We start from the raw sequence: 72,089 nt of genomic DNA, 5'->3' as shown, positions 1-72,089 counted from the left end.
GTGTATTAAGTACCTGGGAAGATATCAGATTGTTCTGTAAATCTGTCGTCTTCGTCTTGCCTTTCTTTTCCATTATCTATTGATGTTGTGATGTTAAACCTCTGATCTCTCTCCAAGCACAGGCTAGTGCTAATGTTGTATTATCATCAGCACGCAGCAAGTACCTGGAAAGATTTCAAAATATTTTTCTCGGCTTCACTGATGTTATCAAATTTTCATCTGTATTTCTTCTAAGATGTATATTCCCAATCCCCTCTCCAAGCACAGACTAGTGCTAATGTAAATTTGTCATTAGCACTTAGTAAGTACCCGGAAAGATCTAAGATTTATTTTCGACTTTCTCCTTGTGGTGAAATATTCGTTCTGACAATCTTACACCATGTCAATGTATTTAAAGGCTAAGGTGTCAACAATTGATAAGTGTCATATTGCATCTCTTCGTTGAGCTTCTGATGTTTTAGAACATATGAGAAAGTCGTTGAATATTGATTAGTGTCATAATTGATCAGATCGATGTATGTATCCCAAGCTAAGTTGGGACGATTTTCAAAGGGTGGGTAATCAGGGTAATTTTCAGATATTAATATTTTATTTTATAAGATATTGAATGTAATTCAAAATTGTGCCAAAGATACGACCTTTTTTTCGTTACTTTCATACTTGTGTCCCAGTGCAGACTAGTGCTTGTAAATTTTCTCAAATTAGCACAGGATATTAACTAGCGGACATTTTAAAAACTAGCATGCACCAATCTGTATCTTCCTTATGAAGAAAATAAAGCACATTTTTTCAAGCACAAGCTAGTGCTACTATTTTAAGGAAAGTTGCACACAGCGTGTCCCTGGAAAAATGAACCGTTGATATATATTTATGCCTTCTGTTTGGAGGTTATTTTCCGAAATTCCTCCAAGCACAAGCTAGTGCTAATTTGTATTGATCATTAGCACATAACAAGTACCCTGGAAATATTTTGGACATGAGTGGTACCTTTTGAGTTCTTCTGTGTTTCTGTGGGTGAAGTTATTTCCGACTCCTCTCCATGCACAGGCTAGTGCTAATGTTTGTTTTCCATTTGCACATACATGTGTATTAAGTACCTGGGAAGATATCAGATTGTTCTGTAAATCTGTCGTCTTCGTCTTGCCTTTCTTTTCCATTATCTATTGATGTTGTGATGTTAAACCTCTGATCTCTCTCCAAGCACAGGCTAGTGCTAATGTTGTATTATCATCAGCACGCAGCAAGTACCTGGAAAGATTTCAAAATATTTTTCTCGGCTTCACTGATGTTATCAAATTTTCATCTGTATTTCTTCTAAGATGTATATTCCCAATCCCCTCTCCAAGCACAGACTAGTGCTAATGTAAATTTGTCATTAGCACTTAGTAAGTACCCGGAAAGATCTAAGATTTATTTTCGACTTTCTCCTTGTGGTGAAATATTCGTTCTGACAATCTTACACCATGTCAATGTATTTAAAGGCTAAGGTGTCAACAATTGATAAGTGTCATATTGCATCTCTTCGTTGAGCTTCTGATGTTTTAGAACATATGAGAAAGTCGTTGAATATTGATTAGTGTCATAATTGATCAGATCGATGTATGTATCCCAAGCTAAGTTGGGACGATTTTCAAAGGGTGGGTAATCAGGGTAATTTTCAGATATTAATATTTTTTTTTATAAGATATTGAATGTAATTTAAAATTATGCCAAAGATACGACCTTTTTTTCGTTACTTTCATACTTGTGTCCCAGTGCAGACTAGTTCTTGTAAATTTTCTCAAATTAGCACAGGATATTAACTAGCGGACATTTTAAAAACTAGCATGCACCAATCTGTATCTTCCTTATGAAGAAAATAAAGCACATTTTTCCAAGCACAAGCTAGTGCTACTATTTTAAGGAAAGTTGCACACAGCGTGTCCCTGGAAAAATGAACCGTTGATATATATTTATGCCTTCTGTTTGGAGGTTATTTTCCGAAATTCCTCCAAGCACAAGCTAGTGCTAATTTGTATTGATCATTAGCACATAACAAGTACCCTGGAAATATTTTGGACATGAGTGGTACCTTTTGAGTTCTTCTGTGTTTCTGTGGGTGAAGTTATTTCCGACTCCTCTCCAAGCACAGGCTAGTGCTAATGTTTGTTTTCCATTTGCACATAACAAGTACCTGGGAAGATATCAGATTGTTCTGTAAATCTGTCGTCTTCGTCTTGCCTTTCTTTTCCATTATCTATTGATGTTGTGATGTTAAACCTCTGATCTCTCTCCAAGCACAGGCTAGTGCTAATGTTGTATTATCATCAGCACGCAGCAAGTACCTGGAAAGATTTCAAAATATTTTTCTCGGCTTCACTGATGTTATCAAATTTTCATCTGTATTTCTTCTAAGATGTATATTCCCAATCCCCTCTCCAAGCACAGACTAGTGCTAATGTAAATTTGTCATTAGCACTTAGTAAGTACCCGGAAAGATCTAAGATTTATTTTCAACTTTCTCCTTGTGGTGAAATATTCGTTCTGACAATCTTACACCATGTCAATGTATTTAAAGGCTAAGGTGTCAACAATTGATAAGTGTCATATTGCATCTCTTCGTTGAGCTTCTGATGTTTTAGAACATATGAGAAAGTCGTTGAATATTGATTAGTGTCATAATTGATCAGATCGATGTATGTATCCCAAGCTAAGTTGGGACGATTTTCAAAGGGTGGGTAATCAGGGTAATTTTCAGATATTAATATTTTTATTTTATAAGATATTGAATGTAATTTAAAATTGTGCCAAAGATACGACCTTTTTTTCGTTACTTTCATACTTGTGTCCCAGTGCAGACTAGTGCTTGTAAATTTTCTCAAATTAGCACAGGATATTAACTATCGGACATTTTAAAAACTAGCATGCACCAATCTGTATCTTCCTTATGAAGAAAATAAAGCACATTTTTCCAAGCACAAGCTAGTGCTACTATTTTAAGGAAAGTTGCACACAGCGTGTCCCTGGAAAAATGAACCGTTGATATATATTTATGCCTTCTGTTTGGAGTTTATTTTCCGAAATTCCTCCAAGCACAAGCTAGTGCTAATTTGTATTGATCATTAGCACATAACAAGTACCCTGGAAATATTTTGGACATGAGTGGTACCTTTTGAGTTCTTCTGTGTTTCTGTGGGTGAAGTTATTTCCGACTCCTCTCCAAGCACAGGCTAGTGCTAATGTTTGTTTTCCATTTGCACATAACAAGTACCTGGGAAGATATCAGATTGTTCTGTAAATCTGTCGTCTTCGTCTTGCCTTTCTTTTCCATTATCTATTGATGTTGTGATGTTAAACCTCTGATCTCTCTCCAAGCACAGGCTAGTGCTAATGTTGTATTATCATCAGCACGCAGCAAGTACCTGGAAAGATTTCAAAATATTTTTCTCGGCTTCACTGATGTTATCAAATTTTCATCTGTATTTCTTCTAAGATGTATATTCCCAATCCCCTCTCCAAGCACAGACTAGTGCTAATGTAAATTTGTCATTAGCACTTAGTAAGTACCCGGAAAGATCTAAGATTTATTTTCGACTTTCTCCTTGTGGTGAAATATTCGTTCTGACAATCTTACACCATGTCAATGTATTTAAAGGCTAAGGTGTCAACAATTGATAAGTGTCATATTGCATCTCTTCGTTGAGCTTCTGATGTTTTAGAACATATGAGAAAGTCGTTGAATATTGATTAGTGTCATAATTGATCAGATCGATGTATGTATCCCAAGCTAAGTTGGGACCATTTTCAAAGGGTGGGTAATCAGGGTAATTTTCAGATATTAATATTTTTTTTTATAAGATATTGAATGTAATTTAAAATTATGCCAAAGATACGACCTTTTTTTCGTTACTTTCATACTTGTGTCCCAGTGCAGACTAGTTCTTGTAAATTTTCTCAAATTAGCACAGGATATTAACTAGCGGACATTTTAAAAACTAGCATGCACCAATCTGTATCTTCCTTATGAAGAAAATAAAGCACATTTTTCCAAGCACAAGCTAGTGCTACTATTTTAAGGAAAGTTGCACACAGCGTGTCCCTGGAAAAATGAACCGTTGATATATATTTATGCCTTCTGTTTGGAGGTTATTTTCCGAAATTCCTCCAAGCACAAGCTAGTGCTAATTTGTATTGATCATTAGCACATAACAAGTACCCTGGAAATATTTTGGACATGAGTGGTACCTTTTGAGTTCTTCTGTGTTTCTGTGGGTGAAGTTATTTCCGACTCCTCTCCAAGCACAGGCTAGTGCTAATGTTTGTTTTCCATTTGCACATAACAAGTACCTGGGAAGATATCAGATTGTTCTGTAAATCTGTCGTCTTCGTCTTGCCTTTCTTTTCCATTATCTATTGATGTTGTGATGTTAAACCTCTGATCTCTCTCCAAGCACAGGCTAGTGCTAATGTTGTATTATCATCAGCACGCAGCAAGTACCTGGAAAGATTTCAAAATATTTTTCTCGGCTTCACTGATGTTATCAAATTTTCATCTGTATTTCTTCTAAGATGTATATTCCCAATCCCCTCTCCAAGCACAGACTAGTGCTAATGTAAATTTGTCATTAGCACTTAGTAAGTACCCGGAAAGATCTAAGATTTATTTTCGACTTTCTCCTTGTGGTGAAATATTCGTTCTGACAATCTTACACCATGTCAATGTATTTAAAGGCTAAGGTGTCAACAATTGATAAGTGTCATATTGCATCTCTTCGTTGAGCTTCTGATGTTTTAGAACATATGAGAAAGTCGTTGAATATTGATTAGTGTCATAATTGATCAGATCGATGTATGTATCCCAAGCTAAGTTGGGACGATTTTCAAAGGGTGGGTAATCAGGGTAATTTTCAGATATTAATATTTTTTTTTATAAGATATTGAATGTAATTTAAAATTATGCCAAAGATACGACCTTTTTTTCGTTACTTTCATACTTGTGTCCCAGTGCAGACTAGTTCTTGTAAATTTTCTCAAATTAGCACAGGATATTAACTAGCGGACATTTTAAAAACTAGCATGCACCAATCTGTATCTTCCTTATGAAGAAAATAAAGCACATTTTTCCAAGCACAAGCTAGTGCTACTATTTTAAGGAAAGTTGCACACAGCGTGTCCCTGGAAAAATGAACCGTTGATATATATTTATGCCTTCTGTTTGGAGGTTATTTTCCGAAATTCCTCCAAGCACAAGCTAGTGCTAATTTGTATTGATCATTAGCACATAACAAGTACCCTGGAAATATTTTGGACATGAGTGGTACCTTTTGAGTTCTTCTGTGTTTCTGTGGGTGAAGTTATTTCCGACTCCTCTCCAAGCACAGGCTAGTGCTAATGTTTGTTTTCCATTTGCACATAACAAGTACCTGGGAAGATATCAGATTGTTCTGTAAATCTGTCGTCTTCGTCTTGCCTTTCTTTTCCATTATCTATTGATGTTGTGATGTTAAACCTCTGATCTCTCTCCAAGCACAGGCTAGTGCTAATGTTGTATTATCATCAGCACGCAGCAAGTACCTGGAAAGATTTCAAAATATTTTTCTCGGCTTCACTGATGTTATCAAATTTTCATCTGTATTTCTTCTAAGATGTATATTCCCAATCCCCTCTCCAAGCACAGACTAGTGCTAATGTAAATTTGTCATTAGCACTTAGTAAGTACCCGGAAAGATCTAAGATTTATTTTCAACTTTCTCCTTGTGGTGAAATATTCGTTCTGACAATCTTACACCATGTCAATGTATTTAAAGGCTAAGGTGTCAACAATTGATAAGTGTCATATTGCATCTCTTCGTTGAGCTTCTGATGTTTTAGAACATATGAGAAAGTCGTTGAATATTGATTAGTGTCATAATTGATCAGATCGATGTATGTATCCCAAGCTAAGTTGGGACGATTTTCAAAGGGTGGGTAATCAGGGTAATTTTCAGATATTAATATTTTTATTTTATAAGATATTGAATGTAATTTAAAATTGTGCCAAAGATACGACCTTTTTTTCGTTACTTTCATACTTGTGTCCCAGTGCAGACTAGTGCTTGTAAATTTTCTCAAATTAGCACAGGATATTAACTATCGGACATTTTAAAAACTAGCATGCACCAATCTGTATCTTCCTTATGAAGAAAATAAAGCACATTTTTCCAAGCACAAGCTAGTGCTACTATTTTAAGGAAAGTTGCACACAGCGTGTCCCTGGAAAAATGAACCGTTGATATATATTTATGCCTTCTGTTTGGAGGTTATTTTCCGAAATTCCTCCAAGCACAAGCTAGTGCTAATTTGTATTGATCATTAGCACATAACAAGTACCCTGGAAATATTTTGGACATGAGTGGTACCTTTTGAGTTCTTCTGTGTTTCTGTGGGTGAAGTTATTTCCGACTCCTCTCCAAGCACAGGCTAGTGCTAATGTTTGTTTTCCATTTGCACATAACAAGTACCTGGGAAGATATCAGATTGTTCTGTAAATCTGTCGTCTTCGTCTTGCCTTTCTTTTCCATTATCTATTGATGTTGTGATGTTAAACCTCTGATCTCTCTCCAAGCACAGGCTAGTGCTAATGTTGTATTATCATCAGCACGCAGCAAGTACCTGGAAAGATTTCAAAATATTTTTCTCGGCTTCACTGATGTTATCAAATTTTCATCTGTATTTCTTCTAAGATGTATATTCCCAATCCCCTCTCCAAGCACAGACTAGTGCTAATGTAAATTTGTCATTAGCACTTAGTAAGTACCCGGAAAGATCTAAGATTTATTTTCGACTTTCTCCTTGTGGTGAAATATTCGTTCTGACAATCTTACACCATGTCAATGTATTTAAAGGCTAAGGTGTCAACAATTGATAAGTGTCATATTGCATCTCTTCGTTGAGCTTCTGATGTTTTAGAACATATGAGAAAGTCGTTGAATATTGATTAGTGTCATAATTGATCAGATCGATGTATGTATCCCAAGCTAAGTTGGGACCATTTTCAAAGGGTGGGTAATCAGGGTAATTTTCAGATATTAATATTTTTTTTTATAAGATATTGAATGTAATTTAAAATTATGCCAAAGATACGACCTTTTTTTCGTTACTTTCATACTTGTGTCCCAGTGCAGACTAGTTCTTGTAAATTTTCTCAAATTAGCACAGGATATTAACTAGCGGACATTTTAAAAACTAGCATGCACCAATCTGTATCTTCCTTATGAAGAAAATAAAGCACATTTTTCCAAGCACAAGCTAGTGCTACTATTTTAAGGAAAGTTGCACACAGCGTGTCCCTGGAAAAATGAACCGTTGATATATATTTATGCCTTCTGTTTGGAGGTTATTTTCCGAAATTCCTCCAAGCACAAGCTAGTGCTAATTTGTATTGATCATTAGCACATAACAAGTACCCTGGAAATATTTTGGACATGAGTGGTACCTTTTGAGTTCTTCTGTGTTTCTGTGGGTGAAGTTATTTCCGACTCCTCTCCAAGCACAGGCTAGTGCTAATGTTTGTTTTCCATTTGCACATAACAAGTACCTGGGAAGATATCAGATTGTTCTGTAAATCTGTCGTCTTCGTCTTGCCTTTCTTTTCCATTATCTATTGATGTTGTGATGTTAAACCTCTGATCTCTCTCCAAGCACAGGCTAGTGCTAATGTTGTATTATCATCAGCACGCAGCAAGTACCTGGAAAGATTTCAAAATATTTTTCTCGGCTTCACTGATGTTATCAAATTTTCATCTGTATTTCTTCTAAGATGTATATTCCCAATCCCCTCTCCAAGCACAGACTAGTGCTAATGTAAATTTGTCATTAGCACTTAGTAAGTACCCGGAAAGATCTAAGATTTATTTTCGACTTTCTCCTTGTGGTGAAATATTCGTTCTGACAATCTTACACCATGTCAATGTATTTAAAGGCTAAGGTGTCAACAATTGATAAGTGTCATATTGCATCTCTTCGTTGAGCTTCTGATGTTTTAGAACATATGAGAAAGTCGTTGAATATTGATTAGTGTCATAATTGATCAGATCGATGTATGTATCCCAAGCTAAGTTGGGACGATTTTCAAAGGGTGGGTAATCAGGGTAATTTTCAGATATTAATATTTTTTTTTATAAGATATTGAATGTAATTTAAAATTATGCCAAAGATACGACCTTTTTTTCGTTACTTTCATACTTGTGTCCCAGTGCAGACTAGTTCTTGTAAATTTTCTCAAATTAGCACAGGATATTAACTAGCGGACATTTTAAAAACTAGCATGCACCAATCTGTATCTTCCTTATGAAGAAAATAAAGCACATTTTTCCAAGCACAAGCTAGTGCTACTATTTTAAGGAAAGTTGCACACAGCGTGTCCCTGGAAAAATGAACCGTTGATATATATTTATGCCTTCTGTTTGGAGGTTATTTTCCGAAATTCCTCCAAGCACAAGCTAGTGCTAATTTGTATTGATCATTAGCACATAACAAGTACCCTGGAAATATTTTGGACATGAGTGGTACCTTTTGAGTTCTTCTGTGTTTCTGTGGGTGAAGTTATTTCCGACTCCTCTCCAAGCACAGGCTAGTGCTAATGTTTGTTTTCCATTTGTACATAACAAGTACCTGGGAAGATATCAGATTGTTCTGTAAATCTGTCGTCTTCGTCTTGCCTTTCTTTTCCATTATCTATTGATGTTGTGATGTTAAACCTCTGATCTCTCTCCAAGCACAGGCTAGTGCTAATGTTGTATTATCATCAGCACGCAGCAAGTACCTGGAAAGATTTCAAAATATTTTTCTCGGCTTCACTGATGTTATCAAATTTTCATCTGTATTTCTTCTAAGATGTATATTCCCAATCCCCTCTCCAAGCACAGACTAGTGCTAATGTAAATTTGTCATTAGCACTTAGTAAGTACCCGGAAAGATCTAAGATTTATTTTCGACTTTCTCCTTGTGGTGAAATATTCGTTCTGACAATCTTACACCATGTCAATGTATTTAAAGGCTAAGGTGTCAACAATTGATAAGTGTCATATTGCATCTCTTCGTTGAGCTTCTGATGTTTTAGAACATATGAGAAAGTCGTTGAATATTGATTAGTGTCATAATTGATCAGATCGATGTATGTATCCCAAGCTAAGTTGGGACGATTTTCAAAGGGTGGGTAATCAGGGTAATTTTCAGATATTAATATTTTTTTTTATAAGATATTGAATGTAATTTAAAATTATGCCAAAGATACGACCTTTTTTTCGTTACTTTCATACTTGTGTCCCAGTGCAGACTAGTTCTTGTAAATTTTCTCAAATTAGCACAGGATATTAACTAGCGGACATTTTAAAAACTAGCATGCACCAATCTGTATCTTCCTTATGAAGAAAATAAAGCACATTTTTCCAAGCACAAGCTAGTGCTACTATTTTAAGGAAAGTTGCACACAGCGTGTCCCTGGAAAAATGAACCGTTGATATATATTTATGCCTTCTGTTTGGAGGTTATTTTCCGAAATTCCTCCAAGCACAAGCTAGTGCTAATTTGTATTGATCATTAGCACATAACAAGTACCCTGGAAATATTTTGGACATGAGTGGTACCTTTTGAGTTCTTCTGTGTTTCTGTGGGTGAAGTTATTTCCGACTCCTCTCCAAGCACAGGCTAGTGCTAATGTTTGTTTTCCATTTGCACATAACAAGTACCTGGGAAGATATCAGATTGTTCTGTAAATCTGTCGTCTTCGTCTTGCCTTTCTTTTCCATTATCTATTGATGTTGTGATGTTAAACCTCTGATCTCTCTCCAAGCACAGGCTAGTGCTAATGTTGTAATATCATCAGCACGCAGCAAGTACCTGGAAAGATTTCAAAATATTTTTCTCGGCTTCACTGATGTTATCAAATTTTCATCTGTATTTCTTCTAAGATGTATATTCCCAATCCTCTCTCCAAGCACAGACTAGTGCTAGTGTAAATTTGTCTTTAGCACTTAGTAAGTACCTGGAAAGATCTAAGATTTATTTTCGACTTTCTCCTTGTGGTGAAATATTCGTTCTGACAATCTTACACCATGTCAATGTATTTAAAGGCTAAGGTGTCAACAATTGATAAGTGTCATATTGCATCTCTTCGTTGAGCTTCTGATGTTTTAGAACATATGAGAAAGTCGTTGAATATTGATTAGTGTCATAATTGATCAGATCGATGTATGTATCCCAAGCTAAGTTGGGACGATTTTCAAAGGGTGGTTAATCAGGGTAATTTTCAGATATTAATATCTTTTTTTTCATAAGATATTGAATGTAATTTAAAATTGTGCCAAAGATACGACCTTTTTTTCGTTACTTTCATACTTGTGTCCCAGTGCAGACTAGTGCTTGTAAATTTTCTCAAATTAGCACAGGATATTAACTAGCGGACATTTTAAAAACTAGCATGCACCAATCTGTATCTTCCTTATGAAGAAAATAAAGCACATTTTTCCAAGCACAAGCTAGTGCTACTATTTTAAGGAAAGTTGCACACAGCGTGTCCCTGGAAAAATGAACCGTTGATATATATTTATGCCTTCTGTTTGGAGGTTATTTTTCGAAATTCCTCCAAGCACAAGCTAGTGCTAATTTGTATTGATCATTAGCACATAACAAGTACCCTGGAAATATTTTGGACATGAGTGGTACCTTTTGAGTTCTTCTGTGTTTCTGTGGGTGAAGTTATTTCCGACTCCTCTCCAAGCACAGGCTAGTGCTAATGTTTGTTTTCCATTTGCACATAACAAGTACCTGGGAAGATATCAGATTGTTCTGTTAATCTGTCGTCTTCGTCTTGCCTTTCTTTTCCATTATCTATTGATGTTGTGATGTTAAACCTCTGATCTCTCTCCAAGCACAGGCTAGTGCTAATGTTGTATTATCATCAGCACGCAGCAAGTACCTGGAAAGATTTCAAAATATTTTTCTCGGCTTCACTGATGTTATCAAATTTTCATCTGTATTTCTTCTAAGATGTATATTCCCAATCCCCTCTCCAAGCACAGACTAGTGCTAATGTAAATTTGTCATTAGCACTTAGTATGTACCCGGAAAGATCTAAGATTTATTTTCGACTTTCTCCTTGTGGTGAAATATTCGTTCTGACAATCTTACACCATGTCAATGTATTTAAAGGCTAAGGTGTCAACAATTGATAAGTGTCATATTGCATCTCTTCGTTGAGCTTCTGATGTTTTAGAACATATGAGAAAGTCGTTGAATATTGATTAGTGTCATAATTGATCAGATCGATATATGTATCCCAAGCTAAGTTGGGACGATTTTCAAAGGGTGGGTAATCAGGGTAATTTTCAGATATTAATATTTTTTTTTTATAAGATATTGAATGTAATTTAAAATTGTGCCAAAGATACGACCTTTTTTTCGTTACTTTCATACTTGTGTCCCAGTGCAGACTAGTTCTTGTAAATTTTCTCAAATTAGCACAGGATATTAACTAGCGGACATTTTAAAAAGTAGCATGCACCATGCAATCTGTATCTTCCTTATGAAGAAAATAAAGCACATTTTTCCAAGCACAAGCTAGTGCTACTATTTTAAGGAAAGTTGCACACAGCGTGTCCCTGGAAAAATGAACCGTTGATATATATTTATGCCTTCTGTTTGGAGGTTATTTTCCGAAATTCCTCCAAGCACAAGCTAGTGCTAATTTGTATTGATCATTAGCACATAACAAGTACCCTGGAAATATTTTGGACATGAGTGGTACCTTTTGAGTTCTTCTGTGTTTCTGTGGGTGAAGTTATTTCCGACTCCTCTCCAAGCACAGGCTAGTGCTAATGTTTGTTTTCCATTTGCACATAACAAGTACCTGGGAAGATATCAGATTGTTCTGTAAATCTGTCGTCTTCGTCTTGCCTTTCTTTTCCATTATCTATTGATGTTGTGATGTTAAACCTCTGATCTCTCTCCAAGCACAGGCTAGTGCTAATGTTGTATTATCATCAGCACGCAGCAAGTACCTGGAAAGATTTCAAAATATTTTTCTCGGCTTCACTGATGTTATCAAATTTTCATCTGTATTTCTTCTAAGATGTATATTCCCAATCCCCTCTCCAAGCACAGACTAGTGCTAATGTAAATTTGTCATTAGCACTTAGTAAGTACCCGGAAAGATCTAAGATTTATTTTCGACTTTCTCCTTGTGGTGAAATATTCGTTCTGACAATCTTACACCATGTCAATGTATTTAAAGGCTAAGGTGTCAACAATTGATAAGTGTCATATTGCATCTCTTCGTTGAGCTTCTGATGTTTTAGAACATATGAGAAAGTCGTTGAATATTGATTAGTGTCATAATTGATCAGATCGATGTATGTATCCCAAGCTAAGTTGGGACGATTTTCAAAGGGTGGGTAATCAGGGTAATTTTCAGATATTAATATTTTTATTTTATAAGATATTGAATGTAATTTAAAATTGTTCCAAAGATACGACCTTTTTTTCGTTACTTTCATACTTGTGTCCCAGTGCAGACTTGTGCTTGTAAATTTTCTCAAATTAGCACAGGATATTAACTAGCGGACATTTTAAAAAGTAGCATGCACCATGCAATCTGTATCTTCCTTATGAAGAAAATAAAGCACATTTTTCCAAGCACAAGCTAGTGCTACTATTTTAAGGAAAGTTGCACACAGCGTGTCCCTGGAAAAATGAACCGTTGATATATATTTATGCCTTCTGTTTGGAGGTTATTTTCCGAAATTCCTCCAAGCACAAGCTAGTGCTAATTTGTATTGATCATTAGCACATAACAAGTACCCTGGAAATATTTTGGACATAAGTGGTACCTTTTGAGTTCTTCTGTGTTTCTGTGGGTGAAGTTATTTCCGACTCCTCTCCAAGCACAGGCTAGTGCTAATGTTTGTTTTCCATTTGCACATAACAAGTACCTGGGAAGATATCAGATTGTTCTGTAAATCTGTCGTCTTCGTCTTGCCTTTCTTTTCCATTATCTATTGATGTTGTGATGTTAAACCTCTGATCTCTCTCCAAGCACAGGCTAGTGCTAATGTTGTATTATCATCAGCACGCAGCAAGTACCTGGAAAGATTTCAAAATATTTTTCTCGGCTTCACTGATGTTATCAAATTTTCATCTGTATTTCTTCTAAGATGTATATTCCCAATCCCCTCTCCAAGCACAGACTAGTGCTAATGTAAATTTGTCATTAGCACTTAGTAAGTACCCGGAAAGATCTAAGATTTATTTTCGACTTTCTCCTTGTGGTGAAATATTCGTTCTGACAATCTTACACCATGTCAATGTATTTAAAGGCTAAGGTGTCAACAATTGATAAGTGTCATATTGCATCTCTTCGTTGAGCTTCTGATGTTTTAGAACATATGAGAAAGTCGTTGAATATTGATTAGTGTCATAATTGATCAGATCGATGTATGTATCCCAAGCTAAGTTGGGACGATTTTCAAAGGGTGGGTAATCAGGGTAATTTTCAGATATTAATATTTTTATTTTATAAGATATTGAATGTAATTTAAAATTGTTCCAAAGATACGACCTTTTTTTCGTTACTTTCATACTTGTGTCCCAGTGCAGACTTGTGCTTGTAAATTTTCTCAAATTAGCACAGGATATTAACTAGCGGACATTTTAAAAAGTAGCATGCACCATGCAATCTGTATCTTCCTTATGAAGAAAATAAAGCACATTTTTCCAAGCACAAGCTAGTGCTACTATTTTAAGGAAAGTTGCACACAGCGTGTCCCTGGAGAAATGAACCGTTGATATATATTTATGCCTTCTGTTTGGAGGTTATTTTCCGAAATTCCTCCAAGCACAAGCTAGTGCTAATTTGTATTGATCATTAGCACATAACAAGTACCCTGGAAATATTTTGGACATGAGTGGTACCTTTTGAGTTCTTCTGTGTTTCTGTGGGTGAAGTTATTTCCGACTCCTCTCCAAGCACAGGCTAGTGCTAATGTTTGTTTTCCATTTGCACATAACAAGTACCTGGGAAGATATCAGATTGTTCTGTAAATCTGTCGTCTTCGTCTTGCCTTTCTTTTCCATTATCTATTGATGTGGTGATGTTAAACCTCTGATCTCTCTCCAAGCACAGGCTAGTGCTAATGTTGTATTATCATCAGCACGCAGCAAGTACCTGGAAAGATTTCAAAATATTTTTCTCGGCTTCACTGATGTTATCAAATTTTCATCTGTATTTCTTCTAAGATGTATATTCCCAATCCCCTCTCCAAGCACAGACTAGTGCTAATGTAAATTTGTCATTAGCACTTAGTAAGTACCCGGAGAGATCTAAGATTTATTTTCGACTTTCTCCTTGTGGTGAAATATTCGTTCTGACAATCTTACACCATGTCAATGTATTTAAAGGCTAAGGTGTCAACAATTGATAAGTGTCATATTGCATCTCTTCGTTGAGCTTCTGATGTTTTAGAACATATGAGAAAGTCGTTGAATATTGATTAGTGTCATAATTGATCAGATCGAAGTATGTATCCCAAGCTTAGTTGGGACGATTTTCAAAGGGTGGGTAATCAGGGTAATTTTCAGATATTAATATTTTTATTTTATAAGATATTGAATGTAATTTAAAATTGTTCCAAAGATACGACCTTTTTTTCGTTACTTTCATACTTGTGTCCCAGTGCAGACTTGTGCTTGTAAATTTTCTCAAATTAGCACAGGATATTAACTAGCGGACATTTTAAAAACTAGCATGCACCAATCTGTATCTTCCTTTTGAAGAAAATAAAGCACATTTTTCCAAGCACAAGCTAGTGCTACTATTTTAAGGAAAGTTGCACACAGCGTGTCCCTGGAAAAATGAACCGTTGATATATATTTATGCCTTCTGTTTGGAGGTTATTTTCCGAAATTCCTCCAAGCACAAGCTAGTGCTAATTTGTATTGATCATTAGCACATAACAAGTACCCTGGAAATATTTTGGACATGAGTGGTACCTTTTGAGTTCTTCTGTGTTTCTGTGGGTGAAGTTATTTCCGACTCCTCTCCAAGCACAGGCTAGTGCTAATGTTTGTTTTCCATTTGCACATAACAAGTACCTGGGAAGATATCAGATTGTTCTGTAAATCTGTCGTCTTCGTCTTGCCTTTCTTTTCCATTATCTATTGATGCTGTGATGTTAAACCTCTGATCTCTCTCCAAGCACAGGCTAGTGCTAATGTTGTATTATCATCAGCACGCAGCAAGTACCTGGAAAGATTTCAAAATATTTTTCTCGGCTTCACTGATGTTATCAAATTTTCATCTGTATTTCTTCTAAGATGTATATTCCCAATCCCCTCTCCAAGCACAGACTAGTGCTAATGTAAATTTGTCATTAGCACTTAGTAAGTACCCGGAAAGATCTAAGATTTATTTTCGACTTTCTCCTTGTGGTGAAATATTCGTTCTGACAATCTTACACCATGTCAATGTATTTAAAGGCTAAGGTGTCAACAATTGATAAGTGTCATATTGCATCTCTTCGTTGAGCTTCTGGTGTTTTAGAACATATGAGAAAGTCGTTGAATATTGATTAGTGTCATAATTGATCAGATCGATGTATGTATCCCAAGCTAAGTTGGGACGATTTTCAAAGGGTGGGTAATCAGGGTAATTTTCAGATATTAATATTTTTATTTTATAAGATATTGAATGTAATTTAAAATTGTTCCAAAGATACGACCTTTTTTTCGTTACTTTCATACTTGTGTCCCAGTGCAGACTTGTGCTTGTAAATTTTCTCAAATTAGCACAGGATATTAACTAGCGGACATTTTAAAAAGTAGCATGCACCATGCAATCTGTATCTTCCTTATGAAGAAAATAAAGCACATTTTTCCAAGCACAAGCTAGTGCTACTATTTTAAGGAAAGTTGCACACAGCGTGTCCCTGGAAAAATGAACCGTTGATATATATTTATGCCTTCTGTTTGGAGGTTATTTTCCGAAATTCCTCCAAGCACAAGCTAGTGCTAATTTGTATTGATCATTAGCACATAACAAGTACCCTGGAAATATTTTGGACATGAGTGGTACCTTTTGAGTTCTTCTGTGTTTCTGTGGGTGAAGTTATTTCCGACTCCTCTCCAAGCACAGGCTAGTGCTAATGTTTGTTTTCCATTTGCACATAACAAGTACCTGGGAAGATATCAGATTGTTCTGTAAATCTGTCGTCTTCGTCTTGCCTTTCTTTTCCATTATCTATTGATGTTGTGATGTTAAACCTCTGATCTCTCTCCAAGCACAGGCTAGTGCTAATGTTGTATTATCATCAGCACGCAGCAAGTACCTGGAAAGATTTCAAAATATTTTTCTCGGCTTCACTGATGTTATCAAATTTTCATCTGTATTTCTTCTAAGATGTATATTCCCAATCCCCTCTCCAAGCACAGACTAGTGCTAATGTAAATTTGTCATTAGCACTTAGTAAGTACCCGGAAAGATCTAAGATTTATTTTCGACTTTCTCCTTGTGGTGAAATATTCGTTCTGACAATCTTACACCATGTCAATGTATTTAAAGGCTAAGGTGTCAACAATTGATAAGTGTCATATTGCATCTCTTCGTTGAGCTTCTGATGTTTTAGAACATATGAGAAAGTCGTTGAATATTGATTAGTGTCATAATTGATCAGATCGATGTATGTATCCCAAGCTAAGTTGGGACGATTTTCAAAGGGTGGGTAATCAGGGTAATTTTTCTGATATTAATATTTTTATTTTATAAGATATTGAATGTAATTTAAAATTGTTCCAAAGATACGACCTTTTTTTCGTTACTTTCATACTTGTGTCCCAGTGCAGACTTGTGCTTGTAAATTTTCTCAAATTAGCACAGGATATTAACTAGCGGACATTTTAAAAAGTAGCATGCACCATGCAATCTGTATCTTCCTTATGAAGAAAATAAAGCACATTTTTCCAAGCACAAGCTAGTGCTACTATTTTAAGGAAAGTTGCACACAGCGTGTCCCTGGAAAAATGAACCGTTGATTTATATTTATGCCTTCTGTTTGGAGGTTATTTTCCGAAATTCCTCCAAGCACAAGCTAGTGCTAATTTGTATTGATCATTAGCACATAACAAGTACCCTGGAAATATTTTGGACATGAGTGGTACCTTTTGAGTTCTTCTGTGTTTCTGTGGGTGAAGTTATTTCCGACTCCTCTCCAAGCACAGGCTAGTGCTAATGTTTGTTTTCCATTTGCACATAACAAGTACCTGGGAAGATATCAGATTGTTCTGTAAATCTGTCGTCTTCGTCTTGCCTTTCTTTTCCATTATCTATTGATGTGGTGATGTTAAACCTCTGATCTCTCTCCAAGCACAGGCTAGTGCTAATGTTGTATTATCATCAGCACGCAGCAAGTACCTGGAAAGATTTCAAAATATTTTTCTCGGCTTCACTGATGTTATCAAATTTTCATCTGTATTTCTTCTAAGATGTATATTCCCAATCCCCTCTCCAAGCACAGACTAGTGCTAATGTAAATTTGTCATTAGCACTTAGTAAGTACCCGGAGAGATCTAAGATTTATTTTCGACTTTCTCCTTGTGGTGAAATATTCGTTCTGACAATCTTACACCATGTCAATGTATTTAAAGGCTAAGGTGTCAACAATTGATAAGTGTCATATTGCATCTCTTCGTTGAGCTTCTGATGTTTTAGAACATATGAGAAAGTCGTTGAATATTGATTAGTGTCATAATTGATCAGATCGAAGTATGTATCCCAAGCTTAGTTGGGACGATTTTCAAAGGGTGGGTAATCAGGGTAATTTTCAGATATTAATATTTTTATTTTATAAGATATTGAATGTAATTTAAAATTGTTCCAAAGATACGACCTTTTTTTCGTTACTTTCATACTTGTGTCCCAGTGCAGACTTGTGCTTGTAAATTTTCTCAAATTAGCACAGGATATTAACTAGCGGACATTTTAAAAACTAGCATGCACCAATCTGTATCTTCCTTATGAAGAAAATAAAGCACATTTTTCCAAGCACAAGCTAGTGCTACTATTTTAAGGAAAGTTGCACACAGCGTGTCCCTGGAAAAATGAACCGTTGATATATATTTATGCCTTCTGTTTGGAGGTTATTTTCCGAAATTCCTCCAAGCACAAGCTAGTGCTAATTTGTATTGATCATTAGCACATAACAAGTACCCTGGAAATATTTTGGACATGAGTGGTACCTTTTGAGTTCTTCTGTGTTTCTGTGGGTGAAGTTATTTCCGACTCCTCTCCAAGCACAGGCTAGTGCTAATGTTTGTTTTCCATTTGCACATAACAAGTACCTGGGAAGATATCAGATTGTTCTGTAAATCTGTCGTCTTCGTCTTGCCTTTCTTTTCCATTATCTATTGATGCTGTGATGTTAAACCTCTGATCTCTCTCCAAGCACAGGCTAGTGCTAATGTTGTATTATCATCAGCACGCAGCAAGTACCTGGAAAGATTTCAAAATATTTTTCTCGGCTTCACTGATGTTATCAAATTTTCATCTGTATTTCTTCTAAGATGTATATTCCCAATCCCCTCTCCAAGCACAGACTAGTGCTAATGTAAATTTGTCATTAGCACTTAGTAAGTACCCGGAAAGATCTAAGATTTATTTTCGACTTTCTCCTTGTGGTGAAATATTCGTTCTGACAATCTTACACCATGTCAATGTATTTAAAGGCTAAGGTGTCAACAATTGATAAGTGTCATATTGCATCTCTTCGTTGAGCTTCTGGTGTTTTAGAACATATGAGAAAGTCGTTGAATATTGATTAGTGTCATAATTGATCAGATCGATGTATGTATCCCAAGCTAAGTTGGGACGATTTTCAAAGGGTGGGTAATCAGGGTAATTTTCAGATATTAATATTTTTATTTTATAAGATATTGAATGTAATTTAAAATTGTTCCAAAGATACGACCTTTTTTTCGTTACTTTCATACTTGTGTCCCAGTGCAGACTTGTGCTTGTAAATTTTCTCAAATTAGCACAGGATATTAACTAGCGGACATTTTAAAAAGTAGCATGCACCATGCAATCTGTATCTTCCTTATGAAGAAAATAAAGCACATTTTTCCAAGCACAAGCTAGTGCTACTATTTTAAGGAAAGTTGCACACAGCGTGTCCCTGGAAAAATGAACCGTTGATATATATTTATGCCTTCTGTTTGGAGGTTATTTTCCGAAATTCCTCCAAGCACAAGCTAGTGCTAATTTGTATTGATCATTAGCACATAACAAGTACCCTGGAAATATTTTGGACATGAGTGGTACCTTTTGAGTTCTTCTGTGTTTCTGTGGGTGAAGTTATTTCCGACTCCTCTCCAAGCACAGGCTAGTGCTAATGTTTGTTTTCCATTTGCACATAACAAGTACCTGGGAAGATATCAGATTGTTCTGTAAATCTGTCGTCTTCGTCTTGCCTTTCTTTTCCATTATCTATTGATGTTGTGATGTTAAACCTCTGATCTCTCTCCAAGCACAGGCTAGTGCTAATGTTGTATTATCATCAGCACGCAGCAAGTACCTGGAAAGATTTCAAAATATTTTTCTCGGCTTCACTGATGTTATCAAATTTTCATCTGTATTTCTTCTAAGATGTATATTCCCAATCCCCTCTCCAAGCACAGACTAGTGCTAATGTAAATTTGTCATTAGCACTTAGTAAGTACCCGGAAAGATCTAAGATTTATTTTCGACTTTCTCCTTGTGGTGAAATATTCGTTCTGACAATCTTACACCATGTCAATGTATTTAAAGGCTAAGGTGTCAACAATTGATAAGTGTCATATTGCATCTCTTCGTTGAGCTTCTGATGTTTTAGAACATATGAGAAAGTCGTTGAATATTGATTAGTGTCATAATTGATCAGATCGATGTATGTATCCCAAGCTAAGTTGGGACGATTTTCAAAGGGTGGGTAATCAGGGTAATTTTTCTGATATTAATATTTTTATTTTATAAGATATTGAATGTAATTTAAAATTGTTCCAAAGATACGACCTTTTTTTCGTTACTTTCATACTTGTGTCCCAGTGCAGACTTGTGCTTGTAAATTTTCTCAAATTAGCACAGGATATTAACTAGCGGACATTTTAAAAAGTAGCATGCACCATGCAATCTGTATCTTCCTTATGAAGAAAATAAAGCACATTTTTCCAAGCACAAGCTAGTGCTACTATTTTAAGGAAAGTTGCACACAGCGTGTCCCTGGAAAAATGAACCGTTGATATATATTTATGCCTTCTGTTTGGAGGTTATTTTCCGAAATTCCTCCAAGCACAAGCTAGTGCTAATTTGTATTGATCATTAGCACATAACAAGTACCCTGGAAATATTTTGGACATGAGTGGTACCTTTTGAGTTCTTCTGTGTTTCTGTGGGTGAAGTTATTTCCGACTCCTCTCCAAGCACAGGCTAGTGCTAATGTTTGTTTTCCATTTGCACATAACAAGTACCTGGGAAGATATCAGATTGTTCTGTAAATCTGTCGTCTTCGTCTTGCCTTTCTTTTCCATTATCTATTGATGTGGTGATGTTAAACCTCTGATCTCTCTCCAAGCACAGGCTAGTGCTAATGTTGTATTATCATCAGCACGCAGCAAGTACCTGGAAAGATTTCAAAATATTTTTCTCGGCTTCACTGATGTTATCAAATTTTCATCTGTATTTCTTCTAAGATGTATATTCCCAATCCCCTCTCCAAGCACAGACTAGTGCTAATGTAAATTTGTCATTAGCACTTAGTAAGTACCCGGAGAGATCTAAGATTTATTTTCGACTTTCTCCTTGTGGTGAAATATTCGTTCTGACAATCTTACACCATGTCAATGTATTTAAAGGCTAAGGTGTCAACAATTGATAAGTGTCATATTGCATCTCTTCGTTGAGCTTCTGATGTTTTAGAACATATGAGAAAGTCGTTGAATATTGATTAGTGTCATAATTGATCAGATCGAAGTATGTATCCCAAGCTTAGTTGGGACGATTTTCAAAGGGTGGGTAATCAGGGTAATTTTCAGATATTAATATTTTTATTTTATAAGATATTGAATGTAATTTAAAATTGTTCCAAAGATACGACCTTTTTTTCGTTACTTTCATACTTGTGTCCCAGTGCAGACTTGTGCTTGTAAATTTTCTCAAATTAGCACAGGATATTAACTAGCGGACATTTTAAAAACTAGCATGCACCAATCTGTATCTTCCTTATGAAGAAAATAAAGCACATTTTTCCAAGCACAAGCTAGTGCTACTATTTTAAGGAAAGTTGCACACAGCGTGTCCCTGGAAAAATGAACCGTTGATATATATTTATGCCTTCTGTTTGGAGGTTATTTTCCGAAATTCCTCCAAGCACAAGCTAGTGCTAATTTGTATTGATCATTAGCACATAACAAGTACCCTGGAAATATTTTGGACATGAGTGGTACCTTTTGAGTTCTTCTGTGTTTCTGTGGGTGAAGTTATTTCCGACTCCTCTCCAAGCACAGGCTAGTGCTAATGTTTGTTTTCCATTTGCACATAACAAGTACCTGGGAAGATATCAGATTGTTCTGTAAATCTGTCGTCTTCGTCTTGCCTTTCTTTTCCATTATCTATTGATGCTGTGATGTTAAACCTCTGATCTCTCTCCAAGCACAGGCTAGTGCTAATGTTGTATTATCATCAGCACGCAGCAAGTACCTGGAAAGATTTCAAAATATTTTTCTCGGCTTCACTGATGTTATCAAATTTTCATCTGTATTTCTTCTAAGATGTATATTCCCAATCCCCTCTCCAAGCACAGACTAGTGCTAATGTAAATTTGTCATTAGCACTTAGTAAGTACCCGGAAAGATCTAAGATTTATTTTCGACTTTCTCCTTGTGGTGAAATATTCGTTCTGACAATCTTACACCATGTCAATGTATTTAAAGGCTAAGGTGTCAACAATTGATAAGTGTCATATTGCATCTCTTCGTTGAGCTTCTGGTGTTTTAGAACATATGAGAAAGTCGTTGAATATTGATTAGTGTCATAATTGATCAGATCGATGTATGTATCCCAAGCTAAGTTGGGACGATTTTCAAAGGGTGGGTAATCAGGGTAATTTTCAGATATTAATATTTTTATTTTATAAGATATTGAATGTAATTTAAAATTGTTCCAAAGATACGACCTTTTTTTCGTTACTTTCATACTTGTGTCCCAGTGCAGACTTGTGCTTGTAAATTTTCTCAAATTAGCACAGGATATTAACTAGCGGACATTTTAAAAAGTAGCATGCACCATGCAATCTGTATCTTCCTTATGAAGAAAATAAAGCACATTTTTCCAAGCACAAGCTAGTGCTACTATTTTAAGGAAAGTTGCACACAGCGTGTCCCTGGAAAAATGAACCGTTGATATATATTTATGCCTTCTGTTTGGAGGTTATTTTCCGAAATTCCTCCAAGCACAAGCTAGTGCTAATTTGTATTGATCATTAGCACATAACAAGTACCCTGGAAATATTTTGGACATGAGTGGTACCTTTTGAGTTCTTCTGTGTTTCTGTGGGTGAAGTTATTTCCGACTCCTCTCCAAGCACAGGCTAGTGCTAATGTTTGTTTTCCATTTGCACATAACAAGTACCTGGGAAGATATCAGATTGTTCTGTAAATCTGTCGTCTTCGTCTTGCCTTTCTTTTCCATTATCTATTGATGTTGTGATGTTAAACCTCTGATCTCTCTCCAAGCACAGGCTAGTGCTAATGTTGTATTATCATCAGCACGCAGCAAGTACCTGGAAAGATTTCAAAATATTTTTCTCGGCTTCACTGATGTTATCAAATTTTCATCTGTATTTCTTCTAAGATGTATATTCCCAATCCCCTCTCCAAGCACAGACTAGTGCTAATGTAAATTTGTCATTAGCACTTAGTAAGTACCCGGAAAGATCTAAGATTTATTTTCGACTTTCTCCTTGTGGTGAAATATTCGTTCTGACAATCTTACACCATGTCAATGTATTTAAAGGCTAAGGTGTCAACAATTGATAAGTGTCATATTGCATCTCTTCGTTGAGCTTCTGATGTTTTAGAACATATGAGAAAGTCGTTGAATATTGATTAGTGTCATAATTGATCAGATCGATGTATGTATCCCAAGCTAAGTTGGGACGATTTTCAAAGGGTGGGTAATCAGGGTAATTTTCAGATATTAATATTTTTATTTTATAAGATATTGAATGTAATTTAAAATTGTTCCAAAGATACGACCTTTTTTTCGTTACTTTCATACTTGTGTCCCAGTGCAGATTTGTGCTTGTAAATTTTCTTAAATTAGCATAGGATATTAACTAGCGGACATTTTAAAAACTAGCATGCACCAATCTGTATCTTCCTTATGAAGAAAATAAAGCACATTTTTCCAAGCACAAGCTAGTGCTACTATTTTAAGGAAAGTTGCACACAGCGTGTCCCTGGAAAAATGAACCGTTGATATATATTTATGCCTTCTGTTTGGAGGTTATTTTCCGAAATTCCTCCAAGCACAAGCTAGTGCTAATTTGTATTGATCATTAGCACATAACAAGTACCCTGGAAATATTTTGGACATGAGTGGTACCTTTTGAGTTCTTCTGTGTTTCTGTGGGTGAAGTTATTTCCGACTCCTCTCCAAGCACAGGCTAGTGCTAATGTTTGTTTTCCATTTGCACATAACAAGTACCTGGGAAGATATCAGATTGTTCTGTAAATCTGTCGTCTTCGTCTTGCCTTTCTTTTCCATTATCTATTGATGTTGTGATGTTAAACCTCTGATCTCTCTCCAAGCACAGGCTAGTGCTAATGTTGTATTATCATCAGCACGCAGCAAGTACCTGGAAAGATTTCAAAATATTTTTCTCGGCTTCACTGATGTTATCAAATTTTCATCTGTATTTCTTCTAAGATGTAAATTCCCAATCCCCTCTCCAAGCACAGACTAGTGCTAATGTAAATTTGTCATTAGCACTTAGTAAGTACCCGGAAAGATCTAAGATTTATTTTCGACTTTCTCCTTGTGGTGAAATATTCGTTCTGACAATCTTACACCATGTCAATGTATTTAAAGGCTAAGGTGTCAACAATTGATAAGTGTCATATTGCATCTCTTCGTTGAGCTTCTGATGTTTTAGAACATATGAGAAAGTCGTTGAATATTGATTAGTGTCATAATTGATCAGATCGATGTATGTATCCCAAGCTAAGTTGGGACGATTTTCAAAGGGTGGGTAATCAGGGTAATTTTCAGATATTAATATTTTTTTTTATAAGATATTGAATGTAATTTAAAATTGTGCCAAAGATACGACCTTTTTTTCGTTACTTTCATACTTGTGTCCCAGTGCAGACTAGTGCTTGTAAATTTTCTCAAATTAGCACAGGATATTAACTAGCGGACATTTTAAAATATTAACTAGCGGACATTTTAAAAACTAGCATGCACCAATCTGTATCTTCCTTATGAAGAAAATAAAGCACATTTTTCCAAGCACAATTGTGCTAGTGCTACTATTTTAAGGAAAGTTGCACACAGCGTGTCCCTGGAAAAATGAACCGTTGATATATATTTATGCCTCCTGTTTGGAGGTTATTTTCCGAAATTCCTCCAAGCACAAGCTAGTGCTAATTTGTATTGATCATTAGCACATAACAAGTACCCTGGAAATATTTTGGACATGAGTGGTACCTTTTGAGTTCTTCTGTGTTTCTGTGGGTGAAGTTATTTCCGACTCCTCTCCAAGCACAGGCTAGTGCTAATGATTGTTTTCCATTTGCACATAACAAGTACCTGGGAAGATATCAGATTGTTCTGTTAATCTGTCTTCTTCGTCTTGCCTTTCTTTTCCATTATCTATTGATGTTGTGATGTTAAACCTCTGATCTCTCTCCAAGCACAGGCTAGTGCTAATGTTGTAATATCATCAGCACGCAGCAAGTACCTGGAAAGATTTCAAAATATTTTTCTCGGCTTCACTGATGCTATCAAATTTTCATCTGTATTTCTTCTAAGATGTATATTCCCAATCCCCTCTCCAAGCACAGACTAGTGCTAGTGTAAATTTGTCTTTAGCACTTAGTAAGTACCCGGAAAGATCTAAGATTTATTTTCGACTTTCTCCTTGTGGTGAAATATTCGTTCTGACAATCTTTCACCATGTCAATGTATTTAAAGGCTAAGGTGTCAACAATTGATAAGTGTCATATTGCATCTCTTCGTTGAGCTTCTGATGTTTTAGAACATATGAGAAAGTCGTTGAATATTGATTAGTGTCATAATTGATCAGATCGATGTATGTATCCCAAGCTAAGTTGGGACGATTTTCAAAGGGTGGGTAATCAGGGTAATTTTCAGATATTAATATTTTTATTTTATAAGATATTGAATGTAATTTAAAATTGTGCCAAAGATACGACCTTTTTTTCGTTACTTTCATACTTGTGTCCCAGTGCAGACTTGTGCTTGTAAATTTTCTCAAATTAGCACAGGATATTAACTAGCGGACATTTTAAAAACTAGCATGCACCAATCTGTATCTTCCTTATGAAGAAAATAAAGCACATTTTTCCAAGCACAAGCTAGTGCTACTATTTTAAGGAAAGTTGCACACAGCGTGTCCCTGGAAAAATGAACCGTTGATATATATTTATGCCTTCTGTTTGGAGGTTATTTTCCGAAATTCCTCCAAGCACAAGCTAGTGCTAATTTGTATTGATCATTAGCACATAACAAGTACCCTGGAAATATTTTGGACATGAGTGGTACCTTTTGAGTTCTTCTGTGTTTCCATGGGTGAAGTTATTTCCGACTCCTCTCCAAGCACAGGCTAGTGCTAATGGTTGTTTTCCATTTGCACATAACAAGTACCTGGGAAGATATCAGATTGTTCTGTTAATCTGTCTTCTTCGTCTTGCCTTTCTTTTCCATTATCTATTGATGTTGTGATGTTAAACCTCTGATCTCTCTCCAAGCACAGGCTAGTTCTAATGTTGTAATATCATCAGCACGCAGCAAGTACCTGGAAAGATTTCAAAATATTTTTCTCGGCTTCACTGATGTTATCAAATTTTCATCTGTATTTCTTCTAAGATGTATATTCCCAATCCCCTCTCCAAGCACAGACTAGTGCTAATGTAAATTTGTCTTTAGCACTTAGTAAGTACCCGGAAAGATCTAAGATTTATTTTCGACTTCTTCTTGTGGTGAAATATTCGTTCTGACAATCTTACACCATGTCAATGTATTTAAAGGCTAAGGTGTCAACAATTGATAAGTGTCATATTGCATCTCTTCGTTGAGCTTCTGATGTTTTAGAACATATGAGAAAGTCGTTGAATATTGATTAGTGTCATAATTGATCAGATCGATGTATGTATCCCAAGCTAAGTTGGGACGATTTTCAAAGGGTGGGTAATCAGGGTAATTTTCAGATATTAATATTTTTTTTTTATAAGATATTGAATGTAATTTAAAATTGTGCCAAAGATACGACCTTTTTTTCGTTACTTTCATACTTGTGTCCCAGTGCAGACTAGTGCTTGTAAATTTTCTCAAATTAGCACAGGATATTAACTAGCGGACATTTTAAAAACTAGCATGCACCAATCTGTATCTTCCTTATGAAGAAAATAAAGCACATTTTTCCAAGCACAATTGTGCTAGTGCTACTATTTTAAGGAAAGTTGCACACAGCGTGTCCCTGGAAAAATGAACCGTTGATATATATTTATGCCTCCTGTTTGGAGGTTATTTTCCGAAATTCCTCCAAGCACAAGCTAGTGCTAATTTGTATTGATCATTAGCACATAACAAGTACCCTGGAAATATTTTGGACATGAGTGGTACCTTTTGAGTTCTTCTGTGTTTCTGTGGGTGAAGTTATTTCCGACTCCTCTCCAAGCACAGGCTAGTGCTAATGTTTGTTTTCCATTTGCACATAACAAGTACCTGGGAAGATATCAGATTGTTCTGTAAATCTGTCGTCTTCGTCTTGCCTTTCTTTTCCATTATCTATTGATGTTGTGATGTTAAACCTCTGATCTCTCTCCAAGCACAGGCTAGTGCTAATGTTGTATTATCATCAGCACGCAGCAAGTACCTGGAAAGATTTCAAAATATTTTTCTCGGCTTCACTGATGTTATCAAATTTTCATCTGTATTTCTTCTAAGATGTATATTCCCAATCCCCTCTCCAAGCACAGACTAGTGCTAATGTAAATTTGTCATTAGCACTTAGTAAGTACCCGGAAAGATCTAAGATTTATTTTCGACTTTCTCCTTGTGGTGAAATATTCGTTCTGACAATCTTACACCATGTCAATGTATTTAAAGGCTAAGGTGTCAACAATTGATAAGTGTCATATTGCATCTCTTCGTTGAGCTTCTGATGTTTTAGAACATATGAGAAAGTCGTTGAATATTGATTAGTGTCATAATTGATCAGATCGATGTATGTATCCCAAGCTAAGTTGGGACGATTTTCAAAGGGTGGGTAATCAGGGTAATTTTCAGATATTAATATTTTTATTTTATAAGATATTGAATGTAATTTAAAATTGTTCCAAAGATACGACCTTTTTTTCGTTACTTTCATACTTGTGTCCCAGTGCAGACTTGTGCTTGTAAATTTTCTCAAATTAGCACAGGATATTAACTAGCGGACATTTTAAAAACTAGCATGCACCAATCTGTATCTTCCTTATGAAGAAAATAAAGCACATTTTTCCAAGCACAATTGTGCTAGTGCTACTATTTTAAGGAAAGTTGCACACAGCGTGTCCCTGGAAAAATGAACCGTTGATATATATTTATGCCTTCTGTTTGGAGGTTATTTTCCGAAATTCCTCCAAGCACAAGCTAGTGCTAATTTGTATTGATCATTAGCACATAACAAGTACCCTGGAAATATTTTGGACATGAGTGGTACCTTTTGAGTTCTTCTGTGTTTCTGTGGGTGAAGTTATTTCCGACTCCTCTCCAAGCACAGGCTAGTGCTAATGGTTGTTTTCCATTTGCACATAACAAGTACCTGGGAAGATATCAGATTGTTCTGTTAATCTGTCTTCTTCGTCTTGCCTTTCTTTTCCATTATCTATTGATGTTGTGATGTTAAACCTCTGATCTCTCTCCAAGCACAGGCTAGTGCTAATGTTGTAATATCATCAGCACGCAGCAAGTACCTGGAAAGATTTCAAAATATTTTTCTCGGCTTCACTGATGCTATCAAATTTTCATCTGTATTTCTTCTAAGATGTATATTCCCAATCCCCTCTCCAAGCACAGACTAGTGCTAGTGTAAATTTGTCTTTAGCACTTAGTAAGTACCCGGAAAGATCTAAGATTTATTTTCGACTTTCTCCTTGTGGTGAAATATTCGTTCTGACAATCTTTCACCATGTCAATGTATTTAAAGGCTAAGGTGTCAACAATTGATAAGTGTCATATTGCATCTCTTCGTTGAGCTTCTGATGTTTTAGAACATATGAGAAAGTCGTTGAATATTGATTAGTGTCATAATTGATCAGATCGATGTATGTATCCCAAGCTAAGTTGGGACGATTTTCAAAGGGTGGGTAATCAGGGTAATTTTCAGATATTAATATTTTTATTTTATAAGATATTGAATGTAATTTAAAATTGTGCCAAAGATACGACCTTTTTTTCGTTACTTTCATACTTGTGTCCCAGTGCAGACTTGTGCTTGTAAATTTACTCAAATTAGCACAGGATATTAACTAGCGGACATTTTAAAAACTAGCATGCACCAATCTGTATCTTCCTTATGAAGAAAATAAAGCACATTTTTCCAAGCACAAGCTAGTGCTACTATTTTAAGGAAAGTTGCACACAGCGTGTCCCTGGAAAAATGAACCGTTGATATATATTTATGCCTTCTGTTTGGAGGTTATTTTCCGAAATTCCTCCAAGCACAAGCTAGTGCTAATTTGTATTGATCATTAGCACATAACAAGTACCCTGGAAATATTTTGGACATGAGTGGTACCTTTTGAGTTCTTCTGTGTTTCCATGGGTGAAGTTATTTCCGACTCCTCTCCAAGCACAGGCTAGTGCTAATGGTTGTTTTCCATTTGCACATAACAAGTACCTGGGAAGATATCAGATTGTTCTGTTAATCTGTCTTCTTCGTCTTGCCTTTCTTTTCCATTATCTATTGATGTTGTGATGTTAAACCTCTGATCTCTCTCCAAGCACAGGCTAGTGCTAATGTTGTAATATCATCAGCACGCAGCAAGTACCTGGAAAGATTTCAAAATATTTTTCTCGGCTTCACTGATGTTATCAAATTTTCATCTGTATTTCTTCTAAGATGTATATTCCCAATCCCCTCTCCAAGCACAGACTAGTGCTAATGTAAATTTGTCTTTAGCACTTAGTAAGTACCCGGAAAGATCTAAGATTTATTTTCGACTTCTTCTTGTGGTGAAATATTCGTTCTGACAATCTTACACCATGTCAATGTATTTAAAGGCTAAGGTGTCAACAATTGATAAGTGTCATATTGCATCTCTTCGTTGAGCTTCTGATGTTTTAGAACATATGAGAAAGTCGTTGAATATTGATTAGTGTCATAATTGATCAGATCGATGTATGTATCCCAAGCTAAGTTGGGACGATTTTCAAAGGGTGGGTAATCAGGGTAATTTTCAGATATTAATATTTTTTTTTTATAAGATATTGAATGTAATTTAAAATTGTGCCAAAGATACGACCTTTTTTTCGTTACTTTCATACTTGTGTCCCAGTGCAGACTAGTGCTTGTAAATTTTCTCAAATTAGCACAGGATATTAACTAGCGGACATTTTAAAAACTAGCATGCACCAATCTGTATCTTCCTTATGAAGAAAATAAAGCACATTTTTCCAAGCACAAGCTAGTGCTACTATTTTAAGGAAAGTTGCACACAGCGTGTCCCTGGAAAAATGAACCGTTGATATATATTTATGCCTTCTGTTTGGAGGTTATTTTCCGAAATTCCTCCAAGCACAAGCTAGTGCTAATTTGTATTGATCATTAGCACATAACAAGTACCCTGGAAATATTTTGGACATGAGTGGTACCTTTTGAGTTCTTCTGTGTTTCTGTGGGTGAAGTTATTTCCGACTCCTCTCCAAGCACAGGCTAGTGCTAATGTTTGTTTTCCATTTGCACATAACAAGTACCTGGGAAGATATCAGATTGTTCTGTAAATCTGTCGTCTTCGTCTTGCCTTTCTTTTCCATTATCTATTGATGTTGTGATGTTAAACCTCTGATCTCTCTCCAAGCACAGGCTAGTGCTAATGTTGTATTATCATCAGCACGCAGCAAGTACCTGGAAAGATTTCAAAATATTTTTCTCGGCTTCACTGATGTTATCAAATTTTCATCTGTATTTCTTCTAAGATGTAAATTCCCAATCCCCTCTCCAAGCACAGACTAGTGCTAATGTAAATTTGTCATTAGCACTTAGTAAGTACCCGGAAAGATCTAAGATTTATTTTCGACTTTCTCCTTGTGGTGAAATATTCGTTCTGACATTCTTACACCATGTCAATGTATTTAAAGGCTAAGGTGTCAACAATTGATAAGTGTCATATTGCATCTCTTCGTTGAGCTTCTGATGTTTTAGAACATATGAGAAAGTCGTTGAATATTGATTAGTGTCATAATTGATCAGATCGATGTATGTATCCCAAGCTAAGTTGGGACGATTTTCAAAGGGTGGGTAATCAGGGTAATTTTCAGATATTAATATTTTTTTTTATAAGATATTGAATGTAATTTAAAATTGTTCCAAAGATACGACCTTTTTTTCGTTACTTTCATACTTGTGTCCCAGTGCAGACTAGTGCTTGTAAATTTTCTCAAATTAGCACAGGATATTAACTAGCGGACATTTTAAAAACTAGCATGCACCAATCTGTATCTTCCTCATGAAGAAAATAAAGCACATTTTTCCAAGCACAAGCTAGTGCTACTATTTTAAGGAAAGTTGCACACAGCGTGTCCCTGGAAAAATGAACCGTTGATATATATTTATGCCTTCTGTTTGGAGGTTATTTTCCGAAATTCCTCCAAGCACAAGCTAGTGCTAATTTGTATTGATCATTAGCACATAACAAGTACCCTGGAAATATTTTGGACATGAGTGGTACCTTTTGAGTTCTTCTGTGTTTCTGTGGGTGAAGTTATTTCCGACTCCTCTCCAAGCACAGGCTAGTGCTAATGGTTGTTTTCCATTTGCACATAACAAGTACCTGGGAAGATATCAGATTGTTCTGTTAATCTGTCTTCTTCGTCTTGCCTTTCTTTTCCATTATCTATTGATGTTGTGATGTTAAACCTATGATCTCTCTCCAAGCCCAGGCTAGTGCTAATGTTGTATTATCATCAACACGCAGCAAGTACCTGGAAAGATTTCAAAATATTTTTCTCGGCTTCACTGATGTTATCAAATTTTCATCTGTATTTCTTCTACGATGTAAATTCCCAATCCCCTCTCCAAGCACAGACTAGTGCTAATGTAAATTTGTCATTAGCACTTAGTAAGTACCCGGAAAGATCTAAGATTTATTTTCGACTTTCTCCTTGTGGTGAAATATTCGTTCTGACAATCTTACACCATGTCAATGTATTTAAAGGCTAAGGTGTCAACAATTGATAAGTGTCATATTGCATCTCTTCGTTGAGCTTCTGATGTTTTAGAACATATGAGAAAGTCGTTGAATATTGATTAGTGTCATAATTGATCAGATCGATGTATGTATCCCAAGCTAAGTTGGGACGATTTTCAAAGGGTGGGTAATCAGGGTAATTTTCAGATATTAATATTTTTTTTTATAAGATATTGAATGTAATTTAAAATTGTTCCAAAGATACGACCTTTTTTTCGTTACTTTCATACTTGTGTCCCAGTGCAGACTAGTGCTTGTAAATTTTCTCAAATTAGCACAGGATATTAACTAGCGGACATTTTAAAAACTAGCATGCACCAATCTGTATCTTCCTCATGAAGAAAATAAAGCACATTTTTCCAAGCACAAGCTAGTGCTACTATTTTAAGGAAAGTTGCACACAGCGTGTCCCTGGAAAAATGAACCGTTGATATATATTTATGCCTTCTGTTTGGAGGTTATTTTCCGAAATTCCTCCAAGCACAAGCTAGTGCTAATTTGTATTGATCATTAGCACATAACAAGTACCCTGGAAATATTTTGGACATGAGTGGTACCTTTTGAGTTCTTCTGTGTTTCTGTGGGTGAAGTTATTTCCGACTCCTCTCCAAGCACAGGCTAGTGCTAATGTTTGTTTTCCATTTGCACATAATAAGTACCTGGGAAGATATCAGATTGTTCTGTAAATCTGTCGTCTTCGTCTTGCCTTTCTTTTCCATTATCTATTGATGTTGTGATGTTAAACCTCTGATCTCTCTCCAAGCACAGGCTAGTGCTAATGTTGTATTATCATCAGCACGCAGCAAGTACCTGGAAAGATTTCAAAATATTTTTCTCGGCTTCACTGATGTTATCAAATTTTCATCTGTATTTCTTCTAAGATGTAAATTCCCAACCCCTCTCCAAGCACAGACTAGTGCTAATGTAAATTTGTCATTAGCACTTAGTAAGTACCCGGAAAGATCTAAGATTTATTTTCGACTTTCTCCTTGTGGTGAAATATTCGTTCTGACAATCTTACACCATGTCAATGTATTTAAAGGCTAAGGTGTCAACAGTTGATAAGTGTCATATTGCATCTCTTCGTTGAGCTTCTGATGTTTTAGAACATATGAGAAAGTCGTTGAATATTGATTAGTGTCATAATTGATCAGATCGATGTATGTATCCCAAGCTAAGTTGGGACGATTTTCAAAGAGTGGGTAATCAGGGTAATTTTCAGATATTAATATTTTTTTTTTATACGATATTGAATGTAATTTAAAATTGTGCCAAAGATACGACCTTTTTTTCGTTATTTTCATACTTGTGTCCCAGTGCAGACTAGTGCTTGTAAATTTTCTCAAATTAGCACAGGATATTAACTAGCGGACATTTTAAAAACTAGCATGCACCAATCTGTATCTTCCTTATGAAGAAAATAAAGCACATTTTTCCAAGCACAAGCTAGTGCTACTATTTAAGGAAAGTTGCACACAGCGTGTCCCTGGAAAAATGAACCGTTGATATATATTTATGCCTTCTGTTTGGAGGTTATTTTCCGAAATTCCTCCAAGCACAAGCTAGTGCTAATTTGTATTGATCATTAGCACATAACAAGTACCCTGGAAATATTTTGGACACGAGTGGTACCTTTTGAGTTCTTCTGTGTTTCTGTGGGTGAAGTTATTTCCAACTCCTCTCCAAGCACAGACTAGTGCTAATGTTTGTTTTCCATTTGCACATAACAAGTACCTGGGAAGATATCAGATTGTTCTGTAAATCTGTCGTCTTCGTCTTGCCTTTCTTTTCCATTATCTATTGATGTTGTGATGTTAAACCTCTGATCTCTCTCCAAGCACAGGCTAGTGCTAATGTTGTATTATCATCAGCACGCAGCAAGTACCTGGAAAGATTTCAAAATATTTTTCTCGGCTTCACTGATGTTATCAAATTTTCATCTGTATTTCTTCTAAGATGTAAATTCCCAATCCCCTCTCCAAGCACAGACTAGTGCTAATGTAAATTTGTCATTAGCACTTAGTAAGTACCCGGAAAGATCTAAGATTTATTTTCGACTTTCTCCTTGTGGTGAAATATTCGTTCTGACAATCTTACACCATGTCAATGTATTTAAAGGCTAAGGTGTCAACAGTTGATAAGTGTCATATTGCATCTCTTCGTTGAGCTTCTGATGTTTTAGAACATATGAGAAAGTCGTTGAATATTGATTAGTGTCATAATTGATCAGATCGATGTATGTATCCCAAGCTAAGTTGGGACGATTTTCAAAGGGTGGGTAATCAGGGTAATTTTCAGATATTAATATTTTTTTTTATAAGATATTGAATGTAATTTAAAATTGTGCCAAAGATACGACCTTTTTTTCGTTACTTTCATACTTGTGTCCCAGTGCAGACTAGTGCTTGTAAATTTTCTCAAATTAGCACAGGATATTAACTAGCGGACATTTTAAAAACTAGCATGCACCAATCTGTATCTTCCTTATGAAGAAAATAAAGCACATTTTTCCAAGCACAAGCTAGTGCTACTATTTTAAGGAAAGTTGCACACAGCGTGTCCCTGGAAAAATGAACCGTTGATATATATTTATGCCTTCTGTTTGGAGGTTATTTTCCGAAATTCCTCCAAGCACAAGCTAGTGCTAATTTGTATTGATCATTAGCACATAACAAGTACCCTGGAAATATTTTGGACATGAGTGGTACCTTTTGAGTTCTTCTGTGTTTCTGTGGGTGAAGTTATTTCCGACTCCTCTCCAAGCACAGGCTAGTGCTAATGTTTGTTTTCCATTTGCACATAACAAGTACCTGGGAAGATATCAGATTGTTCTGTAAATCTGTCGTCTTCGTCTTGCCTTTCTTTTCCATTATCTATTGATGTTGTGATGTTAAACCTCTGATCTCTCTCCAAGCACAGGCTAGTGCTAATGTTGTATTATCATCAGCACGCAGCAAGTACCTGGAAAGATTTCAAAATATTTTTCTCGGCTTCACTGATGTTATCAAATTTTCATCTGTATTTCTTCTAAGATGTAAATTCCCAATCCCCTCTCCAAGCACAGACTAGTGCTAATGTAAATTTGTCATTAGCACTTAGTAAGTACCCGGAAAGATATAAGATTTATTTTCAACTTTCTCCTTGTGGTGAAATATTCGTTCTGACAATCTTACACCATGTCAATGTATTTAAAGGCTAAGGTGTCAACAGTTGATAAGTGTCATATTGCATCTCTTCGTTGAGCTTCTGATGTTTTAGAACACATGAGAAAGTCGTTGAATATTGATTAGTGTCATAATTGATCAGATCGATGTATGTATCCCAAGTTAAGTTCGGACGATTTTCAAAGAGTGGGTAATCAGGGTAATTTTCAGATATTGATATTTTTTTTTTATAAGATATTGAATGTAATTTAAAATTGTGCCAAAGATACGACCTTTTTTTCGTTACTTTCATACTTGTGTCCCAGTGCAGACTAGTGCTTGTAAATTTTCTCAAATTAGCACAGGATATTAACTAGCGGACATTTTAAAAACTAGCATGCACCAATCTGTATCTTCCTTATGAAGAAAATAAAGCACATTTTTCCAAGCACAAGCTAGTGCTACTATTTTAAGGAAAGTTGCACACAGCGTGTCCCTGGAAAAATGAACCGTTGATATATATTTATGCCTTCTGTTTGGAGGTTATTTTCCGAAATTCCTCCAAGCACAAGCTAGTGCTAATTTGTATTGATCATTAGCACATAACAAGTACCCTGGAAATATTTTGGACACGAGTGGTACCTTTTGAGTTCTTCTGTGTTTCTGTGGGTGAAGTTATTTCCGACTCATCTCCATGTACAGGCTTGTGCTAATGTTTGTTTTCCATTTGCACATAACAAGTACCTGGGAAGATATCAGATTGTTCTGTAAATCTGTCGTCTTCGTCTTGCCTTTCTTTTCCATTATCTATTGATGTTGTGATGTTAAACATCTGATCTCTCTCCAAGCACAGGCTAGTGCTAATGTTGTATTATCATCAGCACGCAGCAAGTACCTGGAAAGATTTCAAAATATTTTTCTCGGCTTCACTGATGTTATCAAATTTTCATCTGTATTTCTTCTAAGATGTATATTCCCAATCCCCTCTCCAAGCACAGACTAGTGCTAAAGTAAATTTGTCATTAGCATTAGTAAGTACCCGGAAAGATCTAAGATTTATTTTCGAATTTCTCCTTGTGGTGAAATATTCGTTCTGACAATCTTACACCATGTCAATGTATTTAAAGGCTAAGGTGTCAACAATTGATAAGTGTCATATTGCATCTCTTCGTTGAGCTTCTGATGTTTTAGAACATATGAGAAAGTCGTTGAATATTGATTAGTGTCATAATTGATCAGATCGATGTATGTATCCCAAGCTAAGTTGGGACGATTTTCAAAGGGTGGGTAATCAGGGTAATTTTCAGATATTAATATTTTTATTTTATAAGATATTGAATGTAATTTAAAATTGTGCCAAAGATACGACCTTTTTTTCGTTACTTTCATACTTGTGTCCCAGTGCAGACTTGTGCTTGTAAATTTTCTCAAATTAGCACAGGATATTAACTAGCGGACATTTTAAAAACTAGCATGCACCAATCTGTATCTTCCTTATGAAGAAAATAAAGCACATTTTTCCAAGCACAAGCTAGTGCTACTATTTTAAGGAAAGTTGCACACAGCGTGTTCCTTGAAAAATGAACCGTTGATATATATTAATGCCTTCTGTTTGGAGGTTATTTTCCGAAATTCCTCCAAGCACAAGCTAGTGCTAATTTGTATTGATCATTAGCACATAACAAGTACCCTGGAAATATTTTGGACATGAGTGGTACCTTTTGAGTTCTTCTGTGTTTCTGTGGGTGAAGTTATTTCCGACTCCTCTCCAAGCACAGGCTAGTGCTAATGTTTGTTTTCCATTTGCACATAATAAGTACCTGGGAAGATATCAGATTGTTCTGTAAATCTGTCGTCTTCGTCTTGCCTTTCTTTTCCATTATCTATTGATGTTGTGATGTTAAACCTCTGATCTCTCTCCAAGCACAGGCTAGTGCTAATGTTGTATTATCATCAGCACGCAGCAAGTACCTGGAAAGATTTCAAAATATTTTTCTCGGCTTCACTGATGTTATCAAATTTTCATCTGTATTTCTTCTAAGATGTAAATTCCCAACCCCTCTCCAAGCACAGACTAGTGCTAATGTAAATTTGTCATTAGCACTTAGTAAGTACCCGGAAAGATCTAAGATTTATTTTCGACTTTCTCCTTGTGGTGAAATATTCGTTCTGACAATCTTACACCATGTCAATGTATTTAAAGGCTAAGGTGTCAACAGTTGATAAGTGTCATATTGCATCTCTTCGTTGAGCTTCTGATGTATTAGAACATATGAGAAAGTCGTTGAATATTGATTAGTGTCATAATTGATCAGATCGATGTATGTATCCCAAGCTAAGTTGGGACGATTTTCAAAGGGTGGGTAATCAGGGTAATTTTCAGATATTAATATTTTTTTTTATAAGATATTGAATGTAATTTAAAATTGTGCCAAAGATACGACCTTTTTTTCGTTACTTTCATACTTGTGTCCCAGTGCAGACTAGTGCTTGTAAATTTTCTCAAATTAGCACAGGATATTAACTAGCGGACATTTTAAAAACTAGCATGCACCAATCTGTATCTTCCTTATGAAGAAAATAAAGCACATTTTTCCAAGCACAAGCTAGTGCTACTATTTTAAGGAAAGTTGCACACAGCGTGTCCCTGGAAAAATGAACCGTTGATATATATTTATGCCTTCTGTTTGGAGGTTATTTTCCGAAATTCCTCCAAGCACAAGCTAGTGCTAATTTGTATTGATCATTAGCACATAACAAGTACCCTGGAAATATTTTGGACATGAGTGGTACCTTTTGAGTTCTTCTGTGTTTCTGTGGGTGAAGTTATTTCCGACTCCTCTCCAAGCACAGGCTAGTGCTAATGTTTGTTTTCCATTTGCACATAACAAGTACCTGGGAAGATATCAGATTGTTCTGTAAATCTGTCGTCTTCGTCTTGCCTTTCTTTTCCATTATCTATTGATGTTGTGATGTTAAACCTCTGATCTCTCTCCAAGCACAGGCTAGTGCTAATGTTGTATTATCATCAGCACGCAGCAAGTACCTGGAAAGATTTCAAAATATTTTTCTCGGCTTCACTGATGTTATCAAATTTTCATCTGTATTTCTTCTAAGATGTAAATTCCCAATCCCCTCTCCAAGCACAGACTAGTGCTAATGTAAATTTGTCATTAGCACTTAGTAAGTACCCGGAAAGATATAAGATTTATTTTCAACTTTCTCCTTGTGGTGAAATATTCGTTCTGACAATCTTACACCATGTCAATGTATTTAAAGGCTAAGGTGTCAACAGTTGATAAGTGTCATATTGCATCTCTTCGTTGAGCTTCTGATGTTTTAGAACACATGAGAAAGTCGTTGAATATTGATTAGTGTCATAATTGATCAGATCGATGTATGTATCCCAAGTTAAGTTCGGACGATTTTCAAAGAGTGGGTAATCAGGGTAATTTTCAGATATTGATATTTTTTTTTTATAAGATATTGAATGTAATTTAAAATTGTGCCAAAGATACGACCTTTTTTTCGTTACTTTCATACTTGTGTCCCAGTGCAGACTAGTGCTTGTAAATTTTCTCAAATTAGCACAGGATATTAACTAGCGGACATTTTAAAAACTAGCATGCACCAATCTGTATCTTCCTTATGAAGAAAATAAAGCACATTTTTCCAAGCACAAGCTAGTGCTACTATTTTAAGGAAAGTTGCACACAGCGTGTCCCTGGAAAAATGAACCGTTGATATATATTTATGCCTTCTGTTTGGAGGTTATTTTCCGAAATTCCTCCAAGCACAAGCTAGTGCTAATTTGTATTGATCATTAGCACATAACAAGTACCCTGGAAATATTTTGGACACGAGTGGTACCTTTTGAGTTCTTCTGTGTTTCTGTGGGTGAAGTTATTTCCGACTCATCTCCATGTACAGGCTTGTGCTAATGTTTGTTTTCCATTTGCACATAACAAGTACCTGGGAAGATATCAGATTGTTCTGTAAATCTGTCGTCTTCGTCTTGCCTTTCTTTTCCATTATCTATTGATGTTGTGATGTTAAACATCTGATCTCTCTCCAAGCACAGGCTAGTGCTAATGTTGTATTATCATCAGCACGCAGCAAGTACCTGGAAAGATTTCAAAATATTTTTCTCGGCTTCACTGATGTTATCAAATTTTCATCTGTATTTCTTCTAAGATGTATATTCCCAATCCCCTCTCCAAGCACAGACTAGTGCTAAAGTAAATTTGTCATTAGCATTAGTAAGTACCCGGAAAGATCTAAGATTTATTTTCGAATTTCTCCTTGTGGTGAAATATTCGTTCTGACAATCTTACACCATGTCAATGTATTTAAAGGCTAAGGTGTCAACAATTGATAAGTGTCATATTGCATCTCTTCGTTGAGCTTCTGATGTTTTAGAACATATGAGAAAGTCGTTGAATATTGATTAGTGTCATAATTGATCAGATCGATGTATGTATCCCAAGCTAAGTTGGGACGATTTTCAAAGAGTGGGTAATCAGGGTAATTTTCAGATATTAATATTTTTTTTTTATAAGATATTGAATGTAATGTAAAATTGTGCCAAAGATACGACCTTTTTTTCGTTACTTTCATACTTGTGTCCCAGTGCAGACTTGTGCTTGTAAATTTTCTCAAATTAGCACAGGATATTAACTAGCGGACATTTTAAAAACTAGCATGCACCAATCTGTATCTTCCTTATGAAGAAAATAAAGCACATTTTTCCAAGCACAAGCTAGTGCTACTATTTTAAGGAAAGTTGCACACAGCGTGTTCCTTGAAAAATGAACCGTTGATATATATTAATGCCTTCTGTTTGGAGGTTATTTTCCGAAATTCCTCCAAGCACAAGCTAGTGCTAATTTGTATTGATCATTAGCACATAACAAGTACCCTGGAAATATTTTGGACATGAGTGGTACCTTTTGAGTTCTTCTGTGTTTCTGTGGGTGAAGTTATTTCCGACTCCTCTCCAAGCACAGGCTAGTGCTAATGTTTGTTTTCCATTTGCACATAATAAGTACCTGGGAAGATATCAGATTGTTCTGTAAATCTGTCGTCTTCGTCTTGCCTTTTTTTTCCATTATCTATTGATGTTGTGATGTTAAACCTCTGATCTCTCTCCAAGCACAGGCTAGTGCTAATGTTGTATTATCATCAGCACGCAGCAAGTACCTGGAAAGATTTCAAAATATTTTTCTCGGCTTCACTGATGTTATCAAATTTTCATCTGTATTTCTTCTAAGATGTAAATTCCCAACCCCTCTCCAAGCACAGACTAGTGCTAATGTAAATTTGTCATTAGCACTTAGTAAGTACCCGGAAAGATCTAAGATTTATTTTCGACTTTCTCCTTGTGGTGAAATATTCGTTCTGACAATCTTACACCATGTCAATGTATTTAAAGGCTAAGGTGTCAACAGTTGATAAGTGTCATATTGCATCTCTTCGTTGAGCTTCTGATGTATTAGAACATATGAGAAAGTCGTTGAATATTGATTAGTGTCATAATTGATCAGATCGATGTATGTATCCCAAGCTAAGTTGGGACGATTTTCAAAGAGTGGGTAATCAGGGTAATTTTCAGATATTAATATTTTTTTTTTATAAGATATTGAATGTAATGTAAAATTGTGCCAAAGATACGACCTTTTTTTCGTTACTTTCATACTTGTGTCCCAGTGCAGACTAGTGCTTGTAAATTTTCTCAAATTAGCACAGGATATTAACTAGCGGACATTTTAAAAACTAGCATGCACCAATCTGTATCTTCCTTATGAAGAAAATAAAGCACATTTTTCCAAGCACAAGCTAGTGCTACTATTTTAAGGAAAGTTGCACACAGCGTGTCCCTGGAAAAATGAACCGTTGATATATATTTATTCCTTCTGTTTGGAGGTTATTTTCCGAAATTCCTCCAAGCACAAGCTAGTGCTAATTTGTATTGATCATTAGCACATAACAAGTACCCTGGAAATATTTTGGACACGAGTGGTACCTTTTGAGTTCTTCTGTGTTTCTGTGGGTGAAGTTATTTCCGACTCCTCTCCAAGCACAGACTAGTGCTAATGTTTGTTTTCCATTTGCACATAACAAGTACCTGGGAAGATATCAGATTGTTCTGTAAATCTGTCGTCTTCGTCTTGCCTTTCTTTTCCATTATCTATTGATGTTGTGATGTTAAACCTCTGATCTCTCTCCAAGCACAGGCTAGTGCTAATGTTGTATTATCATCAGCACGCAGCAAGTACCTGGAAAGATTTCAAAATATTTTTCTCGGCTTCACTGATGTTATCAAATTTTCATCTGTATTTCTTCTAAGATGTAAATTCCCAATCCCCTCTCCAAGCACAGACTAGTGCTAATGTAAATTTGTCATTAGCACTTAGTAAGTACCCGGAAAGATATAAGATTTATTTTCAACTTTCTCCTTGTGGTGAAATATTCGTTCTGACAATCTTACACCATGTCAATGTATTTAAAGGCTAAGGTGTCAACAATTGATAAGTGTCATATTGCATCTCTTCGTTGAGCTTCTGATGTTTTAGAACATATGAGAAAGTCGTTGAATATTGATTAGTGTCATAATTGATCAGATCGATGTATGTATCCCAAGCTAAGTTGGGACGATTTTCAAAGGGTGGGTAATCAGGGTAATTTTCAGATATTAATATTTTTTTTTATAAGATATTGAATGTAATTTAAAATTGTGCCAAAGATACGACCTTTTTTTCGTTACTTTCATACTTGTGTCCCAGTGCAGACTAGTGCTTGTAAATTTTCTCAAATTAGCACAGGATATTAACTAGCGGACATTTTAAAAACTAGCATGCACCAATCTGTATCTTCCTTATGAAGAAAATAAAGCACATTTTTCCAAGCACAAGCTAGTGCTACTATTTTAAGGAAAGTTGCACACAGCGTGTCCCTGGAAAAATGAACCGTTGATATATATTTATGCCTTCTGTTTGGAGGTTATTTTCCGAAATTCCTCCAAGCACAAGCTAGTGCTAATTTGTATTGATCATTAGCACATAACAAGTACCCTGGAAATATTTTGGACACGAGTGGTACCTTTTGAGTTCTTCTGTGTTTCTGTGGGTGAAGTTATTTCCGACTCATCTCCATGTACAGGCTTGTGCTAATGTTTGTTTTCCATTTGCACATAACAAGTACCTGGGAAGATATCAGATTGTTCTGTAAATCTGTCGTCTTCGTCTTGCCTTTCTTTTCCATTATCTATTGATGTTGTGATGTTAAACATCTGATCTCTCTCCAAGCACAGGCTAGTGCTAATGTTGTATTATCATCAGCACGCAGCAAGTACCTGGAAAGATTTCAAAATATTTTTCTCGGCTTCACTGATGTTATCAAATTTTCATCTGTATTTCTTCTAAGATGTATATTCCCAATCCCCTCTCCAAGCACAGACTAGTGCTAAAGTAAATTTGTCATTAGCATTAGTAAGTACCCGGAAAGATCTAAGATTTATTTTCGAATTTCTCCTTGTGGTGAAATATTCGTTCTGACAATCTTACACCATGTCAATGTATTTAAAGGCTAAGGTGTCAACAATTGATAAGTGTCATATTGCATCTCTTCGTTGAGCTTCTGATGTTTTAGAACATATGAGAAAGTCGTTGAATATTGATTAGTGTCATAATTGATCAGATCGATGTATGTATCCCAAGCTAAGTTGGGACGATTTTCAAAGAGTGGGTAATCAGGGTAATTTTCAGATATTAATATTTTTTTTTTATAAGATATTGAATGTAATGTAAAATTGTGCCAAAGATACGACCTTTTTTTCGTTACTTTCATACTTGTGTCCCAGTGCAGACTTGTGCTTGTAAATTTTCTCAAATTAGCACAGGATATTAACTAGCGGACATTTTAAAAACTAGCATGCACCAATCTGTATCTTCCTTATGAAGAAAATAAAGCACATTTTTCCAAGCACAAGCTAGTGCTACTATTTTAAGGAAAGTTGCACACAGCGTGTTCCTTGAAAAATGAACCGTTGATATATATTAATGCCTTCTGTTTGGAGGTTATTTTCCGAAATTCCTCCAAGCACAAGCTAGTGCTAATTTGTATTGATCATTAGCACATAACAAGTACCCTGGAAATATTTTGGACATGAGTGGTACCTTTTGAGTTCTTCTGTGTTTCTGTGGGTGAAGTTATTTCCGACTCCTCTCCAAGCACAGGCTAGTGCTAATGTTTGTTTTCCATTTGCACATAATAAGTACCTGGGAAGATATCAGATTGTTCTGTAAATCTGTCGTCTTCGTCTTGCCTTTCTTTTCCATTATCTATTGATGTTGTGATGTTAAACCTCTGATCTCTCTCCAAGCACAGGCTAGTGCTAATGTTGTATTATCATCAGCACGCAGCAAGTACCTGGAAAGATTTCAAAATATTTTTCTCGGCTTCACTGATGTTATCAAATTTTCATCTGTATTTCTTCTAAGATGTAAATTCCCAACCCCTCTCCAAGCACAGACTAGTGCTAATGTAAATTTGTCATTAGCACTTAGTAAGTACCCGGAAAGATCTAAGATTTATTTTCGACTTTCTCCTTGTGGTGAAATATTCGTTCTGACAATCTTACACCATGTCAATGTATTTAAAGGCTAAGGTGTCAACAGTTGATAAGTGTCATATTGCATCTCTTCGTTGAGCTTCTGATGTATTAGAACATATGAGAAAGTCGTTGAATATTGATTAGTGTCATAATTGATCAGATCGATGTATGTATCCCAAGCTAAGTTGGGACGATTTTCAAAGAGTGGGTAATCAGGGTAATTTTCAGATATTAATATTTTTTTTTTATAAGATATTGAATGTAATGTAAAATTGTGCCAAAGATACGACCTTTTTTTCGTTACTTTCATACTTGTGTCCCAGTGCAGACTAGTGCTTGTAAATTTTCTCAAATTAGCACAGGATATTAACTAGCGGACATTTTAAAAACTAGCATGCACCAATCTGTATCTTCCTTATGAAGAAAATAAAGCACATTTTTCCAAGCACAAGCTAGTGCTACTATTTTAAGGAAAGTTGCACACAGCGTGTCCCTGGAAAAATGAACCGTTGATATATATTTATTCCTTCTGTTTGGAGGTTATTTTCCGAAATTCCTCCAAGCACAAGCTAGTGCTAATTTGTATTGATCATTAGCACATAACAAGTACCCTGGAAATATTTTGGACACGAGTGGTACCTTTTGAGTTCTTCTGTGTTTCTGTGGGTGAAGTTATTTCCGACTCCTCTCCAAGCACAGACTAGTGCTAATGTTTGTTTTCCATTTGCACATAACAAGTACCTGGGAAGATATCAGATTGTTCTGTAAATCTGTCGTCTTCGTCTTGCCTTTCTTTTCCATTATCTATTGATGTTGTGATGTTAAACCTCTGATCTCTCTCCAAGCACAGGCTAGTGCTAATGTTGTATTATCATCAGCACGCAGCAAGTACCTGGAAAGATTTCAAAATATTTTTCTCGGCTTCACTGATGTTATCAAATTTTCATCTGTATTTTCTTCTAAGATGTAAATTCCCAATCCCCTCTCCAAGCACAGACTAGTGCTAATGTAAATTTGTCATTAGCACTTAGTAAGTACCCGGAAAGATATAAGATTTATTTTCAACTTTCTCCTTGTGGTGAAATATTCGTTCTGACAATCTTACACCATGTCAATGTATTTAAAGGCTAAGGTGTCAACAGTTGATAAGTGTCATATTGCATCTCTTCGTTGAGCTTCTGATGTTTTAGAACATATGAGAAAGTCGTTGAATATTGATTAGTGTCATAATTGATCAAATCGATGTATGTATCCCAAGCTAAGTTCGGACGATTTTCAAAGAGTGGGTAATCAGGGTAATTTTCAGATATTAATATTTTTTTTTTATAAGATATTGAATGTAATTTAAAATTGTGCCAAAGATACGACCTTTTTTTCGTTACTTTCATACTTGTGTCCCAGTGCAGACTAGTGCTTGTAAATTTTCTCAAATTAGCACAGGATATTAACTAGCGGACATTTTAAAAACTAGCATGCACCAATCTGTATCTTCCTTATGAAGAAAATAAAGCACATTTTTCCAAGCACAAGCTAGTGCTACTATTTTAAGGAAAGTTGCACACAGCGTGTCCCTGGAAAAATGAACCGTTGATATATATTTATGCCTTCTGTTTGGAGGTTATTTTCCGAAATTCCTCCAAGCACAAGCTAGTGCTAATTTGTATTGATCATTAGCACATAACAAGTACCCTGGAAATATTTTGGACACGAGTGGTACCTTTTGAGTTCTTCTGTGTTTCTGTGGGTGAAGTTATTTCCGACTCATCTCCATGTACAGGCTTGTGCTAATGTTTGTTTTCCATTTGCACATAACAAGTACCTGGCAAGATATCAGATTGTTCTGTAAATCTGTCGTCTTCGTCTTCGTCTTGCCTTTCTTTTCCATTATCTATTGATGTTGTGATGTTAAACATCTGATCTCTCTCCAAGCACAGGCTAGTGCTAATGTTGTATTATCATCAGCACGCAGCAAGTACCTGGAAAGATTTCAAAATATTTTTCTCGGCTTCACTGATGTTATCAAATTTTCATCTGTATTTCTTCTAAGATGTAAATTCCCAACCCCTCTCCAAGCACAGACTAGTGCTAATGTAAATTTGTCATTAGCACTTAGTAAGTACCCGGAAAGATCTAAGATTTATTTTCGACTTTCTCCTTGTGGTGAAATATTCGTTCTGACAATCTTACACCATGTCAATGTATTTAAAGGCTAAGGTGTCAACAGTTGATAAGTGTCATATTGCATCTCTTCGTTGAGCTTCTGATGTATTAGAACATATGAGAAAGTCGTTGAATATTGATTAGTGTCATAATTGATCAGATCGATGTATGTATCCCAAGCTAAGTTGGGACGATTTTCAAAGAGTGGGTAATCAGGGTAATTTTCAGATATTAATATTTTTTTTTTATAAGATATTGAATGTAATGTAAAATTGTGCCAAAGATACGACCTTTTTTTCGTTACTTTCATACTTGTGTCCCAGTGCAGACTAGTGCTTGTAAATTTTCTCAAATTAGCACAGGATATTAACTAGCGGACATTTTAAAAACTAGCATGCACCAATCTGTATCTTCCTTATGAAGAAAATAAAGCACATTTTTCCAAGCACAAGCTAGTGCTACTATTTTAAGGAAAGTTGCACACAGCGTGTCCCTGGAAAAATGAACCGTTGATATATATTTATTCCTTCTGTTTGGAGGTTATTTTCCGAAATTCCTCCAAGCACAAGCTAGTGCTAATTTGTATTGATCATTAGCACATAACAAGTACCCTGGAAATATTTTGGACACGAGTGGTACCTTTTGAGTTCTTCTGTGTTTCTGTGGGTGAAGTTATTTCCGACTCATCTCCATGTACAGGCTTGTGCTAATGTTTGTTTTCCATTTGCACATAACAAGTACCTGGCAAGATATCAGATTGTTCTGTAAATCTGTCGTCTTCGTCTTCGTCTTGCCTTTCTTTTCCATTATCTATTGATGTTGTGATGTTAAACATCTGATCTCTCTCCAAGCACAGGCTAGTGCTAATGTTGTATTATCATCAGCACGCAGCAAGTACCTGGAAAGATTTCAAAATATTTTTCTCGGCTTCACTGATGTTATCAAATTTTCATCTGTATTTCTTCTAAGATGTAAATTCCCAATCCCCTCTCCAAGCACAGACTAGTGCTAATGTAAATTTGTCATTAGCACTTAGTAAGTACCCGGAAAGATCTAAGATTTATTTTCGACTTTCTCCTTGTGGTGAAATATTCGTTCTGACAATCTTACACCATGTCAATGTATTTAAAGGCTAAGGTGTCAACAATTGATAAGTGTCATATTGCATCTCTTCGTTGAGCTTCTGATGTTTTAGAACATATGAGAAAGTCGTTGAATATTGATTAGTGTCATAATTGATCAGATCGATGTATGTATCCCAAGCTAAGTTGGGACGATTTTCAAAGGGTGGGTAATCAGGGTAATTTTCAGATATTAATATTTTTTTTTATAAGATATTGAATGTAATTTAAAATTGTGCCAAAGATACGACCTTTTGTCGTTACTTTCATACTTGTGTCCCAGTGCAGACTAGTGCTTGTAAATTTTCTCAAATTAGCACAGGATATTAACTAGCGGACATTTTAAAAACTAGCATGCACCAATCTGTATCTTCCTTATGAAGAAAATAAAGCACATTTTTCCAAGCACAAGCTAGTGCTACTATTTGAAGGAAAGTTGCACACAGCGTGTCCCTGGAAAAATGAACCGTTGATATATATTTATGCCTTCTGTTTGGAGGTTATTTTCCGAAATTCCTCCAAGCACAAGCTAGTGCTAATTTGTATTGATTATTAGCATATAACAAGTACCCTGGAAATATTTTGGACATGAGTGGTACCTTTTGAGTTCTTCTGTGTTTCTGTGGGTGAAGTTATTTCCGACTCCTCTCCAAGCACAGGCTAGTGCTAATGTTTGTTTTCCATTTGCACATAACAAGTACCTGGGAAGATATCAGATTGTTCTGTAAATCTGTCGTCTTCGTCTTGCCTTTCTTTTCCATTATCTATTGATGTTGTGATGTTAAACATCTGATCTCTCTCCAAGCACAGGCTAGTGCTAATGTTGTATTATCATCAGCACGCAGCAAGTACCTGGAAAGATTTCAAAATATTTTTCTCGGCTTCACTGATGTTATCAAATTTTCATCTGTATTTCTTCTAAGATGTAAATTCCCAATCCCCTCTCCAAGCACAGACTAGTGCTAATGTAAATTTGTCATTAGCACTTAGAAAGTACCCGGAAAGATCTAAGATTTATTTTCGACTTTCTCCTTGTGGTGAAATATTCGTTCTGACAATCTTACACCATGTCAATGTATTTAAAGGCTAAGGTGTCAACAATTGATAAGTGTCATATTGCATCTCTTCGTTGAGCTTCTGATGTTTTAGAACATATGAGAAAGTCGTTGAATATTGATTAGTGTCATAATTGATCAGATCGATGTATGTATCCCAAGCTAAGTTGGGACGATTTTCAAAGGGTGGGTAATCAGGGTAATTTTCAGATATTAATATTTTTTTTTATAAGATATTGAATGTAATTTAAAATTGTGCCAAAGATACGACCTTTTTTCGTTACTTTCATACTTGTGTCCCAGTGCAGACTAGTGCTTGTAAATTTTCTCAAATTAGCACAGGATATTAACTAGCGGACATTTTAAAAACTAGCATGCACCAATCTGTATCTTCCTTATGAAGAAAATAAAGCACATTTTTCCAAGCACAAGCTAGTGCTACTATTTTAAGGAAAGTTGCACACAGCGTGTCCCTGGAAAAATGAACCGTTGATATATATTTATGCCTTCTGTTTGGAGGTTATTTTCCGAAATTCCTCCAAGCACAAGCTAGTGCTAATTTGTATTGATCATTAGCACATAACAAGTACCCTGGAAATATTTTGGACATGAGTGGTACCTTTTGAGTTCTTCTGTGTTTCTGTGGGTGAAGTTATTTCCGACTCCTCTCCAAGCACAGGCTAGTGCTAATGTTTGTTTTCCATTTGCACATAAGAAGTACCTGGGAAGATATCAGATTGTTCTGTAAATCTGTAGTCTTCGTCTTGCCTTTCTTTTCCATTATCTATTGATGTTGTGATGTTAAACCTCTGATCTCTCTCCAAGCACAGGCTAGTGCTAATGTTGTATTATCATCAGCACGCAGCAAGTACCTGGAAAGATTTCAAAATATTTTTCTCGGCTTCACTGATGTTATCAAATTTTCATCTGTATTTCTTCTAAGATGTAAATTCCCAATCCCCTCTCCAAGCACAGACTAGTGCTAATGTAAATTTGTCATTAGCACTTAGAAAGTACCCGGAAAGATCTAAGATTTATTTTCGACTTTCTCCTTGTGGTGAAATATTCGTTCTGACAATCTTACACCATGTCAATGTATTTAAAGGCTAAGGTGTCAACAATTGATAAGTGTCATATTGCATCTCTGCGTTGAGCTTCTGATGTATTAGAACATATGAGAAAGTCGTTGAATATTGATTAGTGTCATAATTGATCAGATCGATGTATGTATCCCAAGCTAAGTTGGGACCATTTTCAAAGGGTGGGTAATCAGGGTAATTTTCAGATATTAATATTTTTTTTTTTATATGATATTGAATGTAATTTAAAATTGTGCCAAAGATACGACCTTTTTTTCGTTACTTTCATACTTGTGTCCCAGTGCAGACAAGTGCTTGTAAATTTTCTCAAATTAGCACAGGATATTAACTAGCGGACATTTTAAAAACTAGCATGCACCAATCTGTATCTTCCTTATGAAGAAAATAAAGCACATTTTTCCAAGCACAAGCTAGTGCTACTATTTTAAGGAAAGTTGCACACAGCGTGTCCCTGGAAAAATGAACCGTTGATATATATTTATGCCTTCTGTTTGGAGGTTATTTTCCGAAATTCCTCCAAGCACAAGCTAGTGCTAATTTGTATTGATCATTAGCACATAACAAGTACCCTGGAAATATTTTGGACACGAGTGGTACCTTTTTAGTTCTTCTGTGTTTCTGTGGGTGAAGTTATTTCCGACTCATCTCCATGTACAGGCTTGTGCTAATGTTTGTTTTCCATTTGCACATAACAAGTACCTGGGAAGATATCAGATTGTTCTGTAAATCTGTCGTCTTCGTCTTGCCTTTCTTTTCCATTATCTATTGATGTTGTGATGTTAAACATCTGATCTCTCTCCAAGCACAGGCTAGTGCTAATGTTGTATTATCATCAGCACGCAGCAAGTACCTGGAAAGATTTCAAAATATTTTTCTCGGCTTCACTGATGTTATCAAATTTTCATCTGTATTTCTTCTAAGATGTAAATTCCCAATCCCCTCTCCAAGCACAGACTAGTGCTAATGTAAATTTGTCATTAGCACTTAGAAAGTACCCGGAAAGATCTAAGATTTATTTTCGACTTTCTCCTTGTGGTGAAATATTCGTTCTGACAATCTTACACCATGTCAATGTATTTAAAGGCTAAGGTGTCAACAATTGATAAGTGTCATATTGCATCTCTTCGTTGAGCTTCTGATGTTTTAGAACATATGAGAAAGTCGTTGAATATTGATTAGTGTCATAATTGATCAGATCGATGTATGTATCCCAAGCTAAGTTGGGACGATTTTCAAAGGGTGGGTAATCAGGGTAATTTTCAGATATTAATATTTTTTTTTTTATAAGATATTGAATGTAATTTAAAATTGTGCCAAAGATACAACCTTTTTTTCGTTACTTTCATACTTGTGTCCCAGTGCAGACAAGTGCTTGTAAATTTTCTCAAATTAGCACAGGATATTAACTAGCGGACATTTTAAAAACTAGCATGCACCAATCTGTATCTTCCATATGAAGAAAATAAAGCACATTTTTCCAAGCACAAGCTAGTGCTACTATTTTAAGGAAAGTTGCACACAGCGTGTCCCTGGAAAAATGAACCGTTGATATATATTTATGCCTTCTGTTTGGAGGTTATTTTCCGAAATTCCTCCAAGCACAAGCTAGTGCTAATTTGTATTGATCATTAGCACATAACAAGTACCCTGGAAATATTTTGGACACGAGTGGTACCTTTTGAGTTCTTCTGTGTTTCTGTGGGTGAAGTTATTTCCGACTCATCTCCATGTACAGGCTTGTGCTAATGTTTGTTTTCCATTTGCACATAACAAGTACCTGGGAAGATATCAGATTGTTCTGTAAATCTGTCGTCTTCGTCTTGCCTTTCTGTTCCATTATCTATTGATGTTGTGATGTTAAACATCTGATCTCTCTCCAAGCACAGGCTAGTGCTAATGTTGTATTATCATCAGCACGCAGCAAGTACCTGGAAAGATTTCAAAATATTTTTCTCGGCTTCACTGATGTTATCAAATTTTCATCTGTATTTCTTCTAAGATGTAAATTCCCAATCCCCTCTCCAAGCACAGACTAGTGCTAATGTAAATTTGTCATTAGCACTTAGTAAGTACCCGGAAAGATCTAAGATTTATTTTCGACTTTCTCCTTGTGGTGAAATATTCGTTCTGACAATCTTACACCATGTCAATGTATTTAAAGGCTAAGGTGTCAACAATTGATAAGTGTCATATTGCATCTCTTCGTTGAGCTTCTGATGTTTTAGAACATATGAGAAAGTCGTTGAATATTGATTAGTGTCATAATTGATCAGATCGATGTATGTATCCCAAGCTAAGTTGGGACGATTTTCAAAGGGTGGGTAATCAGGGTAATTTTCAGATATTAATATTTTTTTTTTTATAAGATATTGAATGTAATTTAAAATTGTGCCAAAGATACGACCTTTTTTTCGTTACTTTCATACTTGTGTCCCAGTGCAGACTAGTGCTTGTAAATTTTCTCAAATTAGCACAGGATATTAACTAGCGGACATTTTAAAAACTAGCATGCACCAATCTGTATCTTCCTTATGAAGAAAATAAAGCACATTTTTCCAAGCACAAGCTAGTGCTACTATTTTAAGGAAAGTTGCACACAGCGTGTCCCTGGAAAAATGAACCGTTGATATATATTCATGCCTTCTGTTTGGAGGTTATTTTCCGAAATTCCTCCAAGCACAAGCTAGTGCTAATTTGTATTGATCATTGGCACATAACAAGTACCCTGGAAATATTTTGGACATGAGTGGTACCTTTTGAGTTCTTCTGTGTTTCTGTGGGTGAAGTTATTTCCGACTCCTCTCCAAGCACAGGCTAGTGCTAATGTTTGTTTTCCATTTGCACATAACAAGTACCTGGGAAGATATCAGATTGTTCTGTAAATCTGTAGTCTTCGTCTTGCCTTTCTTTTCCATTATCTATTGATGTTGTGATGTTAAACCTCTGATCTCTCTCCAAGCACAGGCTAGTGCTAATGTTGTATTATCATCAGCACGCAGCAAGTACCTGGAAAGATTTCAAAATATTTTTCTCGGCTTCACTGATGTTATCAAATTTTCATCTGTATTTCTTCTAAGATGTAAATTCCCAATCCCCTCTCCAAGCACAGACTAGTGCTAATGTAAATTTGTCATTAGCACTTAGTAAGTACCCGGAAAGATCTAAGATTTATTTTCGACTTTCTCCTTGTGGTGAAATATTCGTTCTGACAATCTTACACCATGTCAATGTATTTAAAGGCTAAGGTGTCAACAATTGATAAGTGTCATATTGCATCTCTTCGTTGAGCTTCTGATGTTTTAGAACATATGAGAAAGTCGTTGAATATTGATTAGTGTCATAATTGATCAGATCGATGTATGTATCCCAAGCTAAGTTGGGACGATTTTCAAAGGTAGGGTAATCAGGGTAATTTTCAGATATTAATATTTTTTTTTATAAGATATTGAATGTAATTTAAAATTGTGCCAAAGATACGACCTTTTTTTCGTTACTTTCATACTTGTGTCCCAGTGCAGACTAGTGCTTGTAAATTTTCTCAAATTAGCACAGGATATTAACTAGCGGACATTTTAAAAACTAGCATGCACCAATCTGTATCTTCCTTATGAAGAAAATAAAGCACATTTTTCCAAGCACAAGCTAGTGCTACTATTTTAAGGAAAGTTGCACACAGCGTGTCCCTGGAAAAATGAACTGTTGATATATATTTATGCCTTCTGTTTGGAGGTTATTTTCCGAAATTGCTCCAAGCACAAGCTAGTGCTAATTTGTATTGATCATTAGCACATAACAAGTACCCTGGAAATATTTTGGACATGAGTGGTACCTTTTGAGTTCTTCTGTGTTTCTGTGGGTGAAGTTATTTCCGACTCCTCTCCATGCACAGGCTAGTGCTAATGTTTGTTTTCCATTTGCACATAATAAGTACCTGGGAAGATATCAGATTGTTCTGTAAATCTGTCGTCTTCGTCTTGCCTTTCTTTTCCATTATCTATTGATGTTGTGATGTTAAACCTCTGATCTCTCTCCAAGCACAGGCTAGTGCTAATGTTGTATTATCATCAGCACGCAGCAAGTACCTGGAAAGATTTCAAAATATTTTTCTCGGCTTCACTGATGTTATCAAATTTTCATCTGTATTTCTTCTAAGATGTAAATTCCCAATCCCCTCTCCAAGCACAGACTAGTGCTAATGTAAATTTGTCATTAGCACTTAGTAAGTACCCGGAAAGATCTAAGATTTATTTTCGACTTTCTCCTTGTGGTGAAATATTCGTTCTGACAATCTTACACCATGTCAATGTATTTAAAGGCTAAGGTGTCAACAATTGATAAGTGTCATATTGCATCTCTTCGTTGAGCTTCTGATGTTTTAGAACATATGAGAAAGTCGTTGAATATTGATTAGTGTCATAATTGATCAGATCGATGTATGTATCCCAAGCTAAGTTGGGACGATTTTCAAAGGGTGGGTAATCAGGTTAATTTTCAGATATTAATATTTTTTTTTATAAGATATTGAATGTAATTTAAAATTGTGCCAAAGATACCACCTTTTTTTCGTTACTTTCATACTTGTATCCCAGTGCAGACTAGTGCTTGTAAATTTTTTCAAATTAGCACAGGATATTAACTAGCGGACATTTTAAAAACTAGCATGCTCTAATCTGTATCTTCCTTATGAAGAAAATAAAGCACATTTTTCCAAGCACAAGCTAGTGCTACTATTTTAAGGAAAGTTGCACACAGCGTGTCCCTGGAAAAATGAACCGTTGATATATATTTATGCCTTCTGTTTGGAGGTTATTTTCCGAAATTCCTCCAAGCACAAGCTAGTGCTAATTTGTTTTGATCATTAGCACATAACAAGTACCCTGGAAATATTTTGGACATGAGTGGTACCTTTTGAGTTCTTCTGTGTTTCTGTGGGTGAAGTTATTTCCGACTCCTCTCCATGCACAGGCTAGTGCTAATGTTTGTTTTCCATTTGCACATAATAAGTACCTGGGAAGATATCAGATTGTTCTGTAAATCTGTCGTCTTCGTCTTGCCTTTCTTTTCCATTATCTATTGATGTTGTGATGTTAAACCTCTGATCTCTCTCCAAGCACAGGCTAGTGCTAATGTTGTATTATCATCAGCACGCAGCAAGTACCTGGAAAGATTTCAAAATATTTTTCTCGGCTTCACTGATGTTATCAAATTTTCATCTGTATTTCTTCTAAGATGTTAATTCCCAATCCCCTCTCCAAGCACAGACTAGTGCTAATGTAAATTTGTCATTAGCACTTAGTAAGTACCCGGAAAGATCTAAGATTTATTTTCGACTTTCTCCTTGTGGTGAAATATTCGTTCTGACAATCTTACACCATGTCAATGTATTTAAAGGCTAAGGTGTCAACAATTGATAAGTGTCATATTGCATCTCTTCGTTGAGCTTCTGATGTTTTAGAACATATGAGAAAGTCGTTGAATATTGATTAGTGTCATAATTGATCAGATCGATGTATGTATCCCAAGCTAAGTTGGGACGATTTTCAAAGGTAGGGTAATCAGGGTAATTTTCAGATATTAATATTTTTTTTTATAAGATATTGAATGTAATTTAAAATTGTGCCAAAGATACGACCTTTTTTTCGTTACTTTCATACTTGTGTCCCAGTGCAGACTAGTGCTTGTAAATTTTCTCAAATTAGCACAGGATATTAACTAGCGGACATTTTAAAAACTAGCATGCACCAATCTGTATCTTCCTTATGAAGAAAATAAAGCACATTTTTCCAAGCACAAGCTAGTGCTACTATTTTAAGGAAAGTTGCACACAGCGTGTCCCTGGAAAAATGAACTGTTGATATATATTTATGCCTTCTGTTTGGAGGTTATTTTCCGAAATTGCTCCAAGCACAAGCTAGTGCTAATTTGTATTGATCATTGGCACATAACAAGTACCCTGGAAATATTTTGGACATGAGTGGTACCTTTTGAGTTCTTCTGTGTTTCTGTGGGTGAAGTTATTTCCGACTCCTCTCCATGCACAGGCTAGTGCTAATGTTTGTTTTCCATTTGCACATAATAAGTACCTGGGAAGATATCAGATTGTTCTGTAAATCTGTCGTCTTCGTCTTGCCTTTCTTTTCCATTATCTATTGATGTTGTGATGTTAAACCTCTGATCTCTCTCCAAGCACAGGCTAGTGCTAATGTTGTATTATCATCAGCACGCAGCAAGTACCTGGAAAGATTTCAAAATATTTTTCTCGGCTTCACTGATGTTATCAAATTTTCATCTGTATTTCTTCTAAGATGTAAATTCCCAATCCCCTCTCCAAGCACAGACTAGTGCTAATGTAAATTTGTCATTAGCACTTAGTAAGTACCCGGAAAGATCTAAGATTTATTTTCGACTTTCTCCTTGTGGTGAAATATTCGTTCTGACAATCTTACACCATGTCAATGTATTTAAAGGCTAAGGTGTCAACAATTGATAAGTGTCATATTGCATCTCTTCGTTGAGCTTCTGATGTTTTAGAACATATGAGAAAGTCGTTGAATATTGATTAGTGTCATAATTGATCAGATCGATGTATGTATCCCAAGTTAAGTTGGGACCATTTTCAAAGGGTGGGTAATCAGGGTAATTTTCAGATTTTAATATTTTTTTTTTATAAGATATTGAATGTAATTTAAAATTGTGCCAAAGATACGACCTTTTTTTCGTTACTTTCATACTTGTGTCCCAGTGCAGACTAGTGCTTGTAAATTTTCTCAAATTAGCACAGGATATTAACTAGCGGACATTTAAAAAACTAGCATGCACCAAACTGTATCTTCCTTATGAAGAAAATAAAGCACATTTTTCCAAGCACAAGCTAGTGCTACTATTTTAAGGAAAGTTGCACACAGCGTGTCCCTGGAAAAATGAACCGTTGATATATATTTATGCCTTCTGTTTGGAGGTTATTTTCCGAAATTGCTCCAAGCACAAGCTAGTGCTAATTTGTATTGATCATTAGCACATAACAAGTACCCTGGAAATATTTTGGACATGAGTGGTACCTTTTGAGTTCTTCTGTGTTTCTGTGGGTGAAGTTATTTCCGACTCCTCTCCATGCACAGGCTAGTGCTAATGTTTGTTTTCCATTTGCACATAAGAAGTACCTGGGAAGATATCAGATTGTTCTGTAAATCTGTCGTCTTCGTCTTGCCTTTCTTTTCCATTATCTATTGATGTTGTGATGTTAAACCTCTGATCTCTCTCCAAGCACAGGCTAGTGCTAATGTTGTATTATCATCAGCACGCAGCAAGTACCTGGAAAGATTTCAAAATATTTTTCTCGGCTTCACTGATGTTATCAAATTTTCATCTGTATTTCTTCTAAGATGTTAATTCCCAATCCCCTCTCCAAGCACAGACTAGTGCTAATGTAAATTTGTCATTAGCACTTAGTAAGTACCCGGAAAGATCTAAGATTTATTTTCGACTTTCTCCTTGTGGTGAAATATTCGTTCTGACAATCTTACACCATGTCAATGTATTTAAAGGCTAAGGTGTCAACAATTGATAAGTGTCATATTGCATCTCTTCGTTGAGCTTCTGATGTTTTAGAACATATGAGAAAGTCGTTGAATATTGATTAGTGTCATAATTGATCAGATCGATGTATGTATCCCAAGCTAAGTTGGGACGATTTTCAAAGGTAGGGTAATCAGGGTAATTTTCAGATATTAATATTTTTTTTTATAAGATATTGAATGTAATTTAAAATTGTGCCAAAGATACGACCTTTTTTTCGTTACTTTCATACTTGTGTCCCAGTGCAGACTAGTGCTTGTAAATTTTCTCAAATTAGCACAGGATATTAACTAGCGGACATTTTAAAAACTAGCATGCACCAATCTGTATCTTCCTTATGAAGAAAATAAAGCACATTTTTCCAAGCACAAGCTAGTGCTACTATTTTAAGGAAAGTTGCACACAGCGTGTCCCTGGAAAAATGAACTGTTGATATATATTTATGCCTTCTGTTTGGAGGTTATTTTCCGAAATTGCTCCAAGCACAAGCTAGTGCTAATTTGTATTGATCATTAGCACATAACAAGTACCCTGGAAATATTTTGGACATGAGTGGTACCTTTTGAGTTCTTCTGTGTTTCTGTGGGTGAAGTTATTTCCGACTCCTCTCCATGCACAGGCTAGTGCTAATGTTTGTTTTCCATTTGCACATAATAAGTACCTGGGAAGATATCAGATTGTTCTGTAAATCTGTCGTCTTCGTCTTGCCTTTCTTTTCCATTATCTATTGATGTTGTGATGTTAAACCTCTGATCTCTCTCCAAGCACAGGCTAGTGCTAATGTTGTATTATCATCAGCACGCAGCAAGTACCTGGAAAGATTTCAAAATATTTTTCTCGGCTTCACTGATGTTATCAAATTTTCATCTGTATTTCTTCTAAGATGTAAATTCCCAATCCCCTCTCCAAGCACAGACTAGTGCTAATGTAAATTTGTCATTAGCACTTAGTAAGTACCCGGAAAGATCTAAGATTTATTTTCGACTTTCTCCTTGTGGTGAAATATTCGTTCTGACAATCTTACACCATGTCAATGTATTTAAAGGCTAAGGTGTCAACAATTGATAAGTGTCATATTGCATCTCTTCGTTGAGCTTCTGATGTTTTAGAACATATGAGAAAGTCGTTGAATATTGATTAGTGTCATAATTGATCAGATCGATGTATGTATCCCAAGCTAAGTTGGGACGATTTTCAAAGGGTGGGTAATCAGGGTAATTTTCAGATATTAATATTTTTTTTTATAAGATATTGAATGTAATTTAAAATTGTGCCAAAGATACCACCTTTTTTTCGTTACTTTCATACTTGTATCCCAGTGCAGACTAGTGCTTGTAAATTTTTTCAAATTAGCACAGGATATTAACTAGCGGACATTTTAAAAACTAGCATGCTCCAATCTGTATCTTCCTTATGAAGAAAATAAAGCACATTTTTCCAAGCACAAGCTAGTGCTACTATTTTAAGGAAAGTTGCACACAGCGTGTCCCTGGAAAAATGAACCGTTGATATATATTTATGCCTTCTGTTTGGAGGTTATTTTCCGAAATTCCTCCAAGCACAAGCTAGTGCTAATTTGTTTTGATCATTAGCACATAACAAGTACCCTGGAAATATTTTGGACATGAGTGGTACCTTTTGAGTTCTTCTGTGTTTCTGTGGGTGAAGTTATTTCCGACTCCTCTCCATGCACAGGCTAGTGCTAATGTTTGTTTTCCATTTGCACATAATAAGTACCTGGGAAGATATCAGATTGTTCTGTAAATCTGTCGTCTTCGTCTTGCCTTTCTTTTCCATTATCTATTGATGTTGTGATGTTAAACCTCTGATCTCTCTCCAAGCACAGGCTAGTGCTAATGTTGTATTATCATCAGCACGCAGCAAGTACCTGGAAAGATTTCAAAATATTTTTCTCGGCTTCACTGATGTTATCAAATTTTCATCTGTATTTCTTCTAAGATGTTAATTCCCAATCCCCTCTCCAAGCACAGACTAGTGCTAATGTAAATTTGTCATTAGCACTTAGTAAGTACCCGGAAAGATCTAAGATTTATTTTCGACTTTCTCCTTGTGGTGAAATATTCGTTCTGACAATCTTACACCATGTCAATGTATTTAAAGGCTAAGGTGTCAACAATTGATAAGTGTCATATTGCATCTCTTCGTTGAGCTTCTGATGTTTTAGAACATATGAGAAAGTCGTTGAATATTGATTAGTGTCATAATTGATCAGATCGATGTATGTATCCCAAGCTAAGTTGGGACGATTTTCAAAGGTAGGGTAATCAGGGTAATTTTCAGATATTAATATTTTTTTTTATAAGATATTGAATGTAATTTAAAATTGTGCCAAAGATACGACCTTTTTTTCGTTACTTTCATACTTGTGTCCCAGTGCAGACTAGTGCTTGTAAATTTTCTCAAATTAGCACAGGATATTAACTAGCGGACATTTTAAAAACTAGCATGCACCAATCTGTATCTTCCTTATGAAGAAAATAAAGCACATTTTTCCAAGCACAAGCTAGTGCTACTATTTTAAGGAAAGTTGCACACAGCGTGTCCCTGGAAAAATGAACCGTTGATATATATTTATGCCTTCTGTTTGGAGGTTATTTTCCGAAATTCCTCCAAGCACAAGCTAGTGCTAATTTGTATTGATCATTAGCACATAACAAGTACACTGGAAATATTTTGGACATGAGTGGTACCTTTTGAGTTCTTCTGTGTTTCTGTGGGTGAAGTTATTTCCGACTCCTCTCCATGCACAGGCTAGTGCTAATGTTTGTTTTCCATTTGCACATAATAAGTACCTGGGAAGATATCAGATTGTTCTGTAAATCTGTCGTCTTCGTCTTGCCTTTCTTTTCCATTATCTATTGATGTTGTGATGTTAAACCTCTGATCTCTCTCCAAGCACAGGCTAGTGCTAATGTTGTATTATCATCAGCACGCAGCAAGTACCTGGAAAGATTTCAAAATATTTTTCTCGGCTTCACTGATGTTATCAAATTTTCATCTGTATTTCTTCTAAGATGTAAATTCCCAATCCCCTCTCCAAGCACAGACTAGTGCTAATGTAAATTTGTCATTAGCACTTAGTAAGTACCCGGAAAGATCTAAGATTTATTTTCGACTTTCTCCTTGTGGTGAAATATTCGTTCTGACAATCTTACACCATGTCAATGTATTTAAAGGCTAAGGTGTCAACAATTGATAAGTGTCATATTGCATCTCTTCGTTGAGCTTCTGATGTTTTAGAACATATGAGAAAGTCGTTGAATATTGATTAGTGTCATAATTGATCAGATCGATGTATGTATCCCAAGTTAAGTTGGGACCATTTTCAAAGGGTGGGTAATCAGGGTAATTTTCAGATTTTAATAATTTTTTTTTATAAGATATTGAATGTAATTTAAAATTGTGCCAAAGATACGACCTTTTTTTCGTTACTTTCATACTTGTGTCCCAGTGCAGACTAGTGCTTGTAAATTTTCTCAAATTAGCACAGGATATTAACTAGCGGACATTTAAAAAACTAGCATGCACCAAACTGTATCTTCCTTATGAAGAAAATAAAGCACATTTTTCCAAGCACAAGCTAGTGCTACTATTTTAAGGAAAGTTGCACACAGCGTGTCCCTGGAAAAATGAACCGTTGATATATATTTATGCCTTCTGTTTGGAGGTTATTTTCCGAAATTGCTCCAAGCACAAGCTAGTGCTAATTTGTATTGATCATTAGCACATAACAAGTACCCTGGAAATATTTTGGACATGAGTGGTACCTTTTGAGTTCTTCTGTGTTTCTGTGGGTGAAGTTATTTCCGACTCCTCTCCATGCACAGGCTAGTGCTAATGTTTGTTTTCCATTTGCACATAATAAGTACCTGGGAAGATATCAGATTGTTCTGTAAATCTGTCGTCTTCGTCTTGCCTTTCTTTTCCATTATCTATTGATGTTGTGATGTTAAACCTCTGATCTCTCTCCAAGCACAGGCTAGTGCTAATGTTGTATTATCATCAGCACGCAGCAAGTACCTGGAAAGATTTCAAAATATTTTTCTCGGCTTCACTGATGTTATCAAATTTTCATCTGTATTTCTTCTAAGATGTAAATTCCCAATCCCCTCTCCAAGCACAGACTAGTGCTAATGTAAATTTGTCATTAGCACTTAGTAAGTACCCGGAAAGATCTAAGATTTATTTTCGACTTTCTCCTTGTGGTGAAATATTCGTTCTGACAATCTTACACCATGTCAATGTATTTAAAGGCTAAGGTGTCAACAATTGATAAGTGTCATATTGCATCTCTTCGTTGAGCTTCTGATGTTTTAGAACATATGAGAAAGTCGTTGAATATTGATTAGTGTCATAATTGATCAGATCGATGTATGTATCCCAAGCTAAGTTGGGACGATTTTCAAAGGGTGGGTAATCAGGGTAATTTTCAGATATTAATATTTTTTTTTATAAGATATTGAATGTAATTTAAAATTTTGCCAAAGATACCACCTTTTTTTCGTTACTTTCATACTTGTATCCCAGTGCAGACTAGTGCTTGTAAATTTTTTCAAATTAGCACAGGATATTAACTAGCGGACATTTTAAAAACTAGCATGCACCAATCTGTATCTTCCTTATGAAGAAAATAAAGCACATTTTTCCAAGCACAAGCTAGTGCTACTATTTTAAGGAAAGTTGCACACAGCGTGTCCCTGGAAAAATGAACCGTTGATATATATTTATGCCTTCTGTTTGGAGGTTATTTTCCGAAATTGCTCCAAGCACAAGCTAGTGCTAATTTGTATTGATCATTAGCACATAACAAGTACCCTGGAAATATTTTGGACATGAGTGGTACCTTTTGAGTTCTTCTGTGTTTCTGTGGGTGAAAATATTTCCGACTCCTCTCCAAGCACAGACTAGTGCTAATGTTTGTTTTCCATTTGCACATAACAAGTACCTGGGAAGATATCAGATTGTTCTGTAAATCTGTCGTCTTCGTCTTGCCTTTCTTTTCCATTATCTATTGATGTTGTGATGTTAAACCTCTGATCTCTCTCCAAGCACAGGCTAGTGCTAATGTTGTATTATCATCAGCACGCAGCAAGTACCTGGAAAGATTTCAAAATATTTTTCTCGGCTTCACTGATATTATCAAATTTTCATCTGTATTTCTTCTAAGATGTAAATTCCCAATCCCCTCTCCAAGCACAGACTAGTGCTAATGTAAATTTGTCATTAGCACTTAGTAAGTACCCGGAAAGATCTAAGATTTATTTTCGACTTTCTCCTTGTGGTGAAATATTCGTTCTGACAATCTTACACCATGTCAATGTATTTAAAGGCTAAGGTGTCAACAATTGATAAGTGTCATATTGCATCTCTTCGTTGAGCTTCTGATGTTTTAGAACATATGAGAAAGTCGTTGAATATTGATTAGTGTCATAATTGATCAGATCGATGTATGTATCCCAAGCTAAGTTGGGACCATTTTCAAAGGGTGGGTAATCAGGGTAATTTTCAGATTTTAATATTTTTTTTTTATAAGATATTGAATGTAATTTAAAATTGTGCCAAAGATACGACCTTTTTTTCGTTACTTTCATACTTGTGTCCCAGTGCAGACTAGTGCTTGTAAATTTTCTCAAATTAGCACAGGATATTAACTAGCGGACATTTAAAAAACTAGCATGCACCAAACTGTATCTTCCTTATGAAGAAAATAAAGCACATTTTTCCAAGCACAAGCTAGTGCTACTATTTTAAGGAAAGTTGCACACAGCGTGTCCCTGGAAAAATGAACCGTTGATATATATTTATGCCTTCTGTTTGGAGGTTATTTTCCGAAATTGCTCCAAGCACAAGCTAGTGCTAATTTGTATTGATCATTAGCACATAACAAGTACCCTGGAAATATTTTGGACATGAGTGGTACCTTTTGAGTTCTTCTGTGTTTCTGTGGGTGAAGTTATTTCCGACTCCTCTCCATGCACAGGCTGGTGCTAATGTTTGTTTTCCATTTGCACATAATAAGTACCTGGGAAGATATCAGATTGTTCTGTAAATCTGTCGTCTTCGTCTTGCCTTTCTTTTCCATTATCTATTGATGTTGTGATGTTAAACCTCTGATCTCTCTCCAAGCACAGGCTAGTGCTAATGTTGTATTATCATCAGCACGCAGCAAGTACCTGGAAAGATTTCAAAATATTTTTCTCGGCTTCACTGATGTTATCAAATTTTCATCTGTATTTCTTCTAAGATGTAAATTCCCAATCCCCTCTCCAAGCACAGACTAGTGCTAATGTAAATTTGTCATTAGCACTTAGTAAGTACCCGGAAAGATCTAAGATTTATTTTCGACTTTCTCCTTGTGGTGAAATATTCGTTCTGACAATCTTACACCATGTCAATGTATTTAAAGGCTAAGGTGTCAACAATTGATAAGTGTCATATTGCATCTCTTCGTTGAGCTTCTGATGTTTTAGAACATATGAGAAAGTCGTTGAATATTGATTAGTGTCATAATTGATCAGATCGATGTATGTATCCCAAGCTAAGTTGGGACGATTTTCAAAGGGTGGGTAATCAGGGTAATTTTCAGATATTAATATTTTTTTTTATAAGATATTGAATGTAATTTAAAATTTTGCCAAAGATACCACCTTTTTTTCGTTACTTTCATACTTGTATCCCAGTGCAGACTAGTGCTTGTAAATTTTTTCAAATTAGCACAGGATATTAACTAGCGGACATTTTAAAAACTAGCATGCACCAATCTGTATCTTCCTTATGAAGAAAATAAAGCACATTTTTCCAAGCACAAGCTAGTGCTACTATTTTAAGGAAAGTTGCACACAGCGTGTCCCTGGAAAAATGAACCGTTGATATATATTTATGCCTTCTGTTTGGAGGTTATTTTCCGAAATTCCTCCAAGCACAAGCTAGTGCTAATTTGTATTGATCATTAGCACATAACAAGTACCCTGGAAATATTTTGGACATGAGTGGTACCTTTTGAGTTCTTCTGTGTTTCTGTGGGTGAAAATATTTCCGACTCCTCTCCAAGCACAGACTAGTGCTAATGTTTGTTTTCCATTTGCACATAACAAGTACCTGGGAAGATATCAGATTGTTCTGTAAATCTGTCGTCTTCGTCTTGCCTTTCTTTTCCATTATCTATTGATGTTGTGATGTTAAACCTCTGATCTCTCTCCAAGCACAGGCTAGTGCTAATGTTGTATTATCATCAGCACGCAGCAAGTACCTGGAAAGATTTCAAAATATTTTTCTCGGCTTCACTGATATTATCAAATTTTCATCTGTATTTCTTCTAAGATGTAAATTCCCAATCCCCTCTCCAAGCACAGACTAGTGCTAATGTAAATTTGTCATTAGCACTTAGTAAGTACCCGGAAAGATCTAAGATTTATTTTCGACTTTCTCCTTGTGGTGAAATATTCGTTCTGACAATCTTACACCATGTCAATGTATTTAAAGGCTAAGGTGTCAACAATTGATAAGTGTCATATTGCATCTCTTCGTTGAGCTTCTGATGTTTTAGAACATATGAGAAAGTCGTTGAATATTGATTAGTGTCATAATTGATCAGATCGATGTATGTATCCCAAGCTAAGTTGGGACCATTTTCAAAGGGTGGGTAATCAGGGTAATTTTCAGATTTTAATATTTTTTTTTTATAAGATATTGAATGTAATTTAAAATTGTGCCAAAGATACGACCTTTTTTTCGTTACTTTCATACTTGTGTCCCAGTGCAGACTAGTGCTTGTAAATTTTCTCAAATTAGCACAGGATATTAACTAGCGGACATTTAAAAAACTAGCATGCACCAAACTGTATCTTCCTTATGAAGAAAATAAAGCACATTTTTCCAAGCACAAGCTAGTGCTACTATTTTAAGGAAAGTTGCACACAGCGTGTCCCTGGAAAAATGAACCGTTGATATATATTTATGCCTTCTGTTTGGAGGTTATTTTCCGAAATTCCTCCAAGCACAAGCTAGTGCTAATTTGTATTGATCATTAGCACATAACAAGTACCCTGGAAATATTTTGGACATGAGTGGTACCTTTTGAGTTCTTCTGTGTTTCTGTGGGTGAAAATATTTCCGACTCCTCTCCAAGCACAGACTAGTGCTAATGTTTGTTTTCCATTTGCACATAACAAGTACCTGGGAAGATATCAGATTGTTCTGTAAATCTGTCGTCTTCGTCTTGCCTTTCTTTTCCATTATCTATTGATGTTGTGATGTTAAACCTCTGATCTCTCTCCAAGCACAGGCTAGTGCTAATGTTGTATTATCATCAGCACGCAGCAAGTACCTGGAAAGATTTCAAAATATTTTTCTCGGCTTCACTGATGTTATCAAATTTTCATCTGTATTTCTTCTAAGATGTAAATTCCCAATCCCCTCTCCAAGCACAGACTAGTGCTAATGTAAATTTGTCATTAGCACTTAGTAAGTACCCGGAAAGATCTAAGATTTATTTTCGACTTTCTCCTTGTGGTGAAATATTCGTTCTGACAATCTTACACCATGTCAATGTATTTAAAGGCTAAGGTGTCAACAATTGATAAGTGTCATATTGCATCTCTTCGTTGAGCTTCTGATGTTTTAGAACATATGAGAAAGTCGTTGAATATTGATTAGTGTCATAATTGATCAGATCGATGTATGTATCCCAAGCTAAGTTGGGACCATTTTCAAAGGGTGGGTAATCAGGGTAATTTTCAGATATTAATATTTTTATTTTATAAGATATTGAATGTAATTTAAAATTGTGCCAAAGATACGACCTTTTTTTCGTTACTTTCATACTTGTGTCCCAGTGCAGACTAGTGCTTGTAAATTTTCTCAAATTAGCACAGGATATTAACTAGCGGACATTTTAAAAACTAGCATGCACCAATCTGTATCTTCCTTATGAAGAAAATAAAGCACATTTTTCCAAGCACAAGCTAGTGCTACTATTTTAAGGAAAGTTTCACACAGCGTGTCCCTGGAAAAATGAACCGTTGATATATATTTATGCCTTCTGTTTGGAGGTTATTTTCCGAAATTCCTCCAAGCACAAGCTAGTGCTAATTTGTATTGATCATTAGCACATAACAAGTACCCTGGAAATATTTTGGACATGAGTGGTACCTTTTGAGTTCTTCTGTGTTTCTGTGGGTGAAGTTATTTCCGACTCCTCTCCAAGCACAGACTAGTGCTAATGTTTGTTTTCCATTTGCACATAACAAGTACCTGGGAAGATATCAGATTGTTCTGTAAATCTGTCGTCTTCGTCTTGCCTTTCTTTTCCATTATCTATTGATGTTGTGATGTTAAACCTCTGATCTCTCTCCAAGCACAGGCTAGTGCTAATGTTGTATTATCATCAGCACGCAGCAAGTACCTGGAATGATTTCAAAATATTTTTTTCGGCTTCACTGATATTATCAAATTTTCATCTGTATTTCTTCTAAGATGTAAATTCCCAATCCCCTCTCCAAGCACAGACTAGTGCTAATGTAAATTTGTCATTAGCACTTAGTAAGTACCCGGAAAGATCTAAGATTTATTTTCGACTTTCTCCTTGTGGTGAAATATTCGTTCTGACAATCTTACACCATGTCAATGTATTTAAAGGCTAAGGTGTCAACAATTGATAAGTGTCATATTGCATCTCTTCGTTGAGCTTCTGATGTTTTAGAACATATGAGAAAGTCGTTGAATATTGATTAGTGTCATAATTGATCAGATCGATGTATGTATCCCAAGCTAAGTTGGGACGATTTTCAAAGGGTGGGTAATCAGGGTAATTTTCAGATATTAATATTTTTTTTTTATAAGATATTGAATGTAATTTAAAATTGTGCCAAAGATACGACCTTTTTTTCGTTACTTTCATACTTGTGTCCCAGTGCAGACTAGTGCTTGTAAATTTTCTCAAATTAGCACAGGATATTAACTAGCGGACATTTTAAAAACTAGCATGCACCAATCTGTATCTTCCTTATGAAGAAAATAAAGCACATTTTTCCAATCACAAGCTAGTGCTACTATTTTAAGGAAAGTTGCACACAGCGTGTCCCTGGAAAAATGAACCGTTGATATATATTTATGCCTTCTGTTTGGAGGTTATTTTCCGAAATTCCTCCAAGCACAAGCTAGTGCTAATTTGTATTGATCATTAGCACATAACAAGTACCCTGGGAATATTTTGGACATGAGTGGTACCTTTTGAGTTCTTCTGTGTTTCTGTGGGTGAAGTTATTTCCGACTACTCACCAAGCACAGACTAGTGCTAATGTTTGTTTTCCATTTGCACATAATAAGTACCTGGGAAGATATCAGATTGTTCTGTAAATCTGTCGTCTTCGTCTTGCCTTTCTTTTCCATTATCTATTGATGTTGTGATGTTAAACCTCTGATCTCTCTCCAAGCACAGGCTAGTGCTAATGTTGTATTATCATCAGCACGCAGCAAGTACCTGGAAAGATTTCAAAATATTTTTCTCGGCTTCACTGATGTTATCAAATTTTCATCTGTATTTCTTCTAAGATGTAAATTCCCAATCCCCTCTCCAAGCACAGACTAGTGCTAATGTAAATTTGTCATTAGCACTTAGTAAGTACCCGGAAAGATCTAAGATTTATTTTCGACTTTTTCCTTGTGGTGAAATATTCGTTCTGACAATCTTACACCATGTCAATGTATTTAAAGGCTAAGGTGTCAACAATTGATAAGTGTCATATTGCATCTCTTCGTTGAGCTTCTGATGTTTTAGAACATATGAGAAAGTCGTTGAATATTGATTAGTGTCATAATTGACCAGATCGATGTATGTATCCCAAGCTAAGTTGGGACGATTTTCAAAGGGTGGGTAATCAGGGTAATTTTCAGATATTAATATTTTTATTTTATAAGATATTGAATGTAATTTAAAATTGTGCCAAAGATACGACCTTTTTTTCGTTACTTTCATACTTGTGTCCCAGTGCAGACTAGTGCTTGTAAATTTTCTCAAATTAGCACAGGATATTAACTAGCGGACATTTTAAAAACTAGCATGCACCAATCTGTATCTTCCTTATGAAGAAAATAAAGCACATTTTTCCAAGCACAAGCTAGTGCTACTATTTTAAGGAAAGTTGCACACAGCGTGTCCCTGGAAAAATGAACCGTTGATATATATTTATGCCTTCTGTTTGGAGGTTATTTTCCGAAATTCCTCCAAGCACAAGCTAGTGCTAATTTGTATTGATCATTAGCACATAACAAGTACCCTGGAAATATTTTGGACATGAGTGGTACCTTTTGAGTTCTTCTGTGTTTCTGTGGGTGAAGTTATTTCCGACTCCTCTCCAAGCACAGACTAGTGCTAATGTTTGTTTTCCATTTGCACATAACAAGTACCTGGGAAGATATCAGATTGTTCTGTAAATCTGTCGTCTTCGTCTTGCCTTTCTTTTCCATTATCTATTGATGTTGTGATGTTAAACCTCTGATCTCTCTCCAAGCACAGGCTAGTGCTAATGTTGTATTATCATCAGCACGCAGCAAGAACCTGGAAAGATTTCAAAATATTTTTCTCGGCTTCACTGATATTATCAAATTTTCATCTGTATAATTTCTTCTAAGATGTAAATTCCCAATCCCCTCTCCAAGCACAGACTAGTGCTAATGTAAATTTGTCATTAGCACTTAGTAAGTACCCGGAAAGATCTAAGATTTATTTTCGACTTTCTCCTTGTGGTGAAATATTCGTTCTGACAATCTTACACCATGTCAATGTATTTAAAGGCTAAGGTGTCAACAATTGATAAGTGTCATATTGCATCTCTTCGTTGAGCTTCTGATGTTTTAGAACATATGCGAAAGTCGTTGAATATTGATTAGTGTCATAATTGATCAGATCGATGTATGTATCCCAAGCTAAGTTGGGACGATTTTCAAAGGGTGGGTAATCAGGGTAATTTTCAGATATTAATATTTTTTTTTTATAAGATATTGAATGTAATTTAAAATTGTGCCAAAGATACGACCTTTTTTTCGTTACTTTCATACTTGTGTCCCAGTGCAGACTAGTGCTTGTAAATTTTCTCAAATTAGCACAGGATATTAACTAGCGGACATTTTAAAAACTAGCATGCACCAATCTGTATCTTCCTTATGAAGAAAATAAAGCACATTTTTCCAAGCACAAGCTAGTGCTACTATTTTAAGGAGAGTTGCACACAGCGTGTCCCTAGAAAAATGAACCGTTGATATATATTTATGCCTTCTGTTTGGAGGTTATTTTCCGAAATTCCTCCAAGCACAAGCTAGTGCTAATTTGTATTGATCATTAGCACATAACAAGTACCCTGGAAATATTTTGGACATGAGTGGTACCTTTTGAGTTCTTTTGTGTTTCTGTGGGTGAAGTTATTTCCGACTCCTCTCCAAGCACAGGCTAGTGCTAATGTTTGTTTTCCATTTGCACATAATAAGTACCTGGGAAGATATCAGATTGTTCTGTAAATCTGTCGTCTTCGTCTTGCCTTTCTTTTCCATTATCTCTTGACGTTGATATGTTAAACCTCTGACCTCTCTCCAAGCACAAGCTAGTGCTAATGTTGTATTATCATTAGCACGTAGCAAGTACCTGGAAAGATTTCAAAATATTTTTCTCGGCTTCACTGATGTTATCAAATTTTCATCTGTATTTCTTCTAAGATGTAAATTCCCAATCCCCTCTCCAAGCACAGACTAGTGCTAATGTAAATTTGTCATTAGCACTTAGTAAGTACCCGGAAAGATCTAAGATTTATTTTCGACTTTCTCCTTGTGGTGAAATATTCGTTCTGACAATCTTACACCATGTCAATGTATTTAAAGGCTAAGGTGTCAACAATTGATAAGTGTCATATTGCATCTCTTCGTTGAGCTTCTGATGTTTTAGAACATATGAGAAAGTCGTTGAATATTGATTAGTGTCATAATTGATCAGATCGATGTATGTATCCCAAGCTAAGTTGGGACCATTTTCAAAGGGTGGGTAATCAGGGTAATTTTCAGATATTAATATTTTTTTTTATAAGATATTGAATGTAATTTAAAATTGTGCCAAAGATACGACCTTTTTTTCGTTACTTTCATACTTGTGTCCCAGTGCAGACTAGTGCTTGTAAATTTTCTCAAATTAGCACAGGATATTAACTAGCGGACATTTTAAAAACTAGCATGCACCAATCTGTATCTTCCTTATGAAGAAAATAAAGCACATTTTTCCAAGCACAAGCTAGTGCTACTATTTTAAGGAAAGTTGCACACAGCGTGTCCCTGGAAAAATGAACCGTTGATATATATTTATGCCTTCTGTTTGGAGGTTATTTTCCGAAATTCCTCCAAGCACAAGCTAGTGCTAATTTGTATTGATCATTAGCACATAACAAGTACCCTGGAAATATTTTGGACATGAGTGGTACCTTTTGAGTTCTTCTGTGTTTCTGTGGGTGAAGTTATTTCCGACTCCTCTCCAAGCACAGGCTAGTGCTAATGTTTGTTTTCCATTTGCACATAACAAGTACCTGGGAAGATATCAGATTGTTCTGTATATCTGTCGTCTTCGTCTTGCCTTTCTTTTCCATTATCTATTGATGTTGTGATGTTAAACCTCTGATCTCTCTCCAAGCACAGGCTAGTGCTAATGTTGTATTATCATTAGCACGTAGCAAGTACCTGGAAAGATTTCAAAATATTTTTCTCGGCTTCACTGATGTTATCAAATTTTCATCTGTATTTCTGCTAAGATGTAAATTCCCAATCCCCTCTCCAAGCACAGACTAGTGCTAATGTAAATTTGTCATTAGCACTTAGTAAGTACCCGGAAAGATCTAAGATTTATTTTCGACTTTCTCCTTGTGGTGAAATATTCGTTCTGACAATCTTACACCATGTCAATGTATTTAAAGGCTAAGGTGTCAACAATTGATAAGTGTCATATTGCATCTCTTCGTTGAGCTTCTGATGTTTTAGAACATATGAGAAAGTCGTTGAATATTGATTAGTGTCATAATTGATCAGATCGATGTATGTATCCCAAGCTAAGTTGGGACCATTTTCAAAGGGTGGGTAATCAGGGTAATTTTCAGATATTAATTTTTTTTTTTTTTATAAGATATTGAATGTAATTTAAAATTGTGCCAAAGATACGACCTTTTTTTCGTTACTTTCATACTTGTGTCCCAGTGCAGACTAGTGCTTGTAAATTTTTTCAAATTAGCACAGGATATTAACTAGCGGACATTTTAAAAACTAGCATGCACCAATCTGTATCTTCCTTATGAAGAAAATAAAGCACATTTTTCCAAGCACAAGCTAGTGCTACTATTTTAAGGAAAGTTGCACACAGCGTGTCCCTGGAAAAATGAACCGTTGATATATATTTATGCCTTCTGTTTGGAGGTTATTTTCCGAAATTCCTCCAAGCACAAGCTAGTGCTAATTTGTATTGATCATTAGCACATAACAAGTACCCTGGAAATATTTTGGACATGAGTGGTACCTTTTGAGTTCTTCTGTGTTTCTGTGGGTGAAGTTATTTCCGACTCCTCTCCAAGCACAGGCTAGTGCTAATGTTTGTTTTCCATTTGCACATAACAAGTACCTGGGAAGATATCAGATTGTTCTGTATATCTGTCGTCTTCGTCTTGCCTTTCTTTTCCATTATCTATTGATGTTGTGATGTTAAACCTCTGATCTCTCTCCAAGCACAGGCTAGTGCTAATGTTGTATTATCATCAGCACGCAGCAAGTACCTGGAAAGATTTCAAAATATTTTTCTCGGCTTCACTGATATTATCAAATTTTCATCTGTATTTCTTCTAAGATGTAAATTCCCAATCCCCTCTCCAAGCACAGACTAGTGCTAATGTAAATTTGTCATTAGCACTTAGTAAGTACCCGGAAAGATCTAAGATTTATTTTCGACTTTCTCCTTGTGGTGAAATATTCGTTCTGACAATCTTACACCATGTCAATGTATTTAAAGGCTAAGGTGTCAACAATTGATAAGTGTCATATTGCATCTCTTCGTTGAGCTTCTGATGTTTTAGAACATATGCGAAAGTCGTTGAATATTGATTAGTGTCATAATTGATCAGATCGATGTATGTATCCCAAGCTAAGTTGGGACGATTTTCAAAGGGTGGGTAATCAGGGTAATTTTCAGATATTAATATTTTTTTTTATAAGATATTGAATGTAATTTAAAATTGTGCCAAAGATACGACCTTTTTTTCGTTACTTTCATACTTGTGTCCCAGTGCAGACTAGTGCTTGTAAATTTTCTCAAATTAGCACAGGATATTAACTAGCGGACATTTTAAAAACTAGCATGCACCAATCTGTATCTTCCTTATGAAGAAAATAGAGCACATTTTTCCAAGCACAAGCTAGTGCTACTATTTTCAGGAAAGTTGCACACAGCGTATCCCTGGAAAAATGAACCGTTGATATATATTTATGCCTTCTGTTTGGAGGTTATTTTCCGAAATTCCTCCAAGCACAAGCTAGTGCTAATTTGTATTGATCATTAG

The sequence above is a fragment of the Mytilus californianus genome, unplaced genomic scaffold (genome assembly GCF_021869535.1).
Source record: "Mytilus californianus isolate M0D057914Y unplaced genomic scaffold, xbMytCali1.0.p SCAF_1, whole genome shotgun sequence".
NCBI lineage: Eukaryota > Metazoa > Mollusca > Bivalvia > Mytilida > Mytilidae > Mytilus > Mytilus californianus.
This window is presented reverse-complemented; position numbering follows the sequence as displayed.